At 39.7% G+C, this 72,089-nt stretch overlaps 5 protein-coding genes and 1 pseudogene across 7 annotated transcripts in view; 5 read left to right on the top strand and 1 right to left on the bottom strand.

Annotated features, from left to right (window-relative positions):
• Positions 1-10,672: 10,672 nt before the first annotated feature.
• nppal (natriuretic peptide A-like) lies at positions 10,673-12,328 on the top strand. Its single transcript, XM_042492088.1, has 3 exons — positions 10,673-10,806; positions 11,040-11,350; positions 12,207-12,328. The coding sequence occupies exons 1-2, from the start codon at positions 10,723-10,725 to the stop codon at positions 11,346-11,348; spliced, it is 393 nt and encodes a 130-aa protein (XP_042348022.1). The 5' UTR covers positions 10,673-10,722; the 3' UTR covers positions 11,349-11,350; positions 12,207-12,328.
• Positions 12,329-15,545: 3,217 nt separating this feature from the next.
• nppb (natriuretic peptide B) lies at positions 15,546-17,227 on the top strand. 2 transcript variants are annotated; one of them, XM_042492087.1, is made up of 3 exons: positions 15,546-15,750; positions 16,669-16,945; positions 17,029-17,227. In XM_042492087.1, the coding sequence occupies exons 1-3, from the start codon at positions 15,637-15,639 to the stop codon at positions 17,037-17,039; spliced, it is 402 nt and encodes a 133-aa protein (XP_042348021.1). In that variant the 5' UTR covers positions 15,546-15,636; the 3' UTR covers positions 17,040-17,227. The 2 variants fall into 2 exon arrangements, with proteins under 2 accessions (XP_042348021.1, XP_042348020.1); XM_042492086.1 differs by lacking the exon at positions 17,029-17,227 and having other exon boundaries at positions 16,669-16,959.
• Positions 17,228-19,588: 2,361 nt separating this feature from the next.
• On the top strand, positions 19,589-22,750 carry nppa (natriuretic peptide A). The gene is made up of 3 exons (XM_042492085.1): positions 19,589-19,765; positions 21,842-22,160; positions 22,502-22,750. Exons 1-3 carry the CDS (start codon positions 19,655-19,657, stop codon positions 22,504-22,506), a joined length of 435 nt encoding a protein of 144 aa, XP_042348019.1. The 5' UTR covers positions 19,589-19,654; the 3' UTR covers positions 22,507-22,750.
• A 7,626-nt stretch (positions 22,751-30,376) lies between these two features.
• LOC121947508 lies at positions 30,377-33,617 on the bottom strand (annotated as a pseudogene).
• Positions 33,618-47,325: 13,708 nt separating this feature from the next.
• tnnc1b (troponin C type 1b (slow)) lies at positions 47,326-56,865 on the top strand. Its single transcript, XM_042492082.1, has 6 exons — positions 47,326-47,463; positions 49,094-49,124; positions 52,916-53,062; positions 53,256-53,370; positions 54,286-54,422; positions 56,538-56,865. Exons 1-6 carry the CDS (start codon positions 47,440-47,442, stop codon positions 56,567-56,569), a joined length of 486 nt encoding a protein of 161 aa, XP_042348016.1. The 5' UTR covers positions 47,326-47,439; the 3' UTR covers positions 56,570-56,865.
• A 6,796-nt stretch (positions 56,866-63,661) lies between these two features.
• Positions 63,662-72,089, top strand: part of LOC121947154 (actin-associated protein FAM107A-like) — a 9,709-nt gene continuing 1,281 nt past the window's right edge. The window contains exons 1-3 of one of the 2 annotated variants that reach the window (XM_042492084.1): positions 63,662-63,725; positions 64,450-64,757; positions 65,987-66,089. In XM_042492084.1, coding sequence (XP_042348018.1) covers positions 64,640-64,757; positions 65,987-66,089 — 221 coding nt within the window. In that variant the 5' untranslated portion in view covers positions 63,662-63,725; positions 64,450-64,639. The remainder of the gene's footprint in view (positions 63,726-64,449; positions 64,758-65,986; positions 66,090-72,089) is intronic. The other variant, XM_042492083.1, reaches the window with a different exon arrangement.

Genomic DNA, 72,089 nt, shown 5'->3' on the forward strand with positions numbered 1-72,089 from the left:
ATGATTTGTGTGATCTTGCAACACGTTCTCATCTCAAGTTGTCACATATTGCCACTTTGTCAGTGGACTTCCATGTCAACATTCCCTCTAAGTATTCTTCTGTGTCTGCTGTCGACGTTCTAGGATGCCGCTACCGATGGCAGGATATCAATAATAGCACATGTTGAGATTTTGCTACAAAAGAATGAGTGGTTAGGTTTAGGCAATAAAGGCACATGGTAAGGTGTAGAAAAAAAAAAACTTACCTCCCACATGAAAGTCCAGGGATTGTTAAATCCATGTACTACCTGCCCAATAGGGACGTTCGTTACAAGAACTTTACAAGCTGTGTTTCAGCCTGATGGCGTCCAGTGGCATATCATGTGGATATGACAGGTTCCGTCTGGCCATTATCTCAAATGATGCCCCCTGTCTGTGCCATCCGGCTGTCTGGCAGTGTATAATAACACCATGACCGTTCTGTCTGGCTGTGTTCTCAGTTGATGCTGCCTGGTGTTGTATCAGACAGCCGCAAATGATGGCTTTTGGAGTCGCGATATTACACTAAAATTACTGCAGTTGTGGTATTTGACATTTTTAATGGCATTTTTTCATATCTTCATCATTATGGATTGTGTTTAAAATTAGGCTAGTATTGATGTAAGCTGGTTTATTGATATGTACCATCACATTTCATGGTCATTATTAGTATTGTATCATACTGTAGTGAGTTAGGTCATAACTGATTATGTATCAGATGTGCTGGCTTAATGTGAGAAGTTGATACATGTTTGCAGCTATGAATGTGTCTTTGCAAGTTACAGTCAGTCGGGCCAATGTTCCCACAAAAAAAGAGGTGTGTGCTCCCCCAAAAGCCTTAGTATTCTCTCACTATTGGGGCAGCTATGGCTCAAGATGTAAACCTTGGGCAAGTTACTGAACCCCAAAACTCTCCCAGTGGCTTAACCATCGGCTTGTGAATGTCTTAAAAAACAACTGAGTACCAGGTGGCACCTTGTATGGTAGCCTTGGCCACCAATGTGTGAATGTGTGAATGTGACTCATAGTGTGAAAAACGCTTTGAGCTGTCGGAAGACTAAAACAGGCTTGACAAGTGCAGGTCCATTTGCCATTTACAATGACATTGATTATGATGTATGATATTTATATTGTTATGTATCATAACAAAAGAGCCACCTGTGCCAAATAAAATAACCTTTTATTATTTTACAGGTTTTATTCAGCTTACATTCTAAAACAAATTCCCATCCAAGAATGGGAGTGGTCCTGGAACACAGCCCAGGGGTACTTTATGAAACATCTCCATTCTGGCCTTTTTCAGTTTAACAATATTGCAAGTCAATGATTTACATGCATCACACTCTCAGTGGGTGGAAGGTAAACTTTTCAGTGAAACTCTTAATGTGTCATTGAAAAGTAGAATGACGTTGCACTCGAGCAGCCGGTTCAGGGCAGACAACGGAGGATTCATTGGGCACTGTGTTGGTGATAAGATAATCTGCTGAGGGGAAGAAGTGCTGGGACAGTGTTGACAGGATGGCTCAGATGAGCATTCACGACTGACCGACTGTCTCTCTGTCCTATCATTTATCAAGTGCCACATTCCCTGCTTACACCACATGGCACCGGATGCTGGGTTCAAATTGTGTCAGAACATGTGTCAGAACCACAGTTATTGCCATCCTTGGTGTTGTTATGAGCATGTAGGCAGCATGTCATAATATGTCTCCCTCAGTTCATGCTGTTGGGGAACATTACTATACTTGCCTTTTCCTCATGCTAACCCATAAACACATTGATATGACTGAGCTCTCATTATTACTGATGCATATTGCTGCCCGAAAATCAAAACAGATCACTATCAGTTGATGATGTGAAAATTTTGTTAAAACAAGGAGTTTTCATGCTATAATGACATACAAACGTATCATGTCATGACAAGAAACTTTTATTGGTATAGCAATTTACTATTTATCTTGTTATAACATGAAACATTCCACATTATACCATGATCACTATATTGTTTTATGTAAAACGTTTCATGTAAAATTGTGATTTTTTTAAAATAACAAAAAATACTAAATAATAATAAAGCATATAAGAAAATCATGTTTTCACGTTATAACAAGATAAAGGGTATATAGTTATAACAGTACAGTTAAGTGTCTTTTTATACCGTAAAAATATATTTTTTAAAACATGAAAAACATCATGTTCTAACAATATAGTTACTACATGATACTCATCCATTTCATTTTTTCATCCTTTTCACCTTTTAGTAAGCAGCAGGATAAAACATCAGCAAAGCAGAACAACTCAGAAATGTGTACACAGTATAAACTCCAGAGCAGCTTCAGCCACAAATATACTAAAGCAAAAACAAAAAGATGCATACTTTTTACACACTGCATAGTGGGCTAGGACAGGTACTGGTTAATGATGTTCTCTTCCAGTGACAATGCTTTCAGCATACGATCCTGACGTCAAAAGGCACCTTTTGGTTGTGCGTGATACGCGCCTGGACGGCATCAATTGAAAAAGGTGGCTGCTCACAACTGGTTGCGTCATTGTGCGCATTGTACGTGACAGAACAGTATTAGGTTGAAACACTGCCTATAATGACGGAAAATATATGGCGTGTCAGGACGCCTGTAAGACATTAGGCAGGGAGGTCAAATGGGTCCAAAAACCCTGGACTTTTACTTCTCGTCTGAAAGTGATGTGTTTTTACACCTTATGCTGTGCCTCCTTCCCCTAATCCTAACCATCTGTGCCAGCATATGCATTTGTTGATGTCCCAGTGTTGGTTGTCATGTGCTTGTATTGTCTACACATAACCACATGCATTATAGTCTCATCATGTGAATGTGTTAACATTATGGTAGTGTCATCCCGGATTGTAATCAGCAAAGTAGAAGGATACCTAAGATGTGCAAAGTGTAAGCATGTGATGACTTTGGATAAGAACATGTTGCACGTACAGAACATCAAGGCAGCATGACAGCTGGATCAGGTAGTGTGAAAGCAGCTTGTGTTTTGAATAATGGTCAAACCAACATTGGTCTGAACCTGACATCTGTAAAGATGTAACAATAATTTAGTAGGATAACAAAACAGGAGAGGGTGATCATCAACAATACAGCATGTTATACATAAATTCATCAAACTTTTTAATTCCATCTGCATCACTCTGCTGCAGTTTCTAAGGAAAACAGAGGCTCCAAATCCCTGAACTTTTTGTTAACCAGAGCATTATAGAACATGCACTCTACTCGATTCACAAGATTTTACATTTTTGTGTTTGTGGCAGTTTTTACTGTCCAACCACATTTAGTCAAGAACACACTGTCAGTGTCTCACTTATAGAGTCCTTAATCGTGATGACATGAGCTAGAGCTCAAATTAAGTCGTTCTGACTGACATGGCTTCTGGGCTGACAGCTTTTTTTCACTGGTCATAGTTCATGTTTACCTGCTCTCCTCACGTCATGATAAGTTAGTGTTGTTTTATTTTCTCATAAATTGTTAACTCATGCTTTTTTTTTTTGGAAGAAAATATGACAAAGAACATTCACTCCTGTTTCTTTGACCTTGCATATTAGAACCTTTTTGCATTGTCATTATTTTGGCTACGATCAGTGTCTGAAAGCACAGTAATGTTTGATCAATGTGTAGCTGACAAATTCTCAGTTATTCAGGTCATATGGTGCTCTTGATTACACAAAATCCTGTTTATGTCACTGCTTTAAACTTTACCCAGAAAGACTGAATCTGAGGTATCAGTCATATTGTTTTTGCCCCAAATTCAATCTAAACACTGTTTCCTATTTCATTTTTACTGATTTTATTTTTGCTAAAATGTGGTGTCTATCTGTGTGGTGTATCTGATTTCTTGTTTGAAAACATGTGGCTTAGTGTTAGCCAGCTAATATTAAAAATAATTCTCAGTACAGTGAGGGCTGAAAGTAATGTCTATAATATGCCAGTTGGTCATAAATCAAAATGTTAGACAAACAGTGTTGCTGGATGTAAAGTCAGAGGATCACTAAAGTGATTATAACGTATCCTGTGGAGAATTTGGTTGTCCGTACAATTGACTATATATGAACTAGAAAGACCACCACGTGGTTTTATGCCTTTTTGCACCAGTCTTGTTGCACTTACACTTACACTTCTATAAAAACATGGATGCCTCTCTCTCTCTCTCTCACACACACACACACACACACACACACACACACCCAGCAGCACAGAAGATCTCTACAGTCAGTGCAGTGTCAACAATTCAGTATCTGACCAAATCTCCCCCCTTCTGTTCCTGACTCATAGCACTGAATAAAGGCCAGAACACCATGATGTCATGGTTGACCTTTGACCTCTCAGATAAAAAACATCAGCACTCATTGTATCCTATTAGACATTTGTATGAAATTTGTATGAAAAGTTTTGGCCAAATACATGCTTTATGTGGTCACATGACCTTGACCTTTGATCTTCCTCCTCAGGATTCTAACCTGTTCACTCCTGAGTCCAAGTGGATGTCTGTGCCAAAGCTGAGGAAATTTCCTCAAGACCATCTTCAGATATTGTGTTCATGGGAATGAGATGGATGGGTGGTCACAGTGTCCTTGACCTTTAAACACCAGAAATACTAATTAGTTCATAGTTGAGTCCAGTTGAATGTTTGTGTCAAATTGAAAGGGGGGGGGGGGCTAAGTGAGTGGTGGGGTGGGGGCGGGTGTGGGGGGAAGGGGGGGGGGGGGGGGGGGGCTTAAGGCAACAAGGCTAGAGGTTGAAGAATATTTGAGATAGACTTATTCAGACTTAGAGGAAAATAGAAGTGGAGGTCTCCCATCTGATATGCTTCCATTAAGAGAGATAAGTTAGGAGTTGGATGTTAGGCCAACTAGGTGGAAAGAAGTTCAGGAAGTGGTTAGGAGTGCAAAGGATTCTTCAGCCCCAGGGCCTACTGGAGTCCCCCTACCGGGTTTATAAAAGTGCACCTGACATCCTTAAATTTTTGTGTAAATATCTAAAAATGGTTTGGGAGAAACAAATTATCCAAAGAGCATGGCGCAGGGCAGGGGTTGTCTTCGTTCCTAAGGAGTCCTCAGATCTTAGCCAGTTCTGAATGATCTCTCTCCTGAATGTAGAGGGGAGGATTTTCTTAAGTGGAGTAGCGCAGTCAGGGGTCCCAGGAAAGTTGAAGTTGTGGTGTTTGCAGTTTGGGTTATTTCCTAGGTAATTGTGGCCACTGTCAATCTATGAAGTCCCAGTATCTGTTGTGGAGAGAATGGAAAGGTTGGTTAGCTCATATATTGGGAAGTGGTTAGGCACTCCCAGGTGTCTAAGTAGTGTGGCATTGTATGGGAAAGGGAAACTTCAGCTGCCAGTATCGAGCTTGACAGAGGAGTTTAAGTGCGCCAAGGTTAGGGCAGAGTTGTTGTTAGCCGGGAGTAAGGATGTAATAGTTAGGAGTCTGGTTCCAAATCCTTCCAAGGGGAGAAAATGGAACCCAAGAGTGGCAGCTCAGGGCACAGAGGCTGCTCTTAGGCATGCAGAGATAGTAGGTAATGTTTAGTTTGGCTGGGGAGGCTTGGGGCTTGGGCCAGGCAAACCGCTGTGGAATACAGTAGGCTCCAAGGATAGAAGAAAACTGGTAGTGGTGGGAAAAGTGTAGAGAGGAGGAAGCATAGCTGGAGGGACCTGTGGAGTATGGAGGAGAGCCGCATTAGATTTAGATATTGGGAAGCCTCTGTGGAAGAAGCCTATGAAAGGAAGAAACTGAGGTACACAGACTTACAGGCAGAAGCTGAGCAGAAAGGATGGAAAGCTAGGGTTCACACAGTTGAAGTGGGATGTAGGGGATTTGTAGCTGGATCAGTTATCTCTCTCCTGGGGGAACTGGGAGTAAGGGGACAGAGTTTGAGGAAGACAGTGAGGGAAATGTCAGATGAGGCGATTAAATCCAGTCAGTGGATTTGGATTAGGAGGAACAATGGTAGCTGGAGACCCGCAGGGTCCACTGATCAGACAACTCCTTGAGATCAGGTGGAGAGATCAGTTCTCTCAGGAGAAAATCCAGGAAGGGTGAGGGTATTTAGGAGTGGGAGTGGCCTGTTTGAGTCTCTTTGTGTGAGACCATGCTGCCATCCAAGTAAGTTTGTTTGTTGATCCAATTCATCCTCATTTCCCTTAGCTCTCTTGAATGTGAGTTGTAGTATATTGGCAATTGTGATGCATGTGCTAGAGAAGGCAGCATCAGCACAGTCACTACCTGGAGTCTGCATAAATAGAGCCTGGGTCTGTTGAAGGTGCTATTGCTGTTTGGGCTGTGATAGCCATGTGATAGCCAGCCTAGCTAGCTTAGTTAGCTCAGTTTAGCCTCCTGTGGGATAGCCATGTGTTAGCTTAGCTTAGCTTTGTATCTGTGGTAGCCTGTGGTATCTGTAGGCTGCGATAGCCATCTGATAACAAGCCTAGCTAGCGTGGCTAGTGTAGCTTAGCCTTAGCCTTGTATCTGTGATATCTTTGTAGCAGTTTAGCTTTTATCTGTAATTGTGGTACTGGTACTGCCACTACCTGGAGCTCACATAAACGGAGCCTGGGTCTGTTGAAAGTGGCAGGGCTGTTTGGGCTGTATAGGAGCAGTGAGGGCTGGCACTAGGGGAGTGGCTTTGGGAAGCCAAAGTTCACTGACTAGCCTGCTGGAGTTGTTGTGAGACCAACTAGGTGAAACACTGATGAATGGAGGTTCCCACCTGATGACCCCAAAGATGTGTTAGTCTTTACTGCTCCCTTACCTTTATATTTAAGCCATAATAGCTGATTGGTGACCCTAATTTCTTTAGTGTGTATATTCCTAGAGCACAAGTTTCTTGTGCTCAGTTGAAATCCCCGTCCGTGTGACAGGGAGGAGGGGGTGGTGGCAGATTCTGGCCCGATCCAGCGGGGGTGGTTTTTAGTCTGTTCAGACCTGCCAACCTGGCTCTGCTTCCTCTTTCCTTTTTTTCTTTTTCTCTTTTTCTGTTACTGCTCTCTGGCATTCATAAAATCTAATCACTTCATCCTTGAGTTCAGGTGAACGTTTATTCCAAATTTGAAGAAATTACCTCAAGGTGTTCTTTAGATATCGCGTTCACAAGAATGGGCTGGGTGGATGTATGGATGGATGGACAGACAATCCATCAACAACTCAAAAACATAATGCTTCTGGCCTCGGCTATCATAAGCATGGAGGCATAAATATTAGCCCCATAAACTTGTCATGAATGTCGAAATTGGTTATTGAGACCAAAACCATTTTTTGTACCAGGCTGTAAACATGCTAATTTCTGCTGTAAAGTTGGGCATTTTAACGTGGACGTCTATGGGAATTGGCTGGTTCAGGAGCCAGCCTTAAGTGGACATTAAAGGCACTGCAGTTTCTGGCACTTAGGTATTGGCTTCATTTTTCAGCTCCAGAGGTTTCTGCTTAGCCTGTACAACAAATTCATAGCAATCCATCCAATAGTTGCTGATACATTTCACACAAAGCTACAAATGTCTTCCTTTTGGAGATGCTAGAGGAAAGTTCAAGAGTTATCTTCTGGAGACCATAAATGTCTGTTCAAAATTTCATAGCAATCCATAAAGTATTTCTTGAAATATTTCAGGACCTATTGATATTTCCATCTTTTGAGCTAAGCTGCTAGTGTTGCTAAAAAGCGCATACATTAACCATGTTCATTCTGAATTCTACTGTAGTGGGAGAAAAAACTACAATTAATCATTGTCATGATGTACATTCTGTCAAGTTAGTCATTTAGGAAAACGGAGTGATAGTTTAATAGTGTCAGTGGGGAGTTCCTGCTGAAAGACGAGCCTCTGGAAACCACTGCTGTGTTGTTTGACATTAGCGGCTGACATCAGTGTGTATATGTCGTGTTTCAGTTTCTCCTCTCCGATCAGCAACCTCCATCGTTTAAATGATGAAGTGCTCATGTTGTAATTAAGGCCTTTAATGGAGGTGAAGCGGTGAGAGGGTGGACTCTGCATTCTTCATCTGAGTGACAATTAAAAGGTTTGAATGACAGCCAGTCGAACCAACTGGCTCATGAGTGAAAATCAGCAAACTGCATGGCTCAGTTCTTCTGAATATAGAGAGACCTAAAGAGTTATTTGCAACATATTGTCAGCAGATAAAATATCCCTGCCCTCGTATAACAGAGAATCAACATGCTGAACAAAAGTAAATGTTCCTACAAAGGACTGAGTTTTTACTGCCTCCACCCTGGCCATAGCTGAGGCCGGAGGCATTATATTTTTGGGTTGTTTGTCAAATCCTCCATCTGTCCCATTCTTGTGGACGCAATATCTCAAGAACACCTTAAAGGAATTTCTTCAAATTTAGCAAAAAGGTCCACTTAGACTCAAGGATGATTAAGAAGACATAATATTATCAGAAATGGAATACATGACAAGATCATTCAGAATCTGAAATGAGATCTGCAGTTTATCCACCTTCCTTCTTCGGCCCTTCTTTTTAGCCCTCCAAATGGCCCTCCAAACCAAGTGTTTCCAAATTCAGACTCCAAACAGAGGGGAAGACACAAATAACCACAATGCTTTGTGAACGGAACTACTACAAGGAAACATTGTGATCGCAGCAGACAAGGAAACGCACAAATGTAAGTAAAATCTTCAAAAATAACCATTCAAAAATGTTATAAAACCTTTGAAACTGTTAATGTTACCCAGATGCAAACAGATCTATAATTTGATCGTTATGTCAAGCATTTTAGAAAAATTGCTATTCTTGATGTCAAAATAAATGTGTAAACTACGAAGTTTGACAGAAATGTTAATTATTTTAATGTCCCATGTATGAAGCTTGTTAATTTACCAAGCAGCAACTTTTATATACATTCCCGCATGTAACAGCATTATCAGTGTGGCTGGTAATTTATATGAGCATGATTAATGGTACACTGGAATAATGTGTCAACATATTTGAATGGGTTGTGGTAAAATTCTGTCCTGCAAAGTGATCATATCTGCCACTATAATAACATCAATTAAACTAATACTAGTGGCTGGCATTGTAATAAGTAGGTTGTTAATTGTTTTCATTTTTACGCCAGCTAATGATGGCAACAAGCAGCAGGTTTATGAAATGTACACTAATGTTAACATTCTGCTGTAACAACACAGGGATTCCTGAGCAGACCAGGAGACTCATACAATTTCGGGCATAGAATGAGGATCAGTTCACTAAGAAGAAATATGCTGTCAAGCCGCTGTGGGAGTGAGTGATCAGACTGTTTGATTTCCCACCGATTTATAATTTCATATTTCTACTAAGCATCACAACTAATCACTTTTTTGTCATCTGTTACAGGATACTTATCAGTGGAGTATTTCCTGGGCCTTTTTGAAAGGTTCATTCATGCTGTTCTGGAACACCATGCACTTCAACCTGACATTAACCTGGCATTTTTGGTTACATCTATCTGACAGTATCACATCTGCCTGTGTGTGAGAGGACAAGCAGACGGAATGAGGAGAGCTCAGATTCTTTCCATACAAGTATGTGGAACATTGACTGCTGCCCTGAGGCCTGAGTCAATTTCCTCTGATAGCCCTCCAGTTGAGATGCTGCTGAAATGTCAATTAGCAGCCATCCACCTCCACAATGTGCTCAGCTAAACAGGGGCCAGGGCTAATTGCTCATTACTTACTCCTGGTACCTGTGTGCATGGTGGCACGGCAAAGAAGGGGGTGGAAGTGGGGGCGTGTGGGGGTGCGGTAGTCGTGATCGGAGCTTGAGAGTAAAGCGTAAACACAAGACAAGCACATAGGGACACAGACACATACAATAGTATGAATCTGTCTTAATTCTCACCCCCTCCTCTGATCTCTGCAGGTGCACGTACTAGCCCCTTTCAGAGTATCTGTGATCAATGAGACAGCAGAGGAAAAGCAGCAGCTGGTACAAACTGCTTCTGTTTACACTCAGTAACAAAACAGGAAGTGGAGAAAGCATGTAACTTTCTTTCATGTCACATATTGCAGCTTTGTCAGAGGATGTCTGCATCTAAGTGTCATGTTTTAGGTATCCGTCTGTGTCTGCTCTTTATGTGATGTCAACAAATGCACATAGTGGGATGATGCTGCACGTTGGTTAGTTTAACAGCATGGCAACCAACGGAGGAACGTCAACATACACAGATGCCGGCAATGAATTAGGGATAGGACCACCGCTGTTGAGGCCTGACCAAAGAAAAGAACAAAAAATGAAAAAGAGGAGTTTCTCAGGTGATATTGGGACTTAGGTGTATCAGAAGCTGCATACCTTGTTGAGGATGGAACATTGTAAGTCTGTCAGGACGGCTATAGGTTACTTAATATGACTTCTGTCAGTCAAGTTTGTGTTTGACATTCCTGTGTTTGGTGTAACTCAGATATTAATGTGCGGTCCTGATCAGAGTTACTGAGTCTGACATTTCCAGAGGAGTTTGAACCTGTGAACACCTCCAGTCCCCTTTTCCACCAGTCAGGCTGGCCTGTACTCCCACATGGAGGAGCATTAGTCACACCTCGTTAATTTTCCCAGGCCTGGTGAGGGAATCAGGTCGCCTATAAAGGAGGCACCTGGACACTGCCAGACAGAGACAGAGGAGCAGGGACACACTGAGGCGCGCGCCAGCCACTCCTGACAGGAAAAGAATTGAAACAAAAGAAAATGAACTCAAATATCTCCGTTTGCTGTTTCTGTCTGATTGTACTGCTGAACGTGGTCACAGCTAGTCCCCTGTCTGACCTACAGGTGAGTTTACCCTCTGACTGGTGAGACACTGAAGGGACACATTTCAATGATGACTTTATTTAACAATAAAGTCTATATTCATACTGATAAATGTGTGTTTGTGGGATGAAACAAATTCCTGCCATCAGTGTGAGTGTGGTACTCTGGCCTCTATTATTGTATGTTGACTCCTCTGGATATTTCATTTTAACACACACTGATGCGTCTGTTTTCTGCCCTTTATTCCCCCTCAGAGTCTGAAGCAGCTGTTGGAGGAGGAGATGAACACCGCGCCTTATTACTCCTCGGAAGAGCTCGAGGTGGCGGGCAGAGATGGAAACACAGACAAGTCGGTGTTCGGAGCTCCAGAGGAGCAGCCGTGGAACTCCTCCGACCCCAGCAACTCCGCTCTGGCGGCCAAAGAAAACGTCCTCGTGCGTCTCTTCAAAGACCTCATGAGGACCTCCAAGCGCTCGTGGAGCCGCCACAAGAAGGGCGGGCTGAGGAGCTGCTTCGGGGTCCGGTTAGAGAGGATCGGCTCCTTCAGCGGGCTGGGATGCTGAAGGTAGGAGCCGCGGACAGATAACACTTTAACGCTCCTGTTTTATTCATATTTAAATCATCACAGAGAAAAAAAATTCTAACTCTGTGTTCCTGACATGAAGCTGAGGATGCGGACACATACAATATTTAACTGACGATCATTTATTTTTACACTCACAGATGTTTGTGAAATACACATAATTTAGAGTAAGAGAAACAATGCAGTGCTGCCGTAGCACATATAGCCCAGTAGCCTGATCCTTTGAAATCTGAAGCAACATCACTTTCCATGTGCTGTATTTGCAAATTATTGGTACAGTATAAAAATATTTTTTAAAGCGTCCTGTCTTTCTTTCTTTCTCTCTAACTTATTTTCAGTCAATTTTCTTGTATTATTTACTGATTTCTTTAATTCTGGGTCATTTCCTCTTTTATTGCTCATTGCCTTCTTCCCATGTTTTTTAACTAAATCAAGCCGATGTTTCAGTTTCAAAGGGTTACTATAACGCATACAGAATAGGAAAAAATGACATATTTAAGCGTTTTATTATTACAGCCATTAATTATGCAAATCTTATTTTAAAAGCTTTCATACACGAGTTAAACACAATGCAGCACACAGATTCTAGGAAATATTTAGGGACTGAACATGAACACAAAGCAATATAGATTACGCAAATTGTTTTAAAAAAAAATGAAAACACTTCAAAGTTTTTTCACAGTGACAGACACTGAGCAGCACACTGATCCGGGGTGTCGGTGAGCGTCTGCACCGGAGCTGCGGGAGAGGACACCTGCAGCAACTACACTTTTGAAAATCTTTAACAAACTGCGCTTTAATGTTCTGTGACGTGTTTGTGTTTGTGCTGTGTCAGCAGGCGCGGAAGACTTGGGCTTCTTCCAAGTGCACAGCAGTGTAACCATCAGCACCAGTGACCGAGCTCTGCCAGACACTTAAAAGGGTGGTTCCTTCATTCTCTCCTCTCCTTTGTTCTCACTCAGAGGCGTGATTTCCTTTTTTCATATGTGAGCTATGAAATAATAAATTATTGTCAGTGTAGCCTATTTATTATTTATTATTTTTTTGTTGGATAGAATTACCATGTAATAGACTGTATTGTAGTAAAATAATTATTTTGCATAACAGCTGAGTCTGTGAGTGAATTTATTTCTTTTTTGGGCACCACTATGACAATGATAAATGATTTTGAGTTTTACATGACATTAGGTCCGGACACACTGTGTTTTAGCTGAGTAACATGACTGACGGCACACTGCTGGAAAGGCCACCAGCTGCAGGGCTCCAGACAGCAGATCTCTCTGATCGGGCGTAACGAACTTTAAATGATCCAAAGCTTCATCTGGTCGAACAAAGATGAATACAGATGTCAGTCACGTAACAACAAGGAGTCTGTGTCAATATTAAAGCCTGGATGTAAGAGCAGTCGACCTACAAAAATATACAACTCATATCGCTGAGATGTGTGTGAAAAATCTAGTTCTGACGAAAATCTCTGCACATCTGAATGTGTGACAGGTGCGTGGGAGAAGTGAGCAATCTAAGGACAAAGAGAGCAACACTGTCATTCTTTCAGTTAGCCTACAGTAGGGGTGTCCAAACATTTTTTTTATGCGAACCAGATAACATGAAAATACTTGGAGGTCAGCTGCTTCTCACATCATATAGGTTATTAGAAAAATCACATACAAATCACACAAATGCAAGGGATTCTTCTTTATAGACTTGTCATCGACTTTGTAAACAGTTTTAGTTGTAATGTTGTGAATGTCACTGAAGGCATTGCCCCTATTAAGACTAAAGTTGTCTCTGGTGGGAAAAAAACTTCTTGGAGGAATGCCAAAAGCTTTAAAAAAATATTATACACTAATATTATTTTCTACCTTCATTGAGTATATATTTTAACCAACATCAGTGCTAATCATAAATATCAAATATGTATTAATTTTCAGAATTGTAAGCCTTTAAATGCCAGGTTTTTGTCACTGCCACTATGTATTTAGATGAAAAACCCCCACATAAAATGAATGATGTTCAAAATACAACATGCTCAGCAGATTTCTTTTTTGATTATCACAGCATGGGATATGTCAATGATAGCAGGAACTTTGATTGTGACAGTGCACCTAGGGGAAATAGCATGTATTTTCTCCATTAGCCAAATATGGCAAAAATGACATCATCAGGTGAAAAATAATAAATGACAAATGACAAATTCCAAGGCAAAAGCCCAGAATGACACCCAGAAATAATACAATGGATGTTTTAATGCTTTGATGGCTGTGGGGTCAAAATGTCAGTTTGAATGTGTTTCATTGGTGCATTTTTTGCACTTAACAGTATGAATGTAACAATGTAGTTTCCACTGTTTATTTTAGAATTACTGTAGGAGCTGAGCTGGAAATTCACTGATTAAATAAAATGACACAATCTTGCCTAAAATCTGGCTATATGTTTGAACACAGCCACAGCAATGAACAAAAAACAGCCACAACAATGATCAAAAAAAGAATGAAAAGTGCATAAAATGTGCCAAACAGTCCATGAGGGTCAATAAGAACAACAAAAATGCACATACTTTATTAATCATTGACAAATTGACAAACCCCTTGACATCACTAACTCCTGAACTATGAAGGAAACCAAATCCTGCAATGATTTTTCTCCTTTCTGCTCAGACAAAAAAAGACAAACAGTCTGTTATTCCACCAGCTCAAGAAAAATGGTTATGTCACCCCCTAGACTACACAAACTTAACAAATTTTTTTCCAAATCTCTGTCCAACTAACTGTTGTCTGGACATTTTGCCTTCTTTAAAAATGTTCTGCACAATGTTCTGTTCTTTAAAAAACTGCACAGCACAAGATGTGCAAAATAGCTAATACTTCTCTACAGTCAGGCCTTTTTCCATGCGTCCTGAAGACCACAGTAATTAAGCCTCTTTTAAAGAAACCCACTCTAGATGCCTCAGTAATGAATAACTACAGGCTCATATCAAACCTCCCTTTTCTGGGAAAGATTATTTAAAGTTGTTTTCCAGCAACTTAACACGTTCTTGGTATAAAATAATAACTCCAATGCATTTCAATCTGGATTTCAGTCATACCACAGGACTGACACTGCATTTGTCAAGGTCTTAAATAACATTCATCTAAATAGTGATGCATCAAAAGTTTCGGTTTTGGTATTGCTGGATCACAGTGCTGCATTTGATGTGGTCAATCATAAGATACTGGACCACAGACTAAAGGAGTGAGAGGGACTTTCTGGCATTGTTCTGAACTGGTTTTCATTAATAATATATATATATATATATAATAGTATATATAATATTATATACTGTATATATATATATATATATATATATATATATATATATATATATAATATATATATATATACATAAATGCAAAAATATCTCATATGTCTCCTATATTTTTTACCTGCATTATAGATCTACTTTATGTGTTTGTTAACGGTCAACAGAGAAACAATTAACAAGGGAAAAAAAGGAAAGGCAGGAAAAAAGTTAAGGAAAAAAAACATGGAGTAGAGTGAGCTGTGTGTGTGTGTGTGTGTGTGTGTGTGTGTGTGCGTGTGTGTGTTTGTGTGTGCGTGTGTCTATAGAGTGCATGCGTGTGTGCGCACATGTATTACAGATCTTCTGTTTATGCAATTTATATTTCTAATTACAACTGATATGTTATACAGATGGTATTACACCTGTAAAGTGAGTCTCCACAGTGCTCTCCAACAGAGAGGTCAGAGGTCAGTCCACCACAGAGCAGCACCCTGAGAGCTCATAGGAAACTTGCATCTTTCTAAAGGACCCTTTAGCAGAGTGGAGGACTGTTTCTGTTCCTGTCATTGAAGGCTGATCTGTCAGACCAGTAGCCTACTCTGCCACCATCACGTACACTCCTCGATTTAGTAACGCTGTCTGATAGTTTACTACTTCCCGTAGCTCATTGACAACAATGTCCCGTGTTCGGGGGCGGGGGGGGGGGGGTAAGAGTATGTTTCTGAAACAAAGTAGCATATGGAAGCAGCTATGTCATACGATTGCACATATCTAAGAGACAACACTTTAAAAGGAGTCATTTCCGACAGCTCCTGTTATCAGAATCAGGTGTCAGGAATGCCAGTCCAATTCCTGGCATACTTACATGTGTCAAGCTAATGTATAAAAGAGCTGCTGCTGTTGACTCCATCATCCAAACAGCTACCAGGCAAAGAAGCCAAACATCCATCCATCCATTGATACGACCAACAGGAACTCTCTGAGAAACATGCATCTGTCTTCCATCCCCCTTTGCGGCTTCCTCCTCATCCTAAACCTGCAGCTGTTCAGCACATATCCCATCAGCACTGGCCTCACTGACACTGATGTTGACATCTTAAAGGTGAGTTTCCCAATGACAGATTCTGAAACCCAGCTCTGGAAAGCTGGATTTCTAAGGAACATTTTAGGCAATCTGCAGCAGCAATACAAACAGTCTAATTTAATGTGCAGTATCTAACTTCAGTTAGAAGTTAACAGCAAAAGCAACTTCCTGTATGGACCTCTGGGACCAACTTTGATTTAATGGGACTGTGTAATCTGACATGTAGTTGCTAAAGGGAAATTGGTGCTCTAATTGAATAATAATAAGTGTGATGAGTGTGTAGTAAATCATTAATGCTGAAGTTAGAGATTCAACAATATTAATTTGAAGAACATTTGGCCTGACCATGTTTATTTGGGGCCTCCACTGTAAGAAAAGATCACAAAATGTTACCTGAAATGATTGAGTCTTTAAAACCTGAGCACATTGATTTCTTTCAAAAAGATGTGAGGAAGGCAGTGGGCAAGGACAGAGGAAATGACAGATTTTTTTCTAAATTAAAAACTCAATGACGAAACAAAACAAACAAACAAACAAAAAAGAAAAGGTTTTTAAAAAGTGCTTAAAATGATTATAATAATGCATTATGATAAATTACAAATATTGTTTTGCCAAGCTTTTTTATTTTTTCCCCAGGCATATTTCCCTAGCTTTTTAAAAAACAGGCTTTTCTAAATCTACTACTTTCTTGCAATTCGTGGAACATTTCTTACCAATTTACTTACTGACTTTTTCACCATGTTTTTGAAAGAAACTGTACTATCTAGCTCAGAGTTCAGAGGTTTAAATACTTGTGAAAGGCGTCTGAAAGCAGCACAAGAAAAGGGATGTCGCTCCAGGTGTTAAAGGGTTAAGAGTAAAATTTGATCCTCAGTGCAATAAATAAATGTTTATTCTTGCAACACTTGGCCTAACTTGTGTATGTGGATGCTGCAGGTGCTGCTCCAGAGACTAGAGGAGTCAGTTCCTGATGTGGACCAGAGTATCCCTGCAGCAAGGGACGCTGTGGACAGCCTGGACACAGAAGAGGCAGTAGATGGACAGCATTCCAGCACTGGTCTGGATGAGGCGGCAATCAGGGAGTTCCTTTCAGCCAAGAACCTGAAGAGCGTCCGCAATGACTCATCCAGAAAGTCCTCAGGCTGCTTCGGTCGACGGATGGACAGAATAGGCTCCATGAGCTCTCTGGGCTGCAACACTGTTGGCAAATACAGTGAGTCACAGTAAGCACATCACACACATCAATCTGGGATCATGAGTCGCCTTAATAACATCACTGTTGTTGTTCTCTTGCAGATCCAAAGTAAAGATGACGTCTTATCATCTCAATTTTGAAACTGCAACGTCTTTATCAAAAGAGATTTTTATTTGAAAGCTATTTATTTACTAATATTTATTAACTTTTGTTGGTGACTTATAATTATATTTATTTAAAATGGATGTAAGACTGTTCTTTATGTACTGTGGAATGTGTGAATAAATGTTTACAACTGCACAACGTTGGACAGTGTTGTTTAAGCATCATCATGCACATCAAAACACACACGCACACACACACACACACGCAAACACACAGACACACAAAGATTGTAATGTGAATGAAATAATGTTGCATAAAAAAAAATCCTGAAATTATCTCCAGTGATGCAACAAACTATCTATTTCTTACATTCAACATACAGTAGATGCATCTGCTGATGACCCAAGACACAGGAACACACATTACAAAAGCAGAACTGTCTCCGGAGAGAAAGCATGAGAGATGAGAGAGCGAACTATGTGCTGCTGGCAGTAATTCTCATGGTCACATGGTTATTATTGTCCAACATCTGGAGCCTATCCCAGCTGACACTGACACACAGGGTACACCTTGGACAGGTCATCAGACTATCACAGGGCTGACCCATAGAGACAGATAACCATTTACACTCACATTCACACCTATAGCCAAGTTAGAGTCACCAATGAATCTGCATGTCTTTGAACTATGAGAGGAAGCCGGAGAACCCAGAGAAAACCCACACTGACTTATGAAAAACATGCAAACCTTACACAGGAGGGCCCTCGCCAGCTGGAGGATTTGAACCCTCTTAGTGTGAGGCTCGACAGTTTTAAGGTCCAGTTAAGAGATGTCTTCCAGTGCTTTCAGCTGCATCTTGGGGGCTTCATCAGCAAGCAGGGTTGCTCCGTTGTCATGGAGATAGTTCTTTTGTCATCTGTTGAGACAGTAGGCGGCCACGTATGAGGGATTTCTGGGAGGTGATAGTCCACGATTTCATGAATTGTGGATTCAAAACTTCCAGATGATCCGCTCAACTTTTGAAGAGTTATGTGGTGTTTGCATTGCAGATTTGAGAAATAGGGCTTTTTCAAATTGCCTGCAATAGCACCTCATGTGAACGTGAAAACTTTTTTGTGATGAGTGGGAGGGTTTTAAAAAGAAACTGCTGTGTTTTCACTTAATGTAATTTATATTCGCAATTTCAATTTGCACAATTTGAGGGTTAATGGAAACCTGCTTACTGAAGACAACCAAACATATCTGCTGATGAAGTCCATAATGTGTGTCTCAACACTCTGGGAGAAATCCAGTAAGTGGATGTTAAGTTAAGAATTGAAACCAAACTAAAAATGTTGTCTAAATGAAGAATGCCACAGGAGTAATTTGAACAGGTGACGGAGAGGTAGGACAGAAATTGTCTTACAAATATAGTTATTGCTATTTTATTAACTGATTCAGTGAAAATGACAGCTGGCAGGACAATATCCACTCAACGTTCGCCTGCTGGCTTAATTCAAAGCTTTTAACTTTATCCCATGATCTTCATCACCGGATGGAGTTTACTGAGTTGTTATGGAACACACGTTCAAACTATTAATACCTTTTGGAAACATTGGTGACTTCAGTGCACATTGGCGTCACAGCTGATATTGGCAGCTCGCTTTAGACATTGGAAAACACAGACATTGTTATAAATTGACCTGTAAAATAAATAGTTCAGCTTTGGTGGGAAATACATCGATGACTTTTCTGTAACAGTGTAAGACAAAAGGATCATTATCAGTCTCCTGTCTTAAAGAGGTATCAATCTTTTCATCTCAGTTTCAACAAGAAAACAATGAGCATATTTTTCAGATGTCAAACACAAATATTCATATTTGTTATCATTTGTAATGAATCTATCTTTTTTGGGTTTGGTGGAAACAGCCCAGTCAATTTTTAGTGCACTGCCAGCATTCAATTGTCCATTATTGTTGTGTAATTTTACAATCAGCTAAAACCTTATCGACATTTACCTACAAACTAACATACCTCAAAACCAAACTGAGAATTTATCAACTATATTATGTACTCTAGCTGTCTTATATTGATGATGACATTGTTTCCTTCCTCTGCTAATCTAAACCAAGCAGCCTCCCTGTGACAGAGGCGCAACAGTTTTAACCTACTATGGTATTTTTCATGCTCAGGAGTGGAGACAGTGTTAAGTATTTGCATGGTGAACGCTGCATTCCTGTCAATACACTCCATACACAGCGCGGCTGAGCTCACAGCTCCAAGATGGCTCCTGAGGTCATGCCACTGCTGGCTGGTAGGCATGATGATACACAGACACACACACACACACACACACACACACACACACACACACACAGACACAGACACAGACACAAACACACACACACACACACACACACACACACACACACACACACACACACCTACCACCAAGTGCCACTTGGGGAACATCTGACCAGCTGTCTTATCATGCAGAGGTGTCAGAATGCACTTGAGGCAATCTACAAAATGATGAGCCACTGACATTGACTGTCTGTTGCATGGGGAGTGTGTGTGTGTTGGCGTGTATATAAAATATTGCGCCGCAGGCTGTGGTGTCAGTTGCTGCAACAGAAGGATATCATGAGGACTGCGGTCCTGTGGGGCCTGCTGGCCCTGCTGTGTCAGCACACACTGGTTAGCAGCCACATACTGGGAAGGCCCTCCTCTACTGGGGATCTGTCTCAACTCAAGGTAAGACACCACATCACACCTGCACTTATCACACCTGTGTTTCTGAAGACTGTAGTCTGGAAGGTCAGGTACACAATAATATCTGCAGAGAGAGATGTGTTGTGTATTCAGAGGTGAGGCAATGTGTAACAGCAATCTGTTGCTTTTATCCACATTAAAAAATAATCATATTTTCTAACTTAACCCTTTGAAACCCTTGCAAAATGTCTTGATTTCTATCAAAAACATGGGAAGAAGGCAATGAGCAACAAAAGAAGAAATGACCCCAAAATCAAGAAATGAGTAAAAAGTATAAGAAAATTACCAGAAAATAAGTAAAAAAAAAAAAAAAAAAAAAAAAATTAAAACAGCAACATACAAGCAAAGCTAGCTTTTTATAGAATACTTTTCTCTCTGCTAATTTCTTGCAATTCATGGATCATTTCATACTAAGTTGCTCAGTGCCTTTAATATATATATATATATATATATTTAAGAAATTGCACCAGTTTGCATAGCAGCAGAAGACAAGTGAAGTCACTTCAGGTTTCAATGGGTTAACTACAATTATTATTAATTATGGTAAAAATATGCAACACCTTTCTAGTCTTCCAACCACTCAAATTAATTTACTACATGTTACTACAGTTAAACATTTACACACACTCACAAGAAAGAATTCAGTATTCAGTGTTTTGCCCAGGGACACCTTGAAATGCAGAGTGGAGGAGCCGAGGATCAGATCACTCTGATCCTCCAATTAGTGAATTATCTGCTGTACCTCCTGAGCCACAGTCGCCCAGATGCAGATAGTTGTGATTTTAAATGTCCAGGTTTTGAGATTTCTGCCCACTACCACCACTATGATAATAAAAACAACAAATGAAGTCAAGAAGATTGCTGGCAGCACTTTTTGTTACCTTTTGTAATTATTGGTATGAATTTGAGCTCTGTGCTCTGTGTATATTCCAGAATATAATCTCTGATTGTGGAGAGTATGTGCATTTAGCTTCATGTTGGGAAATAATATCAGCAGTTTAGGGACTTTTTTGGTAGAAAACTGTCAAGTGTATGTAGATACCCTTTTCCTATAATTAGTAGGAGATACACGCTCCAGTGCAGTGGTTCCCACCTGGTCCAGGCATGGTGTCCAGATTTCCCATTATTTATTAGTTCAAGGTCCACTCATTATAAATTGCCACATAACCAATTTTATTTCACACAATGTAAACAACATGTTGGCTTAAAACCCAAATAAATGAAACATTTTGCAAGAATAAACAGAAACTAGTCAAAATAGAATATAATAGAATAGTATAGAATAGAATAGAATAAAATAGAATAGAATAGAATAGAATAGAATAGAATAGAATAATAAAAGAATAGTTATGATCTACAACTCCATCAACACCACATCCATAGTATGAAGAGCCAACATGGAAACTAAACCAGACAGGTTTTTCTGTGAAGGGAAATCTCATTTTAAACATTCAGCTTTGGAACATAACATGACTCAGCAGCATGCCATGTGCTTCACTCCATATTACCAATGTTAGTTAGCTAGTTTTAAATTTTAGCATCATGTTTGTTGTTGTTGTTGTTGTTATTTGTTTGTTTGTTCTTTGACATTCCTTTTTTTAGCAGGATTTAACAAATACTGTCAGCACATCACCAACACAAACACGACCACAGCGCAAGCTCTGGACTATGGAAGCAACAGGATTCACACATTCACTACAATGCATTTTATTTTTAACCCTTTGAAACCTGGATCCATATCAATTTTGTGTGTGTATATGTTTGTGTGTGTACCACCTTTTGCAAGCTATTTCACCCTTTGAAACCTGAGCAAATTGGTTGGATATCTTTTAAAAACATGGGGGAAAAGGGAATCACCAAAGGGGCAGGAAATGTCCCACAAATTGCAAGAATTTCTTGTTGAGTTTCTTCTGCCCTCTACACATGTTTTTAAAAGGAAATCAAACCAATTTGCACAGAATTCAAAGGGTTAATCAGTATGTGTTAACTGTAACATGATAGCATGATGTAACTGGTTTGAGTTTTAAGCGTAAACCCATCTTCACCTCTCCATCCTAGTCTCTGCTGGAACGCTTTGAGGAGACCCTGGCTGAAGCGACCCAGGAGGAAGACCCTGAGGCAGATTACGAAGGGACAAACCAGCAGCCTGAGAACAGCCAGGCCAGTCGGGGATGGAGCCTGGAGCAGGAGGGGGACCAAGAACCTTCAATATCAGAGAGAACTCAACTGCCAGCTGAGGGCCACAGCAGGGCCGCGAGTCAGAGGAGCCGTCTGCAAGACCTGCTGTTGACCGCCAGGAAACGCACTTCTGGCTGCTTTGGGGCCAGGATGGATCGGATAGGAAATGCCAGTGGTCTGGGATGCAACAATGGAAGAGGTAAGACTGCAGCTTAGGATGGCAGAGGGAAATATAAATAGGATTTTGATAAAGGATAGAGAAGCATAAGTATCAAAAGCTTGTGCTGGTTAGATGGTCAAAGTTTGGAAGTTGGATATGCATGTGGCAAGAACAATGAATTATTTAGCCAACATGTCTTGGCTGGATTTAAAGAAAATCAAGGATAAGGCTGCATGCAGAGACAACATGAATATTGACTATAAAACAGTCTCTAGAGACTACTATAATGAAACAAATATGCAAAAATACAATCCAGTGTTACATGAGCAGTTATTTATAAATCCTGTTCCTTTTCTGTGTTTGTGTCTTGTTCCCCTCAGGATAGCCTGACACTTTCCTGGGACACATGCTGAAGGACACATCCTTCGGATTGCATATGTATGGTTTTGCATTAATCACACTTAAACTATGTGTGTATCTTTCATGTATTTCTCTGATTGAAGTGACAAATGAGCTGCCTTTCAAGTATGTCATGAATTTTGTTGAGTCCATTATAAATAATATTCAAAGAAAATGAATGCTGTAAGGTGGGTTGCAAACAAACAATTAAACTTGTTTTTTCATATGTAGAATTGTGTTGCTTGTTCAATCAATCAATCATACTTTAGTCATTCATTTTTGTCACTCTGCTGTTAGTACACACACACACATGCACAAACACATGGGCCTTAACACATGCATGAAATGGATGGATGTCCGAGTGAAGGAGCTTCCCATGGACAGGCGGCCTGAGCAGTTGGCAGTGCCTGGGAGGCCAACTGGCATCTTCCCAGCTACCAGTCCACTGGCCCATACAGGGATTTGAACTGGCCACCCTCAGATTCCCAAACCAAGTCCCTATGGACTGAGCTATTGCCACCCTCAATCTTGGGCAATGTTATGCATGTTCACACTGATAGTGATGTGATTTTCAGAGTTTACCATTTGATATTATGACTTCACTCGCTAATCTCCAAGCCCTTCAAGTCCATATTTGTTTGGTCTGTGTACAGACTTGAAGTTGTGCATAGCTCTGGCGACAACATTTGTCTTTCATGTCTGAATCTCTGCAATGTCAGGAGAATCTAAACTAGATCTAAATTCTGAGAGGCTATTGCAACACAGTGTCATGCAAATTTGAAGTTGAAAAATTGCAACTCGTGATGGACATTAAGACACATTTGTCTTATCCAGATTTGTGGTATTGCCACAATGCCAAATAGCACCACAAGGTGGGGCCTTCTTTTTGTTTTGTTGTGATGTACCAACACGTTTTCATCCAAACTCCTTACATGGTGCCAGTCTGTCAGTGACCTTCCTTCAGCTGTGTACACTCTGGAATGCCGTTATCATGATGTCAATAAATGCACAAGGGTGGGATGACGCAGCATGGTCCCTATGGTAACATAACAGCACTTAGCAACCAATGTAGACTGTCATGATGGTTAGATTAGGCAACAAATCACTGATTGTTAGGTTTAGGTTAAAGAGACACAGGGTAAGGTGTAGAAAAAAAAAACCCCTCACATCCATATGGAAAGCGATCGTTGGACTCGATTGTTGATGTGTGAATAAGTGAGAATAGGTAATTATGATGCATTATAAGCCCCAGCATTCAACCTCCAGTTTATGACAAGTGAAGAGCATCCATAACATCATTGCCACTTATAAATCATTATAAGCCACTTCTATAATGTTTTATGACTATGACTTGATATAGTGCATCAGTAAGTATTATGTGTGTTTATGAGTGTATTCATAAAGAATTATGCATTATAATTCACTATGAATGCCTTCATAATGCATTATAGATGTGGTCTTCATAGAAAGTATTACCATTTTTTTTCTTCTGGTGACTGGGCTGGAACATGAATGTGCATACCAAATGCAATGACAATCTATCCAATAGTTCTGGAAACATTTCACTTTCTTCTAAAGATGTCATCCTCCTTGTGGCAAGAGAGGAAACGTCACAGAGTCACCAAAGTCAGCAGGATACATTCTTTGGGAACCATGTAGAACATTTCATGATGATTCATCCAATATTTGTGGAGATATTTCAGTCTGGACCAAAGTGTTTGATCGACTTTGTGGTCCTAATATTTCTATAAAATAGTGAACAAAAACAAAATACAAAACAAAAGAAGGCTAAAAGGCGGGTAATGAAGTCCACTGCACAACACTTGTATTGTTGACTTTATACAATGTGAAGTTACTACCATATTTTCTCTTCATCTTTTATCTCTCAAACATGAACCCATTTCACCATTTAAAACCCACCTCTCATCCAAAGCATGCTGGAAAAGACATCAGTCCCTGTGAAGACCTAAACAGGGCAACCAGGGATAGAAATTGGAGAGACAGATGGGAACAAATTTCATGTAATACTTCCAACTCGCTGTCGCATAAACATTGATTGTTGACAGAGAGACAGAAAAAGTGTGATTCATGCAGGAAATATGGCTGTGATTCACCCGTTAACTCCTACAGTCTGACTGCATCTGACAAGATGGAAGTAAGAAGGAGACGTCGCTGTGTGTCACTGAGGGTTAGGACAAAATTACTGTCACGCTGTTCTGTCCAGTTACATTATGGAGATTATGGAGATGATTAGTAACATAGCAGTGAAGTATTTCACCTGGTGTCAAGTCCAGGTGGTGAGGTGAAGTAACCAAAAGTGACAGTCCATTTCTCAAGTGTCAGGGCAGAACAGGTGCAGGCTTTCTCTCCATTGGGCATCAGAGCGGCCTGACTGCTATCTAGGTACCTTATCAGTGCAGAGCTACGTTACAAGTCCAGACTAATGTGGAAAACTAGAGATCTATCAAAATGGATACACAGCATGATTATGCATCCATTCATTCACTTACTATAAAATTGTCAGTGTCACTTTGTACAATTGTCAAACAGATGTCCTTAACAAGACTAAAGGTGCTGTGACTGGTTTTCTTCTTGGCAGGACTGGATCATGAGAGGCCACCCATGTAAACATGAAAGTCTGAGTGAGTGACTGAATGAGTAAAGAAGTTGCACTATTGGTCAGAGTGACATGACAGAAGTGTTTGTGTTTCCTGTTGCTCTTTTGAAATAAATATGTAGATACTGACAGGCTGTGGATACTGACAGTCTGATACGGTACAGTCATGCTGATACAGTAATACATACTGTATTCTTTACTCAATGTAACCAGTGTAACATGGTAGCATGGTGGAAATGATGAGCTAGCAATCTTGCCAGCTGCTTTACGAGTGAAATACACCAACTTAAAGCTTCATCAATACACTCTCGTCACAGATTGAGAAAGCACTTTGATATAATCAGTGGCTGAACTTTGCTCAGCCCATTTTCTGTCACTGTTAGCGTAACAACATGGCGTAATTAGCAAGCTAGCAAGCTAACTGGCCAGCCAACCACCTGTGAAATGGCAGTTTTGGACGGAGGAAAGAGAGAATTGCCTCATCAGTTCATCAGAGGAACATGTGGCGTCATGTGACAAGCCTTAAATATTAAAATGTTATAGGCTATTTCCTGTTAAAATGTCAGGACAGGTGCTGCCACCATTATGAAGAGAAGGTGGAAACAAACCACTAATTGAAATTAAAGTGAATATTACGAGTTACGATGTATTAATGGGTGCCACAATGACAAAGTTCTTCTTTTGATAATCAATGCCAATAGGACATTTAACAAACTAACTAATCAGCAGAGCTCTGATAGTTGCCGACGGCTGTGTAGCCTCCTGCAGTCACTCAGGGATGTACATCTCCAGGTCTGACCAGAGCTGAGGAGAGGTAAGGAGGGTTGTGTTAAATTGAGAGAAAAGGAGCTCCAGATATAACACCTTTCTGCTCTGTGTATGTGTTTAAGTGTGCTGTTCTTCATTTAAACATGTATTTACATGAATTGGGCTGGACTGCAACAAGGACAGCTCTTGCCAACTCTGTGAAGCAAATGTCAAAGAAAGTCCATGACTGCAGTCAGTCCATGACTGTTTACATTCAAAGTCCTCGTTTAAGATTAAAAACCCTTGTGTGTTTTTATTCATGGTATAGCCCTATACTGAGTTTTGACCTAATCTTGTTGTCCTCTACCTTCCAGTACTGGCTTTTTGAAGAGCAGCAAACACTTGAAAACCTTTTATCACAGAGCGCCCTCATGTGGAGCTTTTCATACTCATCTTCAAAATGGAGTGATTGGATATCATTTGGACTTCAGTGAAATTTCTATTTCAAATGATACTTTTTAAAAAATCTGTTTTTATTCCACAGGTGACACCTTTATTTCATATCAGGTTTCACCATACCAAGTGATTTTAACAACATGGATCTCATAATAGTGGTGTTCTGAATTTGAATGGAAAATACAGGAGATGAATGATTATTATTTTCCTGACAAATCACCTCCATTTAATAGAAAATAAACCACATTATTCAGTTTTATGGGCAGGAACTGGACCTCTGTCTTCTGCTGCAAAGAACTCACAGTCAACTTCTTACTGATAAATGAGGACATTTATTTAAAAGTCAATGCTTCTAATAACTGAATAAATGAATAATTAATTATGAGCACATGATAACACACAACAGGAGTGCACAGTTTGAAATGGTGAGCTAAACCTGAATGGGTGATAGTGATGTGAAGCATGTGATTAAGTTACTGAAAAATGATTTTTAAGAAAAAGATGAGACACTAGGGCAGGGGTCTGCAACCTTTACCAGCAGAAGACCCATTTTGGACCCAAAAGTCTGCTTGGGGCCGCAAGACATATTTGAGCCTTATAATGAAGGTAACACAGACTGTTGTGTCTAAATGAGATAATCAGCATTTCTAATATCTAAATAAGCATTAATTAATATGTTTTCCAATGGGGTTGGCAGCCTGTTCCCATTCCCACATCATCAAATACCACTTCTTGGTCAGTGATTTGGGCATCAGACACCAATGCAAAAAGCCCCCCTTTGCAGTGGTATGATATGCCACAGGGTGGTGCCAGGCTATAAACCCCACAGGTAACAGCATAATATGGGAAGCTGGAAAATCCCAATAGGGTGAGAGGGAAGGTGGATGAGTCTAACAAACCCTGGACTTTCACCCAGAAGCTCGCTTTTCACTTTTCGTATAAATGTTGAGCCAAACCATTATGTTTTTTTATTCTAAATCTAAGCTTGTGCATTTGTTGCCTAAACCTAACCAAGTACTTTTGCTGCCTCAACTTAACCATGTGATTTTGTTGCCTAAACATAATCACATCACCACACCAAAAAAAGGTCATCTGCGTTTAACTTTTTACAAAAAAAATCCTCGAGTTATTTCTTTTACTGCATGGCTCTTCCACAACATAATAGCAAGAGGCTCTTTTAATAGATCCAAAATTAAAGGGGGAAAGGGGAAATCCCTGTCTTTAGCTGAGCCTTTTATTACTGAAGGCAACTGTTTTCAACTCTCTACACTAGCAACACCAGGCAAAAATTTCAAAAATTCACTTTTCACACAAATTATATTATTAGTAGTGTGTGCCACTACTGGCAACACTGAGATCACAACAGAGAGAGAGAGAGAGAGAGAGAGAGAGAGAGAGAGAGAGAGAGAGGAAGCAGAGCTTGTTAGGTATGTCGGATCGGATTATATCCTCCCCCCGCCGGATTAGGCCGTGTTGTCCTCCCTCCTCCTTCAATCCCTACTTTTGCGAAAAGGGAAATGAGCAGAGCGGAGGGAGAATATATATCAGAATTGTATATGTTATTTGTTCTATGATTTAATCTTACTCTATTATTACATTTTGGACACATCATCAGTAGTCAACCTTGAGATCTTCAGTATTTCTGCCATTACCACAGACACCCTCACCTAAGGAAGGCCCTGCCAGGGTTGATCAAGTCCTGGGATGTGTCCCATAGACAATTGTGGTTTAAGATTAAACACCCTAATTAACTCTAGAAACTTTTCTTAAATTTCACATTTAAGAGACCCTATTACTTATTTGGGGCCCAAATGGAGTCCTTTCTCTTAATCTATAGCCACTGACTGGCCTTTTCAGTGGTCCTTGAGAGGTCTTTGGCTGCCTGTCGTTGAGCTTTCCCTCGAACTCCCATCTCCCGGTGTAGCCCCTGCAGTCCAGTGGCAGTTCTAGACCAATTTTATTGGAGGGGGGGCAAGGGTTTTGTCAAAGAGACTCATTCAATCATCGCAAAAGAGACAAAGACAAGTGTTCAAGCATTCAAAATCTTTAAATAAATAATAATAAAGTAATATAAAGTACAGGCACACAGTAACAGTATTCCAGTTACAGTTAAGCTTTGTTTGAATAAGTTTGTTACAATTTTCTACAATATTGCAAAAAAAAAAATAAATAAATAAAACAAACAAAATAAAACATTCTCTTTGGCTTCAGCAACAAAGTAGTGTTCAAGCCTTCAATATTTTTGGTTCAGCATAAAGTATAATGACAAAAATACCATTATTGGCATTTGTTTCAGTAATAATACTGAAAATGAAAACAAAATAAAACAATAAGAGCATCAGCTAAAGCCTTTGATAAGGCTAGTCTAGAGGGTCTCTGCACCCTAGTCTATTTTCCTTTATAGGATTTCACATCACAGCAACTGTATTTTGTGGTTTTGGTGATTTCTGGCAAACTGATCGACAAATGAGTCAAGATTCAAAGCCTTTGCCCTCCTAGACTCAGTACTCAGTACACCCAGATTGCTTAATGTCTCGTGGATCTGAGGTATGTATTCGTCAGCTTTAATGTAGAAAAACTCAGCTCACAAGAAGCAGTACTCACTGGGATCTCAACTGCTATTTTGCAGAACCTGTAGAGCTCAAAAACCCTTCTTTATATGGCTTAATGAACTGTACTAGCTTTACTGTACTGGAGAGTCTCTACATCCCAGTCTGTATTTTCCTATCTAAGATGCTGCTGAACTGATGCAGTTTATGCTCCATCTTTGCTTCAGTCAGCCAGCAAGTTGGCGTGATATCACAATTTTTACTATTGTATCATATTTGTTTGGAGTGGGGGGCCACAGGGGTGTCCAGGTTCAGTGTTACAGGGGCACTGGCTCCTGTTGGACCTTCTACAGAACCGCCATTGCTGCAGCCTACCTCAACTGGTCGGACCTTTGCTGTCGTTGTCTCGCATCAGCTGCCAGCTCTGTGTATCTCAGCTTCTACACTTGAACACAGAGACACAGAGGAACCAGGCAACACCGCAGACTTAAAACCAAACCTGAACCCAGGATAAAGAGGTTTGGTGAATGTGGTGTTGAAGGTGTGAAGGTGGATCAGTGTATTAGAAGAGACACTGAAGAAGGATACAGTGCCAGCAGGACAGTACATATACTCTGCTACTCTGTTGGAGACAGAGAAGGAGGGAAGGGAGAATGTGTTTTTCTTATAGTGCCAGACAGAGTAACAATCCTCTGAGCACCTGAGACTCCAGGACTGGTTATTTCCTCCAACCAGGCTACTGCTGTCTCCTCTCCTGCTGATTCTTCTGTAAGTCACGGCAACATAAACCCTTCCTTTCCATTCCACCTCCCAGTAACAGCGACCAGTCAGAGCATTTCTGCACAGAAGCTGGCAGTAGTCAAATCACACAGTTTCTGTTGACAGTGCTTGTGTCCAGTGTGAATTCAGAGGCATCTTAAGAAGAGAACAAGACAACTGCAGTTTATCAATTTTGTTGTTTATATTGACTTATGAATTATTGTTATTATTGAATATTAAACTCCTAAAAATAAGGCTTCCAAAAGGGTTCTTCCTGAAGGGCTTAAGGTTAAGGGGCTTCATATATATATATATATATATTTTTAAATGGGCACTGTGTAAGACATGAATAAAAACAGAATGCAATGATAAGCAAATATTTTATTTTGAACCTATATTCAATTGAATTCAGTCTAAAGTCAAGATCAGTTTACACTGATCAACTTTTTTGTTTTTTGTAAATATACACCAACTCAGAATCTGATGGCTGCAACATGTTCCAAAAAAGACGGGACATGAGCATGTTTACCACTGACATCAACATTTCTTCTGACAACACTCATCTGGTAGGGTTCCAGGTGGAACCTTTATAAGACATTCTATCAGTAAACAAAAAGGGTTCTCCCATGGGGGCATATTCTATTGGATTCCCAAAACATAAACATTTAATGAAACTTCCCAGTTTGTCAGTTTAACAGAGAAACCTTGCGTGTGCTAGTATTGGCTCATCACCTCAGAGTGTCCAGTCTGCAGTGTGGATCCTCCAGTCCAACAGACAGTACCATCACTCCTGAGTGTCCTGGATGATTGTAGCTCAGGTCAAGCTCTCTCAAATAGGAGGGGTTGCAGCTCAGAGCTGTGGCCAGAGAAGCACTGCCTAACTCTATGACCAGACAGCCTGACAGACTGGAATTAGGAAATTGATAAGAGAGTTTTTAAATAAAAAGTTTGGAAAATGTGTACCTACCCTGATGAGGTGTTAACCCACACACAGATCAAAAGCCACATACTTAATAGTTCAACAAAGAAAGACTATTCAGAGTCATGAGTGCACTACTTTCTGATTCTGTTTTTTGACAGTTATTTAAGGAAAACAATCTTCCAGATGCTGAGTCTCCTCTTCAACATTAACCTGAGAGTATAGCAATATTTAAATTATCAGCAGACAACAGATCCTGATCTGAGAGTCTCCAAAGTACAGTGTGGACTTCTCAGTCCAGCAGACAGCATCTTGACTCCTGAATCATGCAGGTCATTGCCACTCAGGTCCAATTCTCTTAGACTGCAGGACTGGAAGCTGATAACTGAGGACAGAGCATCACAGCTTCTCTCTGAAAAGTTACAGTCATTAAGCCTGAGGACATAACAGAAATAAACACGAGCTAAATGTTTCACTTGACATCTAACTTATTTGATAACATTGATATCAGTGATTTGTCGACCCACCAAACTTTATTTGAGGCTTTGACAACTGGCAGCAGCCTCAGAAGAACATCCTCTGAAACAGATTATTTCTTCAGGTCAAACACATCCAGATCTTTTTCTAAGGACAGCAAGATGAAGACCAGAGCTGACCACTGAGCAGGAGACAGTTTATTTGTGGAGAGACTTTCTGATCTCAGGTACTGTTGGATCTCCTCCACTAGAGAACAGTCATTCAGTTAATTCAGACAGTGAAACAGATTGATGCTTCTCTCTGCAGACAAATTGTCACTGATCTTCTTCTTGATGTACTTCTCTGTTTTCTGGTTGACCTGGGAAATACTTGCCCTCTCTGTCAGGAGACCTTGCAGGAGGTTCTGGTTGGTCTGCAGTGAATGACCGAAGAGGAAATGGAGGAACAAGTCCAGGTGTCAATTTGGAATCTGTAAAGCCTTGTCCACAGCAGTCTGATAGAGATCTTTTCCTTTAGGTTTCTTACTAAATACTTTAGGCAGCTGGAAGCTTCTTTGATCTTCAGCCATCGGATTGACTCCAGAGTTGATGAAGGTCAGATGGACATGAAGAGCAGCCAGAAACTCCTGAATACTCGGATGGACAAAGCAGAACACCTTGTGCTGGTACAGTCCCCTCTCTTCTTTAAAGATCTATGTCAACACTCCTGAGTACACTGAGACTGCTCTGATATTGATGCCACACTTTGTCAGGTCAGATTCATAGAAGATCATGTTGCCTTTTTGCAGATGATCAAAAGCCAGTTTTTCCAGAGTCTCAATAATCTTCCTGTTCTCTGGACTCCAGTGTGGATCTGTCTCAGCTCCTCCGTCATACCTGATGTTCTTCAGCTTGGACTGTACCACCAGGAAGTGGATGTACAGCTCAGTCAGGGTCTTTGGCAGCTGTCCTCCCTCTCTGGTCTTCAACATGTCCTCCAGGACTGTAGCAGTGATCCAGCAGAAGACTGAGATGTGGCACATGATGTGGAGGCTTTGTGATGTCCTGATGTGAGAGATGATTCCGTTGGCCTGCTCCTCATCTCTGACCCTCCTCCTGAAGTACTCCTCCTTCTGTGGGTAGGTGAACCCTCTGACCTCTGTCACCATGTCAACACACTCAGGAGGGATCTGACTGACTGCTGCAGGTCTTGTGGTTATCCAGAGATGAGCAGAGGGAAGCAGTTTCCCCCAATGAGGTTTGTCAGCAGTACATCCACCGAGGTGGACTCAGTGACATCAGTCAGGATCTCATTGTTGTGGAAGTCTAGAGGAAGTCGACACTCATCCAGACCATCAAAGATGAACGTGATCAAAGATGGAACTCTTTGAACCTGCAGATTCCTGCTTCTTTAGTTTCAGTAAAGAAGTGATGGGGAACCACCAAGCTGTACTTTTCCTCTTTCAGCGAATTCAGCTTTCTAAAAGTGAATGGAAACGTGAACTGGATGTACTGGTTGGCTTTGTCTTCAGCCCAGTCGAGAGTGAATTTTTGTGTTAAGACTGTTTTTCCAATGCCAGCCACTCCCTTTGTCATCACTGTTCTGATCAGTTCATCTCTTCCAGTTGAGGCTTTAAAGATGGAAGACAGGAAAGAGTTTCTAATGAGATATCAGGAACTGTTTTATCCTTTGATTCACTGAAACTTGGCTAAATTATGGACAGCACCATTCAACTAGGCCACTTTTTTTCTATATGCTAATCTGACTGAGTAGAGGACCCTGGGAGAAGAGAGGAGGTGAGCGCTGTATGGTGAGTAAGGGCTATGTGATAGTGGGAATGTGAACTGCTGACACAGAGTCACAGCTCTATTGAGCCTTGTATTCCTTTAGCTCTCAGTAGCGATGGCTTTATGAGTTTCTTTAATCAGAATCAGAATCAGAATCAGAAATACTTTCTTGATCCCTGAGGGGAAATTGCCTTTAGTTACAGATGCTCCCATTCAAAAGTCTTAAAAGAAGTAGGAAAGTGTAGAATATATCAATAAAATTTAAACGTAAGTACTAACATAAAATAAATATATCTAAACACTAAAGCATAAATACAAATGTACATTTTTGTTCTTGTTTCTATCATGTGATAAATAAAACAACAGATTACTGACATCTGAATATACAATATTATACATGGATGTAGTTATTGCACTGGATTACTGCACATCAAAGTAGTTACTGCACATAATCAGAGTGTCTGACATTCAGAGTGAGGAGTTGTACAGTCTGATGGCCACAGGCAGAAATGATTTCCTGTGGCGCTCTGTGGTGCATTTTGGTGTTATCAGCCTTGTACTGAATGTACTCCCGTAACTGACCAGCACGTCGTGGAGTGGGTGGGACACATTGTCCAGGATGACATGCAACTTGGACAGCATCCTCCTCTCACACACCTCCGTCAAAACGTCCAGCTTCACTCCCACAACGTCACTGGCTTTACGGATCAGTCTGTTCAGTCTATTGGCGTCTGCTACCCTCAGCCTGCTGCCCCAGCACACCACCACATACAGGATAGCACTGGCAACCACAGACTCATAAAACATCCTGAGCATAGTCCTGCAGATGTTGAAGGACCTCTGCCGCCTGAAAAAAATAGAGGCGACTCTGGCCCTTCCTGTAGAGGGCGTCAGTGTTCTTATCCAAGTCCAGTTTGTTGTCAATATGTATGCCAAGATATTTGTAGTCCTCAACAATGTCCACACTGAACCCCTGGATGGAAACAGGGGTCATTGGCACCTTAATCCTCTTCAGGTCCACAACCAGTTCCTTGGTCTTTGTCACATTGAGCTGCAGGTGATTCAGCTCACAGCATGCAACACAGTTGTCCACAACAGCCCTGTACTCAGCCTCATCACCCCCGCTGATACATCCAACCACCGCAGAGTCATCCGAGAACCTCTGGAGATGACAGGTCTCAGTGCAGTAGCTGAAGTTCGTGGTGTAGAGGGTGAAGAGGAAGGGAGAGAGGACAGTCCCCTGTGGAACCCCGGTGTTGCTGACCACTCTGTCTGACACACAGTGTCAAAAGCGCACAAACTGTGGTCTGCCAGTCAGATAGTCCACAATCCAGGACACAAGGGTAGTACAATGATAAAATTATATCGATTAGAGATAAAATCCATCTCCTCCTGCCCTCAACCGATCTGAACTCAGACGCAAGTAATTTGGATAAAGCAGTAAGGCCTGAAATTTATTTTGATTGTCCCAACTGACCTTCACCAACTCACTTCATTGATTTCCCCATCCAAGCCATCAACTTGCCTGTTAGACCCCATCCCGACTACACTACTAAAGGAAGTTTTATCATTAATTGACAATTTTTGTTAGATATAGTCAATGTCTCTATTAACAGGCTATGTACCACAGCTCATTAAAGTAGCTGTCATTAAATCCCTTCTTGAAATGGGTGAGTGTTGGACCCAGATGCAGTACTCTGATGCTCAGGGACGGTTGGTAATAAACTTTATTTAACCCAACACAATCAAAGTCAATATTGCTCAGAGTCAACGGTGTGGAAAGTTCGTTCTTCAGGCTGAGTGCCCAAACACAGTCTTTGGGAATCCCACGAAGAGAAGACACGGACCTTGCAGTTGCTGCAGCTGGAGAGCAGCCCGTCGAGCCGACAACACGTGGTGAACGAGCGTCGTCGGTTGAGCACAGGGATAGTCGAGGGCAGGCGGGAGTTCCGTAACCATGAAAGCAGTCCGTGAAGGCAGCAGCACCGATGAGGAGAGAGCAGATGGATTGTCGAAGCCAGGCGGAGGAGACGTAACCAGGAGAGCAGTCAGGATTCCGAAGCGCCGAAGCAGAGCACGTGGTCAGGGACAGAAGGCAGGTAGGTACACGAGTCAGGCGAGGAGGGAATGTCGGGGACAGGCAGAGTCGGCGTCGGAAGATCTGGCAGAATATCGCTGGAGAGTCTCGCATAGTGCTAAAGAACAATCTGGCAGAGAGTGAGTGTGCTGGAGTGGCTTATATGCTGGGTTGATTGGTGATCAGTTGCAGCTGTGAGGTGAGCAGGCTGTGGAGATGGGCGTGGTTTGCAGGTGGAGTGAGCAGAGGGAGGGTGAATGGAAAAATACTGGCAGCAGAGGAGGAGGAGGAGGCAGGCAGGCAGGTATACACCATGACACTTCTAAAGAAGCCAGCAAACTATAGACCGATATCTAATCTCCCCTTTATTTCTAAAATCCTTGAGAAAGTAGTTGCTAATCAGCTTTGTGACTTTCTCCAAGATAATAGTTTATTCGAGGACTAATTTTCATTCAGGATTCAGTTCATCATAGTACAGAGACGGCCCTGTAAAATTTACTAATGACTTGTTGATTGCCTCTGATAAAGGACTGGTCTCTGTATTAATCCTTTTAGATCTCAGTGCTGCATCTGACACCATTGACCATCAAATCTTACTGCACAGACTGGAAAACTTAATTGGCCTTAAAGGAATGGCACTAAACTGGTTTAAATTATTCTTGTCAGATCATTCTCAATTTGTTCATATAAATGATCAATGCTCCATGCATTCTAAGGTCTGTTTCGGAGTATTTATGTTGTAGGATTTGATTGATTGTACTTAACTTGACTGAATTCTATTTGCTTTACCAATGTGAGCTCAAATAAATACAATTTGCTTCTGTATACTTCACTTGACTTTAATTAAACATTTTCAGAACGCAGTGAAAAATGTGCATAACACCTTAGTAAACATGTCCCTATTTGTCTTATATCAATCTTAGAATTTCAAAATTCAACTGTTTTAAATATTGACTTCAACTAAAAAGTCAGTCTTAAAATCATTGTGTTAAATTACACATTGTTAAACCCAACCAACTATAGAATACTCAATGTTTGTGGATTCTGATCACCTCAAAAAAGGAAGTCAACTGATATGATTTTTAGGTTAACAACACTATTAAAGGATTTCAAATACGGTATTATAAACAAAATGTAGTAAATATTAAAATATTTCTTAACAAATCTAGATATTATGTTTAATTCAACTGTGAGTTTCAAATAAATACCAATTTTAAAAATTAGGTTGATTCACATGATTACTTTGAGGTAATTAGTTTCCACAAGGTCTTGTGAACGTTTGCTTTTACAGTGCAGAAAACATCTGTTGGACCCTTAAATGAAAACATATCAAAAGATAATATTTAAAATTTCAGCTGCTGACATACTTTAGCATTAAGTTTGGTTGTATATCTGCATAATTTACAACAAAACAAAAAAATATAATACAATTACCACTGATGTAACAATTCACAACACATCCAAATTGACCAAAAATCCTAGTTATCAGCCTACAATTTTAAGCAGCAGAAGTAAAGGACCCTATTGAAAATTCAGCTCAAAATATTTGTCTAAACCACACTGCATATTAAGTAAAAAATTAAGTAAAAAATAATGTCTAAAAAGAACCAAAAACATCTTACAAATCTGTCATGACACTGTGAACACATTGAAGCACAGAGTAACATTGTTCTTCAGCTGCAGACTTCCAACAAGTGATCCTTTCAGTGTCCCTATCACAAAACAGCTATTCAGTTTATAATAGTTCAGTCTCGTCTTCTGTAGGTGGATTACTCATGAAGTCTGTTTTAAAGGACCTGCACCTTCCTGGAAAGCCTGCTCTCCCTGCTTACATACAAATGCACTGCTCTATAAAAATTTTAGTTTCATTGTCACAATTATCATTTTTTTTAAATGGCAATGTAACCATATCTAAGCCACTCAGGCGTGAACAAATCTTAATAAAGACAATTCTGCCTTCCTTTCAAATGGAGTCAGATAGCATAGAACAAACTGTGTGGAATACCTTAAACTTCCATGAAGTTGATAAAAATCTTAACCTCATGTTCATTTTAAACTTGACTTATTATGAGTAATGCAAAGTTTGTTAACATTTAAGTCAAAAACATATGACTCTTGCTCTTGTCTTTCACAAGATAATTCAGAAAGTAATATTTTGTGTCACATCTACAGGTAGCTAATTAACACCAGCAGTTATAGGCAAACCTTACTCAAAAGTTTATAAAGTTTTACAATAAGTGCCATAAGTCCAAGTGCATACATTTATAATTGTGTTTTTGGCTTTTCACAGTTAATAGTGACAGATGTTACCATTCAAAACACTCAGAATTTCAGGTTGACCTCTAAACGGGTAACTTACTGACATTAATGAGAAGGGTGATATTGAGATCTGGATTTCAGTAGACAGGCCAGTCTGGTTTGAGGGCAATGGTTGAGATGCGCAAGATGTCACATAGGTGGAAGTCACTTAGGCTTGACCTCATGCTGTTCTTGTTAAGGTTCATGACAGAGAATGTCTGCTCACACAAATATGTGAAGCCGAATAAGCTCAGCATTTTCTTTGCAAATGTTCGCATTTCTGGAAACCTGCCTTTATCCAACTGCTGGTAAAAGTCAACAAGATAAAGCTGATGGTGTCTGCTGCGCCACTCGTTGTCACACTGCAGATCAATGAGCTCCAGCTGCAGCTGTGGCAGAGCATCATCGGCGTCCATGGAGAAAGAAGAGGACAAAAGAAACATGTCCTTTTCAATAAATGCAAAATCCCGAAAGCGTTCATTAAACTCCAAGGAAAGAGATGCGATGGCTGTTGCATACCTTTTCCTTTGCGCACCGATGTTGTCCTCTGGAAAACTGTCCATGGCTTCTTGCAAAGCTGGGATAGGTGTGGTGCAGGGTTCCATTTGAGACAAGTGTCTTAGGAAAAGTTGCAGCTTGGCTCCTGCATTTTGTCCCTGGAGACTAGAGTTCAGCTCATTCAGATGCTTTGTTATGTCAACCAAAAAAGCCAAATCTGCCAGCCATACAGTATCTGACAGTTCTTACATCGGTTGTCCCTTTTCAGCCATAAATTGTCCAATTTCCTCTCTGAGAGAGAAAAATCGCTGCAGTGAGGACCCCCGACTGAGCCACCTCACATTGTTGTGATATACTACATCTCCATATTCAACCTGGATGTCAAGCAGGAACTGCCTAAACTGGCAGTGGTGTAGGGCTTCAGAGCGAATAGCACTGATTGCCTTTACCACAGGTTTCATAACATGATCACATTCGAGATGTTTTGCGCTGATGAATTATACAGTGGAGTTTAATGGCGTTACCTCCTTCTTCACTGACTTTGTTGCAGATCAGTGTGGACAATCCACTTTTTTCGCCAACCATGGCAGGCGCACCATTGGTAATAATCCCACTAACTTTACTCCATAGTAGTTTATATCATCAACAGCTGTACAAACAGAATCAAATAAATCTGTTCCTCATGTTTGGCCTTTAAGGCTTTGGAGGTCAAGCAGTTCCTCTGTTACTTTCATGTCATCATCAACTCAAGTCACTCCCCTGTCCCCCAGTTGTCTCTGAATATCTGATATGTCCTTAATTCTCTGTGCCAGTGTTACGAGCCAGGCAAACATTAGCAAATTCTTACTTCTTCGCAGGGTAAACGTTCTCCACCATTTTCATTACACAGCCTTTGATAAGCGCACCCTCTGTGAAAGGTTTGCCATGTTTGGCGATTAACATGGCCACTTCGTAGCTTGCTTTGGTGACGTTTTCATTTGACTCACAGGCCCGTGTGAAGACTCGCTGTTGAGAGGCCAAAGCAGCTTGCAGTTGCTTCACTTTTTCAGTGCGCTGACTCCCTGTTAGCTTGTCGTATGCATTAGCTCGTTTTGTTTGGTAGTGTCTCTTTACATTGAATTCCTTCAACAAGGCAACAGTCTCTTGACAAATTAGGCAAACACAATTGCTTCAATTTTCAGTGAATAAATATTGTAATTCCCATCTCTCCTGGAAGCGGTGGCCCCTAACTGTCAACTTTCCTCTTTTTATTTACAGGCGCCATGGCAGAAATGAGCGAGAAGGGTTCACAGCGAGGTCACAGAGCCAGATAGAGTTAGAGTGGTACTGCTACCATAAGGTGAAAGGCGAAATTGCATTTCGAACCTTATATGATTTATTTATTCTGTTTGACAGTCCTAGTGGGGCATAAATAATACATTATAAAACCAAAGTTGCGGGCCATATGAAGTCTGACCGCAGGCCATAATTGGCCCCCGGGCTGGACTTTGGACATGCCTGCTTATCATCCTTCAAGAGCACTGCCCTCTGAAAACACAAGGTTACTTGTGGCTCCTAAAGTCTCCAAAAGCAGGAGTGTTCAGCTACCACGCTCCTCTTTTGGTCAGGTAAGCAGACACCATCTCCACTTTTAAAGGTAGACTTAAGACTTTCCTCTTTGATAAAGCCTATAATTAGGGCTGGCTCAGGCTTGCCTTGGGCCAGCCCCTAGTCAGGCTTACACAGTTTTAGTCTGCTGGGGGACCTTCTTTCTGATCCTGCCTTTTGCTGTGCTTGTGTTGTGGCTGCACTGATGCTTTATCTCCAACTTAGCATTTTAACATTATGCCGTGCAGAGGTGGCTGCAGTTAAGGACAATTATTAAGCAGCAGCCAACAATGTAAGAAGATACAAAAGGACTAAATTACACAGCACAGGTTAATGGAGCCAATTGATTGATTGATTGATTGATTGATTGATTGACAGACACAGAGCATTCTGCTGGCTATAACATCAGTGAGCAAGCAAGCTAAGATTAGCTAGCTAGCTGTAACAAAGCTACACTGCAGTGACCTGGTTGCATCATAACATTAGCTGATGAGGTTATTGCAAACAGCAAATTAGCCAATTCATCAGCCAGATCAACCCTGGAGTCTTTTTTTAATGTACGATTTATTTCTAAAGTTTCGACACAAAGAGCATACGCACAAAAAACCTACGCATGAATACGTATAATAAACTAAGAGAAGATCTGTAGATAAAGGCAAAAGAAAAAAATATACTGACACAAAAAACAAATAAATACAAAAAAAAGAATAAATAAAAAAGAATGGAAGACGAAAAAGAAAACAAAGGGAAGGAAAAAAAGCAAACACAGAACTACATCAAATATACAAGACATTTTAAAGACAGTATACTAAACATAATGTGCGCTACAGACATGAGAAGAAACCAGACTTGGCCAAAAAGTGCAAAATAGTAGTGCAATACAGGGGGGTGCTCAGTTAGTTAGTAGTCAGCATCCAACTGAAGGGACCTGACATACTCTAAAAAAAAGGTAGCCAGAATGTAGAAAATTGTTTAATTTTCTCTAATTTCATAAATGACAGACTGGGACTTTTTGGTGTCGGGGTAGATGCGGGATATTTGCTTTTAGAGCAATGGACCCTGTGAACTACTTCACACTGCAAAACCATGTAATGCACACAAATGGATGATGTGTGGATCCTTTTCAAAACTGACTGCCAAACCTCAGTGTATCGCTATATCTCTTTATTAACATCACTGATACTGTGTAAACTGTCAGAGGATGAGGGTAAGCATGTGAGAAAAACATTGTACAACTTGGAAATGGTGCCTTTGAGATGGGGATTGATATTAAATATACTGTCATATACTGAGGGATAGTAGGGAAACCAGGGAAATGTTTACGAATAAAATCTTTTGGATTTGTAAGTATCTAAAGAAGTGGGTCTTTGGCAAATTAAAGACATGAATCAACTGATCAAAAGATGCAAAGGTCCCATCAATGTAAAGATGCCTCACAGAGACAATCCCATGCTCTTCCCAAGTTGCAAAAGCTCCATCAGTAATAGTAGAGAAACAGAGGATTCAAATGTATATGGGATAGGAGGGGTGTTGTCTGGAAACCAAAGTGACATTTGAGTTGAGACCAGATCTTGAGGAAGTTTTCGACTATGATGTTACTGTGTACTAAGTGTTTTGATGATCGTAGTGTCGTGGGGAGATACAAGAGGGACATGAGGTAGGAAGAACTGCATGACGCCTCTTCGATCAGCAGCCACTTTTCTGATTTATAGTGCCAAGCCAGTATAATATAGTTTAAATATTTGCAGCCCAGTAATAAAATAAAAAGTTAGGTAAGGCTAACCCACTCAATTCTTTGTTTTTTTAAATGCTTTTGCTAATTCTTGGAGCTTTTCCATTCCATATAAACTGAGAGATAGAGCTATCAAGGGATGTGAAAAAAAAAATTGGGGATGAAGATAGGAATACATTGACAGAGGTACTGGAGTTTGGGAAGAGCATTTATTTTTATACAGTTTATCCTACCAGCAAGAGAAAGAGGTATGAGAAACCAGTGATGGAAGCCCAGATACTTAAAACTATCCTAAGATGTCTTAAAAGGCATTTTTAGAGAGAGTAGGCTGTGGCTGAAGCATTAATGGGCATGAGTACACTTTTATCAAAATTTAATTTATATCTGGAAATTTGCCCAAAAAAAAAAAAGCCAGCCCTGGAGTCTTGATGAATTAGTTGTATCCACTCAATACGGTAGCCTATTTTGTGATGTTAGCTAACAAGCAATTAGTTAGTGTTAGATCCAGCTAAAACTACCAAATCACAATATTTCGAGTCAGTGTTACCTCTTTGTTTTCACTACCGGGGGACACTAAAATCATATGGGGCACTAAGTTTGATGATCTTACTGTTTATCAGACCACAAATGATATGTAGCTAGCTTGAGCAGAACATGGCACGTCTGCCTCTCTCCACACCAATGGAGACCACTTTGTCAAGAATTACCTGCTAGAGGAAGTCAGGGCTGCTCTCTGCGTTTTTTCTTATTCATCACCTTTAAAAATCCACTTTTTTGCAATAGCTTTTCTGTGATTTTAATTTTATTTCATGAAAATTAGTTCATCTTTCAATGTGCTTAGTTTTTGGCTCTTAGTTCATTTCATTCTCTTTTAAACGTGCTATGTTTTATTGTAAGGCATGTTGTAACTGTTCTGTAAGATGCCGTAGAAATAAAGTTTATAAGTATCATCTAATAAATGTAAACTTTGTATTTTCCTCCTTTATGACTTAACTTATAGCTTGTGATCAGTTTGTGACTGTAGCTCAAAAGAATTCAGCAGCGTTTGGAAATGTAAACCTCTTCCATGTTGCCTCCATCTCCTGTTTTCACCCTTTAAATCTGTTTATACCCTCTTACTGCTCTGCAGACAGTCAGCTAGCTCCTCCTGCTTCATTCTCCTCAGGATGTGCAGTGTGATCCTCAGAAATGCCTCTCTGCTGCTCCTCCTCTTCAGCCAACGCTGTAAGCAACTGTCGTTGTTTCTTAAGTAGCAATGATGTGTAGTTGATGAAGGAACCGCCGCTGACACCGACTTGGTTGCATAAGAATTAATTTATTACAACAAAGTTCAGCATCCACTAGGCACCATGGTCTGCCTAGGAGAAGATTCGGGACCAATGTGAATCTCTCTCTTACAACTCATGCATGTCTCTTATATAGGTACAAGCATCTACACATTCATCAGTGAACATTCCTCACCTATTGTATTTTAATCACAAAAATAACCCCCAAGGGCCACAGTCCATGTCATGTAAGCCTAGTATCAATATTCTACTCATCTGACTCCGAGACGTAATTATTCCTAGACCTCTGACCTCAAGATAAGACCCATACAAACAGAGCATAATACACCTCACAACAAACTCCATTCAACAGCTGCACCATCCAGAGTCAGACACTCATGGTTGCTGTTTTTTGGCAGAATTCATTCCTTAACATTTACAAACATTTACAATGGTTGATGTTGCTCCTGTGATAGTATTGTAGCCAACATCCTGGTGTCGACTACTTACTGGAATTTAGGCTACAGCCCGATGCTCTGATCACACACCACTCATACAGCATTAGAAAATAATCTCAGGCATCCATCTTCGCTTCTTCGTTTAAAACATGTTTCTAATAAGTTTCATAAAATAGTTTTGTCATTCACCTCTCTCATCACATTTTGAATGTCTATAGTTCATTACTAACATTTTAGTTCTGTCTCATCATCAAAAATGAAATATACATATATATTTTGTTATATTTTTATGGTCAAAGAATTTTTAGCTCGCCAATATCTTGGATAAAAAGGTTAATGATTTTTGATTTTTTTTGGTAGAGTTTTTTAATTATCTCTGGCAAAAGTTATGTTGACTTCTAAATGTTTTATTACTTGTAACAAAAAAAAGGTAAAAAATTATTACTTTTGATCAGATGGGTGTCCACCTTTGAGCTTAACAGGTCGATCCATAGACCAGTCACTCTTCAGGAACAGACAGCTAGGTTCAGGTCCAGGTCCAACTCCAAGTCCAGGGAGGAGCTCCCTCCTCTCTGTCCTTGGCCTGATTCATAGCAGAGCCCACACCTTCACACAGACACAACAACATGCAGTCATGCATTACAGAAAGTTTTACATCCCAGCACGCATTAGTTCTCCTTCCTCTCAGTAACATGACACAAACATTCAGCGCTGATAGAAACATTTGTTGGAGCTCTGAACAAGAGAAAAAATCCCAAATAAGCTAAGCCCCCAGATTCACCCAGAAATACAGACTGTTGAGCACAGAAGGTATTAGATTATCAAGTTTTCATATGTTGTTTCAGTACATCAACATAAGGCCCAGTCACCATACATTAGTTACAATCTCAAAATGACTTTTCATCCTGAAATGCGTTTGTCACAAATGCAGTCTTTAGTTTCTGCCCACAAATGTGCTATTTGTAATAATCCTAAAATCTGTTATAATGTAAAACCCTGAACTCATGTTGTGTCCTGAAGGATAAAATTCATTTTTGCTCTTTGTATAAATCTTTAAATGTTTAAATTATCACAAAGGTTAAGCAGAGAGACACAGCGTGGTTCATGTTGTGTTCTTCATCCATGCATTTAAAAGAGAGAGAGAGAGAGAGAGAGAGAGAGAAAGAGAGAGACAACAGCACCTCGACTGAGTTGATCCAAAGCTGTCAGACAGGTCTAGACACTTGCTACATTTTTCACTGAAGATGTGAACTCAGTTTACAACCAAACTCCTGCTGTTCTACCTGAGAAACATTGACAGCATTACATTTCGGAAATCATCTTCAACTTATAAAGTCTTCCGAATATTTACACCAGCAAGCAACAAATACATATTCAGAATCATCCAGTCAGCATCCAGAAACCTTTCCCTTGTGCAGTTCAACAATAATACAGCATAATGTGATGATCAAACATTTACAGATTCCTCTGGTAGGATTCTAACCTGCCGAACTCACTTCAGGTCAACATACAGACACTTTCCACCTTCCTGTGTGGAGGAAACACTGGAGGAGAAGCTGCTAGTTTCTTCCTCATCAGTCCTAATGTCTGTGTGCATCTGATCTGAGGACGCTGTCTCACCCTCATAACTTCAGTCCATGACTGAAAAAAAAAAACATCACATGACATCGTATGATACTAGTGTCTGGACCTGTCTGACAGCTTTGGATCATCTCAGCCGATGGGCTGTTAATTAATAAAAAAAATTTCTCTTAAATGCATGGATAAAGAAGACAACATGAACCATTCTGTGTCTCCCTGTTTAACCTTAGTGTTAATTCAAACATTTAAAGAACAACACAAAGATGTAGAGAGCAATTTGAAAAACTGATAAATCCAAATGAACATATGCTTCTTACTACATTTCCTTCACTTGTCTGAAGAGGTCACCTAATCAACTTTGTTAACTGGCTCTGCTCTGTAAATATTGCAAAACAGAAAATAAAAACCCTTTCCACCTGCTGCTCATTTCTTCATCATCAGTACTAATGTCTGTGTGCATTTGATCTGTCTAACCAATGTCTGTTTCTAGCATACCTGATGCATTTTGCCTTAACTTCTCTTCTTTACCCACTTGAGTGCTGTCTACATGTACGTACTGTTTGTGACTCATCTGGTAGTTCTACTGTCTGTCCACTCCATGGTGCTAACTAAGTATCAAATGAGCTAAAGATCAGATCAGTTTAGCAAGATGGAACTGAGGAGCAGCACTTTGGGTTACATACAAATCTCAGTGATCAGTTACAGTGTGAGGTTTTCATGCATACATTTATACACTGTTGTCAGTTTGGTCAAAGGCTCATTCATATTTTGTATTCTTCTACAGTGAGTTCCAACCTGTATTTACAAGACACTCTGGAGATGATCACTGAGGAAACTACCAGGAACCTCTGCACCAGGATGTAATAGACTATTTAAATACTGTTTCTGAGCAGCAGGTTGTAAGAGTTAATACCTAAACACTAACAACACCAGGCAAGGTCAAAAAACAAAGATGAGAAGGCCCATTTACTTATTCTGTAAAGGTTTATGTATTCAGCATCTTTATATATCCTAAAAACTTAAAATAAAAAAGTCTAAAACCTTACATTGAACTCGAACCCCAACCTCCTGCGGGGAAATAACTATTTATGTGCCACATCTGTAGTTGCAAGGGACATTCGCGCTATAACATTAAATACCGTGTCGCCCAACTTTCTGGCTTATCTGCAACTTTTTAATGTTTTCGGGTTGTCTGTCCATCCTTCCATCCGTCCTACCCATTCTCATGAATGCAATATCTCAAGAACACCTCTCAAGAATTTCTTCAAATTTGACACAAACAAATTTTGACTCAACAGTGAGCTGTTCAGACTTAGATGTTTAAAGGTCAAGATTACTGTGACCTTGCATCTGGCTCATTCTCATGAACACAATATCTGAAGATGGCGTTGAAGGAGTTTCCTCAATGAACTGTTTAGAATTTGGCAGTTAAAAGTCTATGGTTAAGGTCACGGTGACCTCATAAATCATTTTAATACCTAAAGGTTAACTGTGACATCATGATTTAGTTAGTTTTAATGTACAACTTTTACAGTAGATGCCACTATACCCTGCATATTAAAGCACAGACCAGGCCAAACAAACTCACCAAAACATGGCTTTATAGTAGACCAGTGCAGCTTAGTATGCATATTTATCACTAAAGTAAATGTTACAGTGTGCCTCATGAGGCAGACTCTCTCAAATCATGTGCTAGTCAGCCTGTTCATCCTGAGGGTCCACACAGGACTAGCCAAGCCTCTCCATGGGCGCGCTGAAAAGCGTCCCTGTTGTCAGCATGTTTGATGATTTTTACTATCAGCAAATTATGGAGATAATTGAATAACTCATGTAACACAAGATAAGACATGATTGTCTGATTAGTAACTGCAATATCATTACTGAATTTGGGAAAGTAACACTTTCAACCACAGGCCTGGTCTAAAATCAGAGGCTTGACCCCTGATCTTACTCTTCAGCTGCTGCACATTGGCAGGTGCTATCTAACTGTTCTGCATAGTTTTGGCCTTACAACAGAGATTTATTGCCATAGTCCCTCTCTCGCCCTCCCCACTGGTGGAGGACTACTATTTCTAGTCAAGGACACATTCAAAATAACCCTATCTGTGTATCTATTGTCATGCAGACATCTGACTTCACACTACACTCAGAGTATGGTGAATAAGGGAAAAAAATGTAGTTATGAACTCTAAACATTTCATTTCCTTAAATTATCAGAGTTGCTGCCCTCCAAAAAGTCAAATATGAAGAGCTAAATGTTTATGGTGAAATGGATATGACTGACCTATCATGCACTCTCTGTTGTGCCAACCCAACTGTTGGCAGGACTGCTTCCTCCTAAAGTCCATTATCATCTCCTTAGTGTAATCCTCAACCAACTATTAAAAGCACCTCATCACAGAGGTTGGGCTCTGTCTCCTGCTCATCCTCCTGCCCATCCTCCAGAGCAGTCACACTGACATGACTATGGTCTCGATGGTGTTATAGCTCTCTCTCAGCCAGAATCAAGCTATTGTGGCCTCTCTTGGTTTTTAGTCCCATTTTGAAACTCACTGAACTTTAAGCTTTGCACATTGTTTTCTCAGAAGTTTCACATTTATGTGGTGTGGTTATTCTGTGTACAGTGAGAGATGTCAAGTTATATCCTGGCTTTATTTCAATTTGACCATATATGTGAACACCATGTTCAGGCTTTGGGCAGCAGAGCTGAAGTTTGACAATAAAATAAATAAATAAATAAAGAGTTTTATTAAATGCCCTGAGAAGAACTTAGGGGCATCCTCTCCACGTAGGTGCTGTTAGCATGATGTTTGTGGTCTAGATGCTGTGACAGCTTGCTGGGTTTTAGAGGCCAGCAGTTTAAAAGCCAGAATGCAATTACTGTGGCCTATGTTGGTTTTTTGCCCCATTATCACTATTGTTGGGTGACTTCTGTTGTTTGCTATTTATAGATCTCTCTCTCTCTCTTTTTATTTCCCCTCCCTACATCACCCCTTGGCATTCGGGGGATGGGTCGAGGGCTTTTTGCGTACCACACTCCTTCAACAATAAAGACTGAAGCACTTATTGCCAGCTGTATCTGTGCTGTGTGTGAGTCCAGCAGTGTGTCGGAGGCAGTGACGGATCAACAGCCATGGATGACGTATATAAAGCAGCGGTGAGTAGAGATTAGGCCAACTAAAGTATGCTTATTTCTTTTTCTTATGACAATTTACTTTAAGTTGATGACCTTTAAAACATGTAATAATCTAAGAATCCTGCAACAGATCCTGTCTTTGTGTGTAGTGCATCAAGAAAAAAGAAACATGCTTGAGAAAAAAATGATCTGAGGTCTCTGCTGGCACACAGGTGTTTTATAGAGTTTATAAGACACTGCGACAGATGTTAACATTAACAGAAACACTCACACACAATGTAAAATCTTACACAACAGCCATGCAGTAACTCCCACCTTTGTAAGGCTTCAGTAAATAACTTTTGTTGAGAGGTATGGATTAAATTCAGCTCTTCTTTTAGTTTGTCCTGCTGTATTATTGATTTAGATTATATTGTCAGGAATCCTTGTTATTTTATTAATTTTACATTTTGAGGCTCTGATTTTAAGGCACTAAGTGAAATAATGATACGTATATATATTTTGATATATTTTTGGTATATGTCCTAGTCGTTGTATTGGACATCTAAAGGTAAAATGAAAATCTAGAAAATAATAGGGAACTGTAAGGGTAAATTAATGGATTTATAAAAATAGTATGGATTGGAAAATATTTTTTTTATTAGTCCATCAATGAAGAGTCAACTTTGCAAAAAGATGAAATTATAATGAAACATATTTAATAAAACAGCAAATATCTAAATTATTAACAAACTGAAATTATTGGATACATGATATCAGTGTTTCTTAGGTCCCCTCTGTGGACCTGACTGCAGTCATGCTGCTGATTATCACTGACTAATGTTGGGTGGTTACAACTGTAGAAGTTTAGAGTGAAAGAAAAACAGTCTGTGTACATTTTTTTAAACATGTATGACACTAAAACAATAGGTGTTATAAGCTCAGACAGCACAGATTGACAGGCTGACGTGCTTAGTTCATATGTCTGTGGCTGACAATAGAACAAAGCTCTGCACAGTTCAGGGGGAAGAAGACAAGCAACAGCTGATAGCTATTAAAACAAATGACCCAGTCAGATACCAGCACTGGGATCAGAAATCCCCCCCTTTGTACTCTGCCACAAAACAAGAATAGTAAGTGAGGAGAGCAGTGTGACATTACAATCATACTGCAGTCACACCACACTAAGAGCAGACAGACTGTACAGCCACCGAGCTCAAGTTCTACTCCAACCACCATACAGTGAGGAAAAGAAGTGAGATATAAGTAGTATATATAAACATATATATATATATATATATATATATATATATTTACTTACACACACACACACACACACACATATATATATACATAGCCAGGTAAAGGTGTCATTAACATTAAATATCTCTACTTTAAGAGCGATCCAGTACAACATCCAGTTCAAATGAAATACAAAAAAAAAAAGTTCTAATACATAAACATGTATGTACGGAAAAAGAAATAACATACAGTTTACAGTAATATACAAAGTTTCCACAGCCAGTAGCAAAATGTAATGCACAATAGTATACAGGATTTATATCTGAAAAAAATGAAAAAATTGAATTATTTCTGGTCAATGTTAATACCTAAATACACACACACACACACACACACACACACTGATCATCCTTGTTTTGTCTCCTTTAAGGTTGAGAACTTGACAGAGGAACAGAAAAATGGTGAGGAAACTGCCACTGTTTGTTATTCTTACTACCTTTGCCTGTATTTAACATTAAATACCTAAGCTGATAAATCTTATAACACTTGTCTACAAGTACAGCTACTACTATTACTAACAATGATATGTGATAGAAAAGTCTCATTTAAGTTTTACTAAATTTCACTATTTGTTGAAAATAAATAAATAGATAGTTAATGAATGGTCCCTTGCACTTCTGCATACATCAGGAATACTTGTGGGACAATGGTCAACATGGCAATGCATTTTTGGGAAAGTTGGAAACTGCATTTACAAGTTAGGAGGTATTTCCTGCATGGGTAACATGAAGCTATTGCAAATTGTGTACCACGTCCTGTGTACACTTTGTGGCACTACAGAACCCCCACTAGGTATTTTTCATGTTGCAGTGTAGACCACACCATGACAATTTTGTGCAAATTGGATGATCTCTCTCATAAGGCTTACTCTCTGTTGTCAGTAGGGATTGGTATGACTACTTCAGGCCTGGATTTTGATCCAGCATGTGAAATTTGGGGCAAACTGGACTATGTAAAGTCATCTTACTAAGCTTTGTGTGTCAGAAAGCTGCATTGCTATGGCAGTGCCATTCTACGAAAACAAACTAGCTTTGCAATTTGGTATTGTGGATGTCTTTGGCTGCTGACATCCGACTTTGACATGGAAATGTTGAATCCTCTTAGAAGAGTTTCGGAAACTCAACAATTCTACAACAATTCCTTTGTAGTTTAGCATCACGTTAGCTGGAGGGTTATAGCACCCAAAGCTGAAACTTATCTGATCTAGAGGGAGTTAAAAAATGTTTGTGTAAAATACTCTCGAACACAATGTGAGCTGTCCTGTGTTGCAACTTTCCCCAGTCTTCTCTACCAAGACAACATTTTCAAGAACCCCTTTTCCAGGAACTGTTTTAAGAATAATGAAGGGAGGGAGAATAAATGTGGTTCCCAGGCCATAAAAAGCCTTTATCAATGTTAAATATATAAATATATCTGGTCCCTGAAAACGCAAGATAAGAAGAAACAGTGAGAGAGGGGGTTTGGTTCCTTGATCAAAAAAGGGATTTCATGGTTTTTCTTTTGGATCCAGTTAAACAATAAAGGTTTCAAGTCCCATATTTCTGGTGGGCAATTCTTGCTAAGATACTAATAAGGAAAGAATGAGTAACTAACTATTAGTTAATGATTAGTTCTTGAGTTATTCCCAATCAAATGTCTTACCATAGTTAATCATTAGTTAATGAATTGATAATGACTGAGGGGAATGATAAGAACCTAATGAGTAACATAATATAAGTAATGGTTAGATCTTGAGTAACTCCTAATCAAATGCCATATAGTAGCTAATCATTAATTAATAATTAGGTCATTTATAATGACTGATGGAACTAAGTATTATGTTTTTTAAATAACTCCAAATCAATGATGGTCTTGCCTGTCCATGTGGTCTGGATCAAAGCCTGTGGTTATCTTCTCCACCTTTTCTTAGGTGTTTACTGTCATGTTGAAGTTTGACAAACCTCGGCAGTTCCTCAAAAAGTCCACAAAAGTGTACAGTAACAACTCAGTCATTACTAATTACTTCAACATTCGCCAAAGTGCTTACTGAGTACTGAAACATTATTACCTGACCATAAGTTATTCTTTTTGTGTAGGACTGCATTTTATTCAGAAGTTAATGAGTACTGAACCCTTAATTATTACCTGACCATTAGTTACCCTTTTTTGTGTCCCCTAAAATAAAGTGCACCATCATACTGAATAGTTAATGAGTACTGAATCATCACTTAATGATTACCTAATCCTTAGTTACCCTTTTTGTGCCCCCAAAAGTGCGGCCTCATACTGAGCAGTTAATGAGTACTGAATCACTACTCAATTATAACTAGGCCATTTGGTTCTCTTTTTGTATCCCCAAAAGTGCAGTGTCTTACTGAGTAGTTAATGAGTACTGAATCATTGCTTAATTACTGCATTATACTTTTTGTCTGTCTGTACTACATCCTTATTGACAAATATCTGTTATCCTTCCTCCTCAACTCATAATGGATCCCTCCTGTAATTACAATGTCAACCTCATGTTAATACTGGCAATTCACCATAACCTCATGATTAGCTTACGTCTTATGTTAGTGCACCCCTTAAGTTAATTAGTGTTTTAAAACAAACAGAACCTTCCTGTCTTCCTCATTAACAACATAATTAAATTATGTTATGTTTAAACTGGCTACATTTGATCTAACTGGTTATTAAGTAATCAAGTAAAAAGTAACTATTACTTCAATAATTATGAACTAATAGTTAGGTACTGTATGACATATGTTTGTGAGTTTCTCAAAAACTGACCATTAATTAATAGTTACTCAATCCTTCCTCATTAGTTCCATGTAGTATTTACAAATTGCTTTCTCAATAAGTTGTTGTTTTGTTGAATTTTTGAAATGCCTCTTCTTTACTGGTTCCAGTGAGTTGCTAACTTTACATGGAGAGTCTTTTGGTCTGCCATCACAGGTTTGCTGAACACTAAAAAATATATAATACCATAAAACTTGAAATACAAGCCTGTTCCATTTAAACACCCAGTCCCTTTTACTAGCCTGGTGTGGCTACACATTTGGAAAAATAAGGCCTGTCTCAGTTGGAGGCCCAGTTACCACACAGTTTATTTTCATATAAGTTTATCGTTAGTTAGCTGCTTAGATTGCACATACAGATATAAATCTTTAAACTTTGCCAATATGGACATGCTACACCTATGGTTAAAATAAAATTAGAGGATCGCTATGATTCAATCAATTAATTTTACTGCCACAATGAGCACTAAAGAAGACAGTATTACAGGCAAAGTAAACAAGAGAGATGCAAAAAAAAAAGGTTAAATGGTTATATTTCCCATCTTTATAGAGCAACAGTTATGTGTGAATGGAAATAAAAGCCTGTCCCATGTAGACGCCTGTCCTGTTGCATTCAATGGTTTAAGCAAATAATAGCCTGGGCTGTTAATTTAAGTTTTACAGCATATAAATATGTCTACAGGAAAGCAAACCATTCAAAGTACATTGAAAATAACACTTCTGTAAAGCAGTCTTAAATTAATATTTACTTGAGTTGTTGGAGCCGTGCGGCGGCACGGTGGCATCATGGTTAGGACTGTTGCCTCACAGCAAGAGGGTCTCTGGTTTGATCCTGGTTTGGAACAGGGTTAGGTCCGTGGGCGGGGGCCCTTCTGTGCGGAGTCTGCATGTTCTCCCCGTGTCTGCGTGGGTTCTCTCCGGGGTCTCTGGCTTCCTCCCACAGTCCAAAGACATGCAGCTCAGGTTGATTGGTGACTCTAAATTGTCCTTAGGTGTGAATGTGAGCGTGTAAGGTTGTCTGTCTATATGTGTCAGCCCTGCAATAGTCTGGCGACCTGTCCAGGGTGTACCCCGCCTTCCGCCCGATGATTGGCTCAAGCCCCCCTGCGACCCTTGCGAGCACAAGCGGTTACGGACAATGAATGAATGAATGACCTGTTCTGTCTGTGAAGCGTCCTGTAAAACCTTAAACCCTAAACACAGCACTACAGATTAACGTGTAGGGTCCCAGGACCTGGCTGGCTTTGCTTGTAAATGCTTTTGTGATAGTAATATTGTATAACATGTCTACATGGTTTTTATGTCAGAATCACTCTTGGTGGATATGGATTGTGGATATGGACTCTTTGTTGGTAGTCATGAGTAACGCAGAGCCCTGTCTGCTTGTCAAATAGTAACAGTTTATGTGTCCCTTCTAGAGTTCAAGGCTGCATTTGACATCTTCATCCAGGATGCAGAGGACGGCTGCATCAGCACCAAAGAGCTGGGGAAGGTGATGAGGATGCTGGGACAGAATCCGACCCCTGAGGAGTTACAGGAGATGATTGATGAGGTGGATGAGGATGGTACGTCACCATTATTAATCCTGACACATTACTGCATCAGGAGCATGTTTGTTTGATAGGATAAAAAAGATTTTGACAATAAAGCAATTTAACTGCAAATTAAGGAAGGAAAATCAGATTTTAAGAGGTCTAATAACTGCAGACATCATATAGAGATTTGAAGTCTTTATAACATGATAGTCTGTGTTGGCAGGCAGTGGCACAGTCGATTTTGATGAGTTCTTGGTGATGATGGTCCGCTGCATGAAGGAGGAGAGCAAAGGAAAATCAGAGGAGGAGTTGGCTGAACTGTTCCGGATGTTTGACAAGTAGGTTTCTCTTTGTATTTGTTTCTTTACTTCAGCATCACTGAGTGATGTGACATAAATCAGTGCTGACTCCCACTAGGAGGTTGACAGGTGTTTTCATTATCACTTAAGTCAAACAAAGCTCTGGTGAGTCTGATCAATGCCCACACTGTTCAGCAAGCGACTTTGCTCCTCGGCACTATTCTAATCACACATGCAGGTCTGTGCAGCATGGTCTCATTCAAATTCATCACATGTTGTCCTTTTATACTTTGTCACAAATTACATTTTAGGTGTCCTTTAGCGTCTGCTGTTTATGTTCAAGGATGACACTACCGTGATGTCGACAAATGCGCAGCGCGTGGCTATGCCTGCCTTATAGGCCCTCATGCTTCTTATTATTACATCATTACCACCAGCGTTTCAATCTGACTCTCGTCCTGTCTTTCATGTGCACCTAAAAGGTGAATTTTGGCGTCAGGATCTTACCCCAAAAGCACTGTCAAAGAGAGTTATTTTACAAGTTCAGAATGAGAATGGACTGGTGTCTCTCTGTTTGCTTGTGTGTCTGTGTGTGTATGTCTGTTTAGACACAACTGACAAGCATATTTTATCATTTGTCATAAACAGATCATTTATACCATATCTAATATAGCCAATTTGTCATTCATAATAGATTATGACAAAGCTGCGAGGTGTAGCATGTCCTGTATAAACAGCATAATTGCTTAACATAGGCACCACAAGGAAGCAGGCAGTGCTCCATCGTCACACGAAAATCATCACATTTCCCAGAGCTTCCATTTCCACTGTGAACCCGGCATGAGTGAGAAATGATGTGGTTCAGCACAGTGCACTCCAAAAAGTTTAGCATTGAAAGGGTTCACCTCACCAGGTATTTCAGATGAATGATTGGTTCCTTTATCTTGTGTTGAGGAACGGAGATGGCTACATAGACTTAGAAGAGCTGAAGGCCATGCTGGAATCCACTGGAGAAGCAATCACAGAAGACGACATCGAGGAGCTGATGAAGGATGGAGACAAAAATAACGATGGAAAAATTGATTATGACGGTACGGAAGCCAGCCCATTAACAGCACTACACACACCAAATTTACCCTCTACAAACAATATGCAGAGATTTTTCAGTTGCAATACACTTTGCAAAACACTCATTCACATGGCCACCAGCGGTTCTTTTTTTGAAAAAATGTGATATATTTTTAAGTGTTTCTGGACTTAACAACTGAACAATGCCAAGCGCAGTTTTAAATATAATGCTATCCAGATTACACCATTTATTAACATTTCAGAAGATTCATGTTGACCTTTTAACCTCCAAAACATTGGTACAAAACAGTACATATTATTCCCAACACATGTATTCGAGTGGGAAGAGGGAAGAAATAATGTTGATGCAATAGAAATAAACTGAACGAACAGCAGAAGTAACCCTATTTAAACACCTTCGTGCTCATTGGGGGTGCTGGCGGTACTCAGGTTGATGCAGGCATGCTTTTCAATGACCGTCAGGCACTGTCAGACTTAGACACTGTTTCCTACAAAGAGTCCATGAAGCCGGAAATTATGTATTGCAAATTGTGTACCACTTCTTGTGTCCACTATGTATCACTAGAGAAAATATCACCTGTAGATCAAGCCACATAAATTTTATGTAAATTGGATGTTCTTTGTCATATAAGGCCAACCTCCTGTTGCCAGTGGGCGGTGCTCTGACTCTGAATCAGTATGGCCATGTAAATCTCTTCAAGCCTGGACTCTTATTCAGCAGGTGAAATTTGGGCCTTGTCCATGTAAAGTCAATTTACAGCAACTTCCTGTGTCATATCCAAACAATAAATGTTTATTGTCACTCCAGTCAGAGAAGTATAATCATATTAAACATTTCCACTAAGAGGCTCCATTTAAGAAAGCAGCAAATACTAAATAGTAAATTCATCTAAAACATAAGATCTAATAACAAAATGAGCATATAAAAAGCAATAACACATTGTTTTGGAAAATACATACATTCAGGGCAAAGATGTGATGATAAGCCTGTGTATATAACAGAAGAACCATATAACAAGAACCAGCACACAGCGAAGTAAACACCTTCATGTTGACTTGATTGTGTTTTGAAGTTGTTCTAGTTTATACAGAATGTGGATGTGTGATGTGACAGATTTCCTAAAGAGCGGCTGAATGGGCCATTGTTTTAAAAGTCAAGTGTATTTTGTGCTAAAGGAGATTCTGAGGCATATCTCCTTAATATTTGGAGAACTCAGACAGTTCTTATCCTGACAGCTACTTATAACTCTGTTCTACCAAAATTAGCATGAATATGCAGGTTTTTTAAATACGGGTAAACCTTCTAAAAATAGGTTATAGACTCTTTTACCATAACTGTAGATCTGTGTGTACATGGCTCTGCAGCAGACGAGCCTCTTTTTGTGTGTGTTTGGGTTTTTTGGTGTGTCACATTTGACATCACAGACAGGCCAGAGAACAGGTTAAAAATAGAAAGCAGTCAGGACAGAGTGAAAACTTTTCAGTGGCTTCTTCCTATGTATATCTCTTTCTTATTCAGTCTCTCTTTCAAACTTGGTGCAGAATCATTTGGATCGATGTTTTAGCACTGCTCGGATGGAGAAGGATGGCATTTAGTTGCAGTGCATCATTGTATCTCACCGAACAAGGGACTAAAATTTGCGTGTTCTCCTGGGTGTTGTGTTGCTTTTGATACTTCCGGTTCATTTCACTCAGTTAGAAACCTCAAAAGTACAAGTCAACTGCAGCCTCTCTCTTCATTTAAGAATCTTTTTAAAATGCACTCTTATATCCAGCCTTCCTGCAATTATTCTATTAATCTTCTCACACCATTTGTTTTGTTTTAATTTTTATTATGTTTTATTACTATGTTTTATGGCTTATTACTTTATTTTTTTTATTGACGCTGCTACCGTGTTATTATTAGTATTATTATGATTATTATTGTTGTTGTTTTTATGATAAACACTTAATGATTCCATTGTTTTTTTTTACCCTGTAAAGTATTTTGTCAACATTTTTTTTGGAAAGGTTCTTCATAAATAAAGTTTTGTCTTATTATTGTTCTTATGATGATGATGATTATTATTATTATTATTGATATCATTATTATTGACATTGTCTGCTCTCTCTTACAGAGTTCCTTGAGTTCATGAAAGGTGTTGAATAAAGGTTTCAGCTGAGAGGCTCCCCGCAGCATCTTCACTTTCCACTGACTGGATGGAGATCTGGGGCCATTCCTGAGGACAAGGTTAACAGCAGACCTTTGGTCTGCATTTGACAATAGAAACAACACATCTGTCCTCAGCCGACGCTTCTCCCGTCAATTCTTTTCAAACAACCCCACAGAGGCCATGAAAGCTTTGCAGAGATCTCATTAACTGCAAATATCTTTATTTCTACTGATGATGAATCAAAAATGTCATTATACAGACTATTTTCATTAAAAAGATTTTCATAAATGCATCTTTTGTCTGTCATAATATGTGAATTTACTATGAAAAATAACACAGACCTTATTGTTTTACTAGACTGAGGAGATTTTAGAAACCTTAAGGCTTTCCCAGCCACCTCAGTGTAGTGCACTTTGGTTTAGGAGTGGCTTTGACTGTGTACTCATGTTCATTCCATTGGATTTTGTTTGACATATGTTAAATCCATGGTAATAGTGTTTAATAAAACATGCTTCATTAGATTTTGATGAAGTTCATTTAGATTTTTACAAGCCACTATATAAAAATATGACAAGCATTATTTGAGGTCCAGTGTATAAGGATATACTGACAGAAATTAAATATGCTATAATACGTGCGTTTTGTTGTGTAATCACCTGAAAATAAGGATTGTTGTGTTTTCATTACCTTAGAGTGAGCTGTTTACATCTCCATAGGGAGCAGATCCTAGCTTATGGAGATCATCATGTCGCACCTACATGTTTCCACAGTGACTCAGAAGGAACAAACCAAACTGGCTCCAGGTACAGCCATTTGCATTTTCTTGTCAGCCACCATCGTAAGGCTCGACTGTAATGAGCATCGCAGGAGTTACACTGTAAAGTGAAAGTTATTTAGTGTTTCTAGCGGTTTAAATCACTGGATCTGTTTGTTTTGGAGACATAGAGACTTCTGCAGATAATGCAGCTCACGGTAAAAACACGTCTAAATCAGAAAAAGGTGAATACACATTAATTTATGAGAGAAAAGGGATGAGCATGTTGCTGGCAAGCAGCCCATCCCTAAGATGTCAAACTGCGAAGATTCACTGATTTGAAACATGAAACTGCATTATTCAGTGTTTATACCTGCTTGGCTTGTTTTGGAGAGGAAGAGACCTCTGTGGATACATCAGCTCACTTTTAAAAACTTCTGAATAATGAAAACTGGAGGAATTCCAGCCGGGAGAAGTTTTAAATGGTTGCAATTTGCAATTCACCGCTAGAAGCCACCAAATCCCCCTAAATTTTACACACTTTACCTTTGAAAGATGATAAACCTGCTCTGTTGTCATTTTGTGTCATCAATTTGTCATTCTTTTCTTTTACATGATCAATTGTTTGGTTTTGGTCATGGTTTGGTCCACACATGATGGTCTATATTAGCGGCACCCACCACTTGAGAATGGGATACTCAGGACTGAAAAAAGTTTAATGGTCTGTGTCTTTTTTTATTTGTTCAAAGGAAGTTTCGTTTTCTGGTTGTAGGGAAACAAGCTTTTCAAATGGGACATGTGCAGACTGTGGAGGACCCAGCCCCTGAACTTTGATATAGCTTTAGCCTAGTGCTCTGTCACAGCTGTTGTTGATGTTAAGTGCACCCACCAGTAAATGGTGTAATTACCTAAAAGTCCAGTCAATCTAATGAAAAAAAAAATAGTAGAAAATTACAGAAGTCATAATTTCCTTTTTTGCTGTTTTTTTTTTTGTCCTGTTACCTTCTTCAGGGACGGTTTTTGCTATGGGCAATGTGGGCGACCGCCCAGGGCGCAATCTATTTGGGGGCGCACGAGCACCCGCAAAATAAATAAATAAATAAATAAATAAAAATCGCAAGTTTTCTACCGCTCATTTCCACGTCACGTTAGTGGAGTAGGTGCGGGCGCCCTTACTATCATGTCAACTTTCTGCTGAGAGTCATGTCTACAGGTTGTGTGCGTCAGAAGAAAAGGCAGCAGGGAGACAGGAGGGCGATCAACTCACAGCTGCAGAGGCTGAGAGCAGGCTGAGTTTAACTCTCAGAGGAAAAGCGAGGAGAAGGGTAAGGAGGGGGGTGAGGAGGGGGGTGAGGGATAGACTGACCTGTTATGATCCCAGCTGCTTCCAAATAAATTGTATTTCATTCATAAAATTAACATAGATACTTTTACATTTATTGCGCTATGTGAAAATGTAAAAACTGCCACAACTGTCGGGTTTTTACTGGAACTCACTTTAATGTCTGACCGCATTAAATCCGTCAAGCGTCTGCATAACTCTCAATACGCAATACAGAGCTTCCGCTCAGAACTACTTCCTGTTGCAGTCCTTTCAACATAAGAGCATGTTGGAATATGCTGAACATCACCACATGGGCGTTTGACGGAGGGAAAAGGTGATGACGTTAAACTGAGTCAAGGGTGTATCATGGACAAAAGACCAAAGAAACCATCAGATGTCCAGTTCAGAAAGAAAGGGAAAGAAGAAGAGGAGAAACGCTCAAAAGATAAAAGGTATGCAGGTCGAGTGACGTTAATTGTATGTAATGAAACAGTAGCTTATATGCTATTTATTATCCTCTTGCTAATATGCTGCTACTTAGCCACAGAAGACGACTGTATCTGTTTTTTGTTTTTTTTTTGGAAATATGTTTATTGATTTTCAATGAAAAAAATGAAAGAAAATATATAGAAAATGGAGAGAAAGAAGAAGTAGAGGAAGAAAAGAAGAGGAGAAAAGAAAAAAAAGAGTAAAGAACATAGCACATCGAGCACAGTGATACTTCATGGTCATAAAATGAGTACTATAGATAGAATATAAAAGCAGAAAAATAAATAAATAAAAGTAAAATAAATAGTAGACATACATAACATCATTTTTTGCACTGTAAGGTTTTGTACAATAGCCAGTGTCTATGGGCTCACATTTTTGAGGTAATTCAGTACTGGGTCCCATATTTTATCAAACGTATCCCCTCTATCTTCATTGTAGAACCTCAGTCTCTCCAGATGCAAAGTATTTGACAGTTCTCCCAACCATGAGGTATAAGTAGGCACCGAGTCCATTTTCCACACACGCAAAATCATCTTTTTAGCAATCACCATCCCAAATTGAATTGCCCTTCTTTCAAATTTATTAACAGAAGAAAGGACGCTTGTGGCTCCTAGAATGGCGACCAGGGGGTCGGGTGCCAGACTTTTACCAAAAGCTTTGGAAAAACACTCAAAAATACATTTCCAAAATAAATAAAGTTTACTGCATGCCCAGAATGAGTTACATCGGTTACATGTTGGAGGGACATCTGGATAAAATTTATGTAGCTTCTCTTGTGAGTAATGGAGTCTATGGAGCACTTTATACTGTAATAGGTTGTGCCTGGTGTTAACTGAACATTTCTGTATGTTACGTAGACATTCTTCCCATATCTCATCTGTTATTTCCATATTCAACTCATCTGCCCATGCTTTTTTATAAGTTTCTGAATTCACTGGAGCTACATCATGGAGCATTCGATAAAAAACAGAGATTGCCCCGCGAGTGCCCGGGTTCAGACTGTTAATAGTCTCTAGAGCATTGTGTTTATTCAAAACTTCAAAATTTGGTAAATTTTTTTTAACAAAATCTCTAATCTGTAAAAACCTGAAAAAACCCGAGGCAGGTATACCAAACTTGACTTGTAATTGTGTAAATGAGGCAAAATGTCCTCCCATATACAAATCATTTATGTTATTAATGCCTTTCTGTTTCCAATCAGAGAAAGCAATATCATTCAGGCCAGGTATGAATGCGTGATTTTCACAGATTGGAGTATCAATATATACACTTGGGGCCTTGATATGAAGTTTTATCTGCTCCCATGTGCGTATAGTACCATTGATTACAAAGCTGTTATTAAACTGTGATTTTCTGATTTTGGTGGGGCTGTTGAGCAATGCCAACAAGGAGGTTTTGTTGCATAGGGATTGTTCTAAGCATAGCCAGGCAGGGCAGGAGAGTGAAGAGGAGGGGGAGCCTTTTCTCCACCAAGCAAGTATAGATAGATGAGCTGCCCAGTAATACATTTTAAAATTTGGTAAAGCAAAGCCACCTATATTTTTACGTTTGCACAGGTGTTTTTTGGAAATCCTGATGGCTTTGTAGTTCCAAAGAAAAGGCACAATAATTGCGTCTAATTGTTTAAAGTAATGCTGGGCGATGTAACATGGAAGAGACTGAAAAAGATGTAAGAAACGTGACTGTAAACGACTGTATTTGGTTTTTAGCTTTGCTGAACTAGCAACTATTAAAATTTGAGGCATTATGCTTAGATAATACGATGTTAATGGATGACTTTTTTTGGGGGGGTGGGGGTTCGCCCAGGGCGCAAAACTACCCAGGACCGCCTCTGACCTTCTTGCATCATGTAAGTCAAAGTCAAAAGCAAATATTTAATCTTTTACAGTGGCATGATCAGGGTTAAATGGTGTTAATATTCAGGGGTCTATGTACACCTATCCATGACAAGTTTTGGGGTTAATCTTTTCAATCAAATGCTTTTCAGAGGATATTCTAATGTGTTATACCTTTATTTGAGGCAGTACGACCCAAAACCAGTTTTTGTGGCCAAGTTATCAACATTCACTTACAGACATATGTTCAGTATCTATGACATCATCATTCGCTTTAAGTTTAACATATATGTAGTGGATTGTAGTGTGCAGAAGACAAAGGGTAAGGTTGACACTGAAATATGGAGTGTGTATGGGCTGCGTGGGTCTTGTAGCAACCTTGAGCATCTTTACCCTTACTATGATGATCTTATTTTTTTTCATTCACCTAAAGCAATATATTTCAATTAAATAACTGCAAAAGCAATATAGAATGCTGTTAATCCTGATGATGTGCCAGAGAGAGATATATCCTGTACACCTTAGATGAAAGGGTCCTCCCTGACTGGAAGACAGTGAGACCATATGAGGCAGCGTGGAAACTTAAATTCAAATGTTTGAAAATGTCAAGGGCACTCATATTAAGGAATAATAAGACTGGCCAGAAGGTTTAATTTACATCAACAATGTCAATGATTTTAAAAAAAGGAGGAATTTCTGTCAAATGTAATAACACACATTTCATAAACCTGTTGGAGGACATACTAAAATTTGCAGATGTGTAGTTCAAACAGCAGCGGCAGCTGCTATGAAACAAACTGTGAGAGATCACATTGACCTTCTCAGTCTTCTGTTGCACCTTTATCAGTGACGCTGCTCTTCATTGTGGGAGCCAAGTTTATATATGTCCAAGTCAATAAAAAAGCACAGTCTGTATATTTGTTTGAAGGTCATGTTGAATTGAGGATCAAGTCACATGGATTTCCGACTGTAGTCTAGCTGATTTATTAGGAGACCTTGATTTGTTTACTCCAGTGATTTTTTTTTACATGGGAGTGCTGTGGAAGTTTTTTCCTCTTGTGAACATACATGAATTAATCCAAGGCTACATTTGTGTTTCAACCCATCACATTTATGTCTGAGCACAGGAAACCCTCCTCATCAAGTTGCAGGTATATATATAAATATATATTTATATGCATTCATACATATATATACAAACATACATGCATACATGCATACATACAATATATGGGTTCGTTCACAGTGGTATGATACGCCGCTGGACGGCACCTGCCAAATCAGCATAATATGTGGACAGACAGTGTCAGCTGAGAATGCGGTCCGATGAAACCTGTTGTTGGCTGGAAGGGGAGGTGCAGCCTCATCCCACCATGGGCTTGTGTTGACATCACAGGAGCGGCATCCCAGAACATCAACAGCAGATGCAGAAGGAAACCTAGAGCAGAAGTCCACTGCAAAATGGCAACATGTGAGGACTTGGCATGAGAAGGTTTGGTTTATGTGGCTTGTTGTGTTAGCCCCAGATAGGTCCAACTTGGTCCCCTGGATCCAGGGCTGCACTCGCCAACTAACACTCAACAATAGTAGGTTAAATGCAGTGGTGGACGTCCCTTTGATATCAGTGATGAATCAGAGTACAAGCCAGCATTTTTCTAAAACAGTCTGAACAGAGGATGAAATTGCTTCATTTCAAAGGGCACAGGGCAAAGGCGAGAAACAGAGTCTCTCAATAAGAAACATTTTTTTGCAAAGGTTACTGAGAACAAATTAGCTCACAACATCATCAGCATCTTCCTCTGCGTCAGATTCAGGAATGGATGGTGAAAACTCATTCATCATTCCCATCTACTCTGACCAGGTCCCTGCTCTGTGATCCTTGTTGGAACTTGTGCACTGCAATTGCAAGTCAGGTTGTGTCACTATGCTGCAAAGGCTTTTGTAAAGAACTGTATTTCTCCTTTGGCTGTTCATAGTGGCATGTGCACAAATATGCAAGCACAATATTTGGATGTGGACATTAAGTTAAGATTACATTTAAAATTACAAAGCCTGGTCTCATTTAATGTCTCAGTCTGAGTGATGATAAGCATCATGGTTGTCATTAAAAAAACAAACAAAACAACAAAAACAAGTTTACTAAGACAAATTTGCACAGAATATTAGAAGCTAAACTTTGGCTACAGATGACAGTGTAAAAGTGAGCCACCACATCACTGATGATCCAGACAGAAGACAATAAATATAGAGGTAATCTTTGCTGATATTTAACCAGCTGGGTGTTATCACAGGATCTCTGTAGTGGGGGGCAAACAACATTCAGCTTCTCACCGTTCTTCTGAAAGAATTCAGTGACAAGTTACTTACCCTCATCAATCTTCAGTTTCTCTTTTGTGTTTTTTCTCTTTAGGAAACCTGATTACCTGAAAAGGCTTATCAGACTACTTCATCAGAACTAGGACAGCATGTTAGGCTAACTCAAAAAGCCCTATTTTATTTTAAATTATTTTTAAAGCAATTTTGATAGGCCCTTCTACATATTTGGACCTGGTAATTTAGTACCGTTTGACCCCTCATTTCTACGCCACTGCTCCCAGCTGACTTTGAACACAAGGGGCCGGACAGTAGAGTGCCATATCCAGGGCTCTCAAGTAACACTGCCCTCAATGGTATCAATGTCTGTCAGCTCCACACGATGGCTAATGTTCTCCGAGTACAGCCTCTCATGAAGGATCAGTACAGCACAGGTAGGGCTGAAACCCATATGTTTTTCTATTTTAAATTCTACTGCATTATCTCAAATAGACAGAGCTACGTACAGCTAAGTGTTTTTAATTGTCACGTTCCATGTCTGTGGTGTGACCTCTTTAAATTTAATCAAGCTCCAAGGACACATGCTTAATGAATGATAAGGATGTAATGTGTTATTAGAAATGCATAATGCCTTCGTTTTTATATTCATCACTTTCTAATATTAATTTTTCTGTGCACTTAGCATTATAAAGTGCATGTCGCATGTAGCATGATATACACTAGAACATTCCCCCATGAGAGCAGTTATAAAATTAAGGAATTTCCTCAGTCAAATTAAAAAAAGAAAGCAACTTCAGCGCTGCTTGCAAATTCATGCAACTGCTATGGTGCACACTTATGTGTTTTCTTCCTAATAGTTTGGCACTTGTTATGGTACAAATCTTTCATCAGTTACATTCTCTAGTTCAGCAGTTTGACCTACACCATTTCTTCTCTTTGCTATAGTTCAGTGAGCTAGATGGTAGTTTTGGTATTGAATCTCTGTAACTGTGCCATAGTTCATCTGCTCTATGATGAGTCATTTACATATGGACCTGCTCACTGACAGGATAAATGATGCATCTCTACTTACACTATCTGTTTTCACTCCACTTTGTCTCCATCTGCTTTCTGATTTCAATCTCTCCTCTCATTACCCTTTTCTACCTCTCCCCCCAGCAGCTCCCCACCATGCAGCAGGAGCTTGGGCCCTATGCCAGGTCCTTGGGTGCTGCCCTCCATCAAGCCTTTTCACGCACTGAGAACCCCTTCTGCTGCTGCTTCTCTTTGAATCTCGTATTGGCCAAACCATCCCATCCCCAGGCCAAGCTTCTTACTCCGCCTGAGAACAACAAAACTGCAGCCTGCCATGTCCCTTAATGGTTCATTTCCCAAAAACAACAATAACACACATATGGAGATCCAGCTGGCCTCCACAAGCAGTGTGATAAACAATACTCACCCCCAGAGCAACCATCATAGAAGAGGTCAGTACAATTTGAATGAGACAGTTTTCTGTGATGTAAAAATGAGATGGCCATCTGAGGTGACTGTGTCTTAATCCCGTTCCCACAGATAGTTGTAGAGAATGTCTTCTATGTTACAACACCTGATATTTCAATATCTGGTTGATTCTTCACACATGGTTCAAATATGCTATGCTAGACCTATGATAGGCAAAGCAAGATCAATGTCATTCCCCTGTCTGTGCTGTCAGTGCCAGAGTTATGCTACTTCGGCAGAAAGACTGGAAGTATTGGAAAATAGATAATCCAGCTCTGTAAGCCTGCTTTAATTCTGAAGTCATCAGATACAACCGTTTTGACAGTGCTTTTGGTGTAAGATCCCAACACCAAAAGCCACCTTTCCCATCAAGATGATATGCCACTGGATGGCATCACGTGAGAATGCAGAATTATACGCTGATGTACGGCTGGACAGCAACTACCACATCTGCATGATACATGGACAGGCAGTGTCAGTTGATAATATGACTGGACAGAACCTGTCACATCTGCATGATACACGTCAGACTGAAACACTGCCGGTAACAATGCAATATAAGGAGCAAAAGGGTGCCTATAGGGCGGGCGGATGGGTCCAACAAATCAATTGCAACAATTCACCCATATTCAGCTAATCCCCATGATTTCTGTATGACCGTGGGATTTAGTCCAATCACTGCAACTTTACTGCAAATTTGACTATTCAAAACAGGCAAAATTACATTTTAGTAGAGCTGCCTGCAGCATTCTGATCCGCTCAGCCTCTCCTTGCCTTAATCTCTCTCTCTCTGTTCATCCTAAGACTACTGCTGCGCCTGGGACAGAGTAACACACACAGTGACAGAGATAACTGTGAGCATCACACAGCTAATGTTACCCAGCCTTTATTAACTACCTGAGTAACTTTAATTCACTTTATCTCAATCAATCAATCAATCAACCAACCAACCATCCATCCATCCATCAATCCATTTCCTTTTCACTTGAAATTGTGAAATATAATTGCAGTGAAATACAGTTGTCAGTTTCATCAATTTATATAATAAAGACAAAGTAGAAATAACAGATAAATGTCTCTGGGGTTAGGTTTTGGGTTAAGCAGGGTCTTCATATAGGATCCTTGTAGGATGCAGGTAGCAGATTTCTCTGGGCTGTTGGGGGTGCTGTTTTTGTTGTTTTTGATGTGCTTTTTGATGTGATTTCTCTCTCAGATTATCTGGTCAAAGCTGAAGCCTCTTCAGGTCAGTCAAACCCCATTAAGGCTTCCAGGACTCACAATGAGCTTCACAAGGAACTTCTACTGGCCCACAAGAGGTACCACACAGAAGCAACCACATAGTCAAATCCTAGGAATGGGTAAACCCTTATGGGATTTTATTATACACAATAATTATTCCTTTCTAATATACAGACATGAAGAGAGAATTAAACTTAACTCTAACTTTTTGTAAGAATGTATGTGCTTTGTTTCCTTTATCAAAATGCATTTCATGCCTCTCTCCGTAGTTGTTCTCCACAGAAGCAGTTGTCATTAAGAATACATGAGTCTCTTTCTTTCTCTCACAAACGTGCAATCATACACCTTCTCTCCATGCTGCTGCAGTCCTTTAGACCCATGGGAGCACGAATCTGTGTAAAGTGATAGGACTCCACCATCCGCTTGTCCTACTGGCACACACTGTCCAAGTGAAAACAACTGATCATTTTGTTGCTGCCTGTAAATCGATTCTCACACTTTTTAACAGAATTTAAATACCAATCTTTTTTAAAATCTCAGGTTTATGGTTATCCAAACAAAAATAATCTACCATGAGTATTTTGGTTACTGGTTTCCATTTTGTTATCTAAATTTATGATGTGTCATCCAACCAAACGCTTGACACAATGCAGCACCTGAGTCTCTAATGTGTATTTTTAACAAATTTCAGAATCAGAATCAGAATCAGAAATACTTTATTGATCCCCGAGGGGAAATTGCCTTTAGTTACAGATGTCCCATTCTAAAGTCTTAAAAGAAGTAGGAAAGTGTAGAATATATCAATAAAATTTAAACATAAGTATTAATATAAAATAAATATATCGAAACACTAAAGTATAAATATAAATGTACATTTGTTCTTGTTACTACTGTGTGATAAATGAAACAATAGATTACCAACATCTGAAAATAGAATATTACACATGGATGTAGTTATTGCAAAACGAGCAGGCGCAATCGCAACAGGCTGCATGCACGGCTGGCGCATGGGCACTAAGGATCAAGCTGTGTGAAGAATCAGGCTGTTTTCTTTAACTGTTCATACCTACAAAAAAGTGATGCACGTCAATTCTTATATAAACCACATTATCATATATCAGTAATTTGAGTATAACAAACCCTTTTTTATTCTGAAACTGTCAAATGCTTCTGCTTTTGCAGTCAATTCGGCATAAGACCTTACCATCCATGCCCTTGTTGCCTAATTCTTACCATCTGTGGCAGCATGTGCTTAAGTTGATGTCCCGGTGTTGGCCGCCAGGTGCTGTTGTTGCCTAAACATAACCGCACACCGCGTAATCCCATCACAGTATGATATCACAGTAGTGGCATCCCGGGATGTGAAAGGCAGATCCAGAAGGACACTGAGTGTGTTATATGTAGATGCGGAAGTCACTGACAAAGCAGCAATATGTAACGGGATGAGAATGTGTTGGTGTAACCTGTGCAATGGGGAAGGCTCTAATCTCATGAGCAATGTGCTGACAGGGGGAACGTATGTTGTCCCTGTAGGGAGGCAGGGTGACGGGGTGAATGAAACACAAAACACAGGACTTTTTTTGTTCATCCCACAGAGACCAGTATATGAAGCCACGTGAAATCAAGTGAACTTTAAGTTACTTTAAGGTACATCATTACCTTATTGTTTTTCCTTAACCTAACCAAAATAACTTTACTTGTCCAAGCTCTCTCAGACCCATAAACACCTTTTTATTGTCTTTTTTTGAAACTGCTAAAATCCCAGATGTCCACTTAGCCCTCGAACATTCTTGTAAAGCTGTTATCTCTGTAGTTGATATGAGTGAAAAACAAGTCCACCCCCTGATTCTCAGACAGAAATAAAGCCTGGGTCCTTGCTAGGCGTACTGGTGAGCCCAGTCACTGTGTTAATTTTAGGTGCCTCAGAAACAAATGTACTGTCACAATATGGAAGGCAAAAATTAATTTTTATTTGCTTTTAATTCCCAATCCTCACAAAAACCCTGAGCCAAGTTATTTATGAATACTTCATTTATTTGTGGAAGTGCGTGTGTAATATGTATATGGGTGTAAGTGTCTGAAAAAAAACAATAGTGTTATTTTGTTATTAGTGTGGATGCTTTGAAGCATCCACACTAAGTGGCATCTTTGAATTGGCGAACACATGCACACACCAACAGGTCTCTCTGTGTGTGTGTTTATTACACTAAGTGCATGTATTTACTTACTGTAGTAAGACTTTTAAAATGTTGGTAAATGTTTAGAAAAATCTAAACATAATTCTGGCAGTAGCATTGAAGAGAGAGAGAAATGTTTATAAATAATTCTTAAAGGTTTGTAAGTGTCTCTGTGTGTGAGAGAGACACTTTAAACCTGAAACTTCTGAAGACTTGAATCTGTTAGCTGTAAGTGTCTTTGTTTTGGAAAACACGTGCACACACCAAAACACAATCAAAATACAATACACAATAAACAGGGAGAGGAGATTCTCCTGTACGCACACATTTCATTTTTGTCTTGGAAGTGTCTTAAAATGCCCTCGCCAGCATGGAACTGTGTGTGTCAGTGGCTGTTGCTATGGTAATTATTGGCCCAACTGCACCCCTCCTCCGTCCTGTCCTCTCAGAGTTCAGCTCAGAGGAAGCAGTTAAATTTGATGGAAATGTCCCTTTTAAACTCGTTGATTATGACATTTCACAGAGAGGAGGTTCTCCCAAACGCACACACATAATTTTTGTCTGAAAAAATGTCAGATACATTGCCCAAATCATTGTGTAAGAAGCAGTTTCCCTCATCCATTTTCCAGAAATTTCTCATCTCAGTTTGTATTGGAGTTTTTTTGGCTTTTTTTTTTTTTGGCTGACTGAGCCAGCTATGTTGGGTTGTCTGCTTTCAAAGCAGAAACCACACATTTTCCTGTTTTGATGTATAAATTATTGTATGTTGTGTAAAGCTATGGAAGAGGGGCCAGTTTGTTCAGAAAATTTTGGGAATTTTTTTCAGCTCCACTACACTCTAGCCACACAGTGGCTTTGATCTCTTGAGGAAGGTTCTGACTATAATAAACCATTGTAAATTTTTGATTAGTTTTTTGGGAATTTTGGGCAAACTGCTGGGCCAATCTCCAAAAAAGGTCATATCAATCGATTCCCAATCAGTCTGCACATTTTGGGATTTTTTGGGACAATCAGCAGTGCAAAGTGTTAGGCGGAACATTAAGAATAAGAAGAATAAACGGGACAAGTAACATAAAGCGACTGGTGCAGTGGGGCAAGCTGGGTATACTACTATACGTGTTTAGTGTGTACTAATGTGTACACCATAATAACTACAGGCCTATCCCTAAAATCTTTAGTAAATGAACAACTTAAATCATACCTTTTAAAACTCCATTCCACTCCATTTTAAATCCATACCAGCCTGTTTTTAGATAAAAGTATAGCACTGTTACTGCTGCCACTCTTGTTTTAAACAATAGTATTTCTACTTTGGATGACAGAAAATACTGCACAGCTCTTTTTATTGAACAAAACTTTTGACACAGTTAATCCTGCAATGCTTTTAAGTAAGCTAGATAATATTGGTTTTGATAAAAATGCAAACAGCTGGTTCTAGAGCTATCTCATGGGCAGACAACAGTGTGTAGCATTAGGAACTCCACAAGGTTCTGTCCTAGGTCCTGTTCTTTTCATTCTTTATATAAATGATATTGTGTCTGCTGTTTCTGATTATAAAATCCATCTTTATGCAGATGACTCAATTTTGTATTGCACTGTTAATAATGTACAGACTGCAGTGGATTCTCTCCAGTGCTGCTTTTCTGATTTAGAAGTTGCACTGAGCAAACATAAGTTGGTTTTGAATGCAGAGAAAACTTAAGTCATGCTCTTTTCCAGAGCTAAACAAATTGATTTTGAGAATCTCTACTACAGGTGGCACCAATATTGAAAGGGTGATGGTATATAAGTATCTAGGTATTTGGATTGATGAGAAGATAACATTTAAAAATTATGTATCTAATTAAGTAAGTATACTTCTTCTTAAAGATTGGCTTGTTCTATAGGAATAAATCTTGCTTTCCTCTGTTCTGTAGAAAATCCTTGGTTGGGGGAACTTTTTTTATCAGTGTTAGATTGCAGTGACATTTTATATAGGCATGCTTCGGTTGCCATTTTAAAACCTCTTGATCCAGTTTTCCATACCACTCTTAGATTCATTCAAGCAATATCACAGGAGAGGGAGTGATGTTGTGCTCGTATATCATCACGGATGTGTTTCGGTCATAGATAAGCCGGAGAACATAATCACAGCTATGATGATATACAGCACAACACATGACAATGAGTGTGATATTGCTTTTATACAACAGTTTTACAAGCGTCTTTTATGTGTTAATAGTAACAAGTGAGAACAAATTATGATTTGTTTGTTTATTTAGTAATTTTTTTGGCTCTGCCGACACAAATACTTCCACAACCACTGGAGGAGACAGAAGTTGCCTAGCAAAACATAAACATTTTCCTGAACGCTGCTTGCTAATCTGTGTTCGCTCAGTCTTCATGTTCTGCACAGAGCAGCTGCTTAGTATCATGGACATTTATATCTGTGTTTTCAGTGAAATCAGAGTCTGTTAACAGACACTTTGGCGGCCTGTGTGATTCAGATTAATTAGTTTGATCAGACAGTTTATCACTGCAGTGTGTGCTCACTGCCGTGATCTCTGTCACCTCAAGTCTCATATTAGACAGCGTGTGTGTGTGTTGGTGTCTCTCGGATTTTGAATGGTCATGAAGCGGAGTGATACATGTAGAGTTAAAAGTTAACAGTCTAACTAACTAACTGTATAATACAGGTGATCTCCACAACACTCATCACTGCGTTCTGTTCAAAAAGGCTGGCTGGTCCTCTCTCTATGAGAGACATGATTTGCATTCTTACTTATTCTTCTATAAAGCACTTATTGGGATGTTACCGTCATATATTTCCTCCATGCTAGTGTGGTCCTCTGGAGCACATTACACCCCCGGTCTAATGACTGGCTTACTCTTCAGATGCCTAGAGTTCATTCTGAGCTCGGAAGATCTGCTTTCTGCTTCTTTGCACCATCCGCTTGGGCCTCACTACAAAACACTTTAAAAATCCATGAGCTGGTTCCTTATGGTCATTTTAGAATTTATTGAATTGTTAAGCTCTTTACTTCTACATGCACCTGTTTTAACTGATTTTGAAGTTAACATTACTGATTAATTGTATGCCTATTTTATTTTTATTTATTTATTTATTTGTTATACTTGCATTTCATTATTTTTATCTGCTTGACATCATTGTAAATGAGGGCTCACCCTTAATGATTTTCAAGTCTAAATAAATAATGATAATGATTTTTGGGGGGGACAGGGGGCTTTAGGGGAAGATAACAGGTCAACATTTAAAGTGGTATACATCATCTGAAAGCTGGGAACCTGAAGATCCATTTGAGATAATACTTACCAGTATACCAGAAGGTGATGGAGGAGGTGAGGATGGATGCAATGATGGCAGTGTGGAAGTGCATCATCACACTGTCTCTGGCAGGTTACACTTCTTCAGCTGCTGAAAGAAGTACATCCTCTGCTGAGCTTTTTTACGATGGGAACTGATGTTCAGCTCCCACTTCATGACTCAGGAAGCAAAAGGACTTCATGTTTCCAATGAGAGTCACATACCATGAAGGGGGGGGGGTGGTGTTGTGTTTTTTCAGAAATCCACAGTGATCTCCACCGTCCTTAGAAAGTTGAGCTCCAGGTTGTTCTGTTCACACACGGTCACTGGATATTCAGCCTGTATGTGGACTCTGCCTTACCAGAGGTGAGTCCATGGACAGTGCAGTGTCATCTGCAAACTTCAGGAGCCTGAAAGAGTGGCACCAGGAGGTGCAGCTTTTGGTATAGAGGGAGAAGAGCAGAGGAGGAGAACACAGCCTTGAGGGGAACCAATGCTTATAGACCTGGACATCTGGCAGTGTTTTAACCTGACACCAACCAGCCCGTGTATAATAACACTGTGACCGCTTCTGTCTGGCCGTGTTCTCACGTGAC

The sequence above is a fragment of the Plectropomus leopardus genome, chromosome 8, assembly GCF_008729295.1.
Source record: "Plectropomus leopardus isolate mb chromosome 8, YSFRI_Pleo_2.0, whole genome shotgun sequence".
Classification (NCBI taxonomy): Eukaryota; Metazoa; Chordata; class Actinopteri; order Perciformes; family Serranidae; genus Plectropomus; species Plectropomus leopardus.

Excerpts from the sequence above, each read along its gene's own strand:
- nppal (XM_042492088.1), top strand. The coding sequence starts at position 10,723 with ATGAACTCAAATATCTCCGTTTGCTGTTTCTGTCTGATTGTACTGCTG. Across the intron at positions 10,807-11,039 it reads GTCCCCTGTCTGACCTACAG|AGTCTGAAGCAGCTGTTGGA; the intron begins GTGAGTTTACCC and ends ATTCCCCCTCAG.
- nppb (XM_042492086.1), top strand. The coding sequence starts at position 15,637 with ATGCATCTGTCTTCCATCCCCCTTTGCGGCTTCCTCCTCATCCTAAAC. Across the intron at positions 15,751-16,668 it reads CTGATGTTGACATCTTAAAG|GTGCTGCTCCAGAGACTAGA; the intron begins GTGAGTTTCCCA and ends TGGATGCTGCAG.
- nppa (XM_042492085.1), top strand. The coding sequence starts at position 19,655 with ATGAGGACTGCGGTCCTGTGGGGCCTGCTGGCCCTGCTGTGTCAGCAC. Across the intron at positions 19,766-21,841 it reads GGGATCTGTCTCAACTCAAG|TCTCTGCTGGAACGCTTTGA; the intron begins GTAAGACACCAC and ends TCTCCATCCTAG.
- tnnc1b (XM_042492082.1), top strand. The coding sequence starts at position 47,440 with ATGGATGACGTATATAAAGCAGCG. Across the intron at positions 49,125-52,915 it reads GACAGAGGAACAGAAAAATG|AGTTCAAGGCTGCATTTGAC; the intron begins GTGAGGAAACTG and ends TGTCCCTTCTAG. Across the intron at positions 53,063-53,255 it reads TGATGAGGTGGATGAGGATG|GCAGTGGCACAGTCGATTTT; the intron begins GTACGTCACCAT and ends CTGTGTTGGCAG.